The following is a 63,005-nucleotide window of genomic DNA, read 5'->3' on the forward strand; positions in this document are numbered from 1 at the left end:
AAATTTTAACCCAAGACTGTCTACTCTTGACCTCACCCCATTCCTAAGAGATCTGAAAGGGGTATTCATAAGAGTACCAGCGTGCCTACTGTCCCTGTCCTAATGTTTCCTCTATTTTTATCTATTTTATGTATCCAGTTCATGTTTCTACTTATTACTTAATACATTCTTGACAAATGATTAAATGATTAAATGATGTTCCAGCATAACTCTGGAACACTTCGAGCAATTTTAACCAAACTTGGTACACAGATGACTTACTCTCTGGAAAGAAATACTGTGAGGGGTAAGACACCCCTAACATCCCTTGGGGTGTGTCTTCTGTTAAGATACAACCTGTTGTGCCTTAAAATGGATTCTACTGGACTGCCTTAAAATGGATTCTACTGTACAGCACAATGGAGTTGCCATGGTAACGGCTTCATAGTACTCCACAAGTGGGCTTCCTCTGATAATGGGGAAAATCCAACATTAGAAATTATGTTTGGTCTGGACATTTCCAACTTTGATGATCAATAAAACATTACTGCCTGTCATGGTATAGGACAATTGTGGGCAACTATGGCCCTTTTATGACGTGTGGACTTCAACTCCCAGAATTCCTGAGCCAGCCATGTTAGCTCAGGAATTCTGGGAATTGAAATTCACAAGTCATTCAAGGGCCATAGTTGCCCACCTCTGATATAGGATCTCCTGCTTGAACAGGGGGTTGGACCAGAAGACCTCCAAGGTTCCTTCCAATTCTGTTATTCTATTTTCTATGGTTAGGGAAAATGTTGTCCACTTTTGTTTTACTCTGAATATCAGAAGAAATTGCCCTCAATTATAAAATACTTTGTTTATATAATATACTAGGTGATAACCTGGCATTGCCCGGGTATTTATTTATCCCAATCCTGTATTAGACAGGAAGAGCAACTTCACCCTGAGCCCTGATTTCAGTGAGAATGAAATTAGTTAAAAAATGTTTTCCCTGTGCCCCCAGAAGCATCAAGTAAAATGATACCACCTTGTTGTTTTGCTAGCTAATTCATGATAATTTGGTATGCTTTTTTCTGATCTTGATTTAGAAGTGACTTCTTTTCTGCGATATATGCACTAGGCTGTTCAACATTGTAGTTCTTTTCTCATATGTAATCTGTGTGAAGTATGTTGTGTTGGTTATTCAGCTATTAATTCTTCTTAAAAACCAAAAACATTAATGAGTCCACATCAGAAATAAAGTATTGAAGACTCTCTAACACTCTCTTTGAGTGTTAAAAGAGAAGAGATGGAGCACTATTATAGTATAATACTAAGTATAGTATAATATTTAGCCTTTACCAAACTGAAGAAAGTCAAACCACACACCCGTCTGCATTATTAATTAGATGAATAAATTTAACTTCAAATAGAACAGATTTATCCCCACATGAGCACATTGCTTCATCAATTTTTAATTTTGTCCCAATGGCAGCAAAGTATTTTATAAACCAAATGCATGATGCGATTCACAAATCATTTAGGACACATTCTGATATGAGTTTTTATTTCCTGCCTAATTCTAACAAGTTGATTCCTTAGCTCTTAGGCAATTTTTCAGTTTCACTTAATTGAATGGAAAATTTCCTCGAGGTAAGAACTATTTCAACATCTTATAGATGTTCAATATTGGCATTTTATTAAAAGCTAAGTATTGTCTATCTGACAGATATTATCTATGGACAATTTATCAAAGGATCTTAATTTGACCTACTGTATACTGTGTTTTGAAAATATAAAAACAAATATTTCTTAGATATGATGATAGGTGAGTGAATATAAAAATGTAATGGTAAGCAAAAAATGAAAAAGTAACTCTTGTTAATCCATTTGTATATTCAACTAACTGTAATATGATATACTTGAAGAGTTCTTTGTTCTCAAAGAATATTTCAGAAAGATCTTATGAACGATTTCAGCCTAGGCTTTCCAGATAAAGGCCTTGGATTGCATTGACTTTTTTGGCTGTTTCTACAAACTGCTGGCTCATATTTAAGTATCCATTCCAATATCCCTCTCACAGTTATGGGTACTGAGCCAGGTTTCATTTAATCTGTACCTAAATAATTTGTTTTTCTTGTATAAGTGTAAAACCTTCCAAATGAAAGAGGAACCAGGCTTTCTCCATCTATTGAGAGAATTAAAATTTTAAGATTAAAACATATGTTGCCAAATTATTTTCAACCTTGTCTACTATATTGTATGAACTTAATCTGTATGAAGACATGTATGGAATATTGAAAATACAACAGCCTGTTTCTTATCTGCCTAGTGCTGGCCAGTTTCATGTGATCCTCCATAAAAGAAGTATAAAAGAAATATAATTGGTAATGAACAATTCAGGCTTCTCCCTGTTTAGAGTCAATAGAATGGCCCAGAATAGAATGGCCTTGAGATTGAACAGTGTTATATAACTGCAGATAAACCATTCCATGTGAGATTATAAATGTGCATTCCATTTTCTGGGTTTGGACAATATTCTTTGCAACAACTGTGTTTATAGAACATTCAAGGCTCAAATAAATCACATCTACTATCCTAGTCCATCTACTGTGATAAGAAAATGTTTCTATTGCAAAATATTGAACTGAAAATGATTCTACCCAATTTTAAACAAGTTTAATATTTTGTACAAATAGCACATTCTGTGAAGACACATTGTGTTTTAGAAGGACTGAGAGCACCAGGTCACATCCTGATAGCTTAATTCAAATGGAAGCATGTAAGTAAAATTACACTTTATTGTTGTGGCACTGTTCACTGGAAACAAATATTTTCTAAAGCAGGCATTGTATATAAGCAACTATGGTCCGGGCACGTGTTGCCCAGAAGAAGAAACCTCATATTATGAATAACAAGAAATGAAAAGGAGTGCTATAGATTCAATAAAATGGATTTAGAGAGGGGAAAGTACATGCAATAAATCCTGAATTGATTATTTATTTAGAACTTTGTTTTGCCAAGGATAGGGACAACAAACTGAGCTATATGTCTATTCCAAGAAAACAAACATAGAGAGATTCACACACAAAACAAAATTAATGGTAGTATAATGGATATATTTTTCTATAGGGTGAATTTAAATAAGTGATTCATGATTCAAGACATGGGCCAATGTCTTTTAGAAAATGATTAACATTGCCATATCAGGTACTGTAATGCTTTCTCAAATCACTAACCCTTTTTTCCTATTTGCAGAGATGAAGAATAGGACAGAAGTGTCTGAATTCATTCTTCTGGGTCTAACAAAGGATCACAGGCTACAACAGGTCCTTTTCACATTTTTCCTGCTGTTCTATATAGCCTGTTTATTAGGAAATGGGGCCATCCTGGCAGTCACCCTGGTTGAGCCTCGGCTTCATACCCCCATGTATTTTTTTCTGGGGAACCTTTCTTGCTTGGATATATGCTACTCTACTGTGACTGTGCCCAAAATGCTAAGTGGCTTCCTTAAAAAGCATCAGACAATCTCCTTTATTGGCTGTTTTACTCAGCTGCACTTCTTCCACTTCCTGGGCAGTAGTGAGGCTGTGCTTCTGGGTATCATGGCATATGATCGATATGTAGCTATTTGTCATCCTCTGCGTTATACTCTAATCATGAGTAAATGGGCATGTGTTACTCTAGCTGGGACCACATGGGCTGCTGGTTTCTTTCATGCCTTGATGCACACATTGGTGACCTCTCAGCTATGGTTCTGTGGCCCTAATCTTATTGCACATTTTTTCTGTGACATCAAACCCCTCCTTAAATTAGCTTGTAGTAGCACAACCCTCAATCTCATCCTGTTGAAACTTGTCACTGGTTCTATTGCTCTGAGTCCCTTCTTTTTCACACTTCTCTCCTATTTTTACATAATCTCCTTCCTCTTCTTCAAGATCCAGTCATGGCAGAACCGTTGGAAAGCCTTCTCCACCTGTGCATCCCATCTGAGTGTGGTGGCCATCTTCTATATTCCAGTACTTTCCAATTATATGGTTGCTTCTGCTAGTGATTCTTCTGCAAATGATATGATCATTTCTGTATTATACAGTGTAATCACGCCTGTTTTAAATCCTCTGATCTACACCCTGAGGAATCAAGAAGTCAAATTTTCTATAAAAAAGATTATAAACAAAAATCTTCATTTTGAAAGGGATTAAATGCCTGTATATTTGAAATAAAGGAAGTGGTGATTAATATTTTCAAAACATTCTTATGGTTCTATACTTTTCTTGCATTGATGTCATGTTATAGTGACTCAGGGTCCAACCCGATGCCTTTCAAATGAATTACTACATGAACCGAAATGATTTATTCCCATTTCTTTAGTAAATTTGTACAACTGTTTATTTTAATTTATTTGCCCATAGTTATAAAGATTTATTTGGCAGTTACCCCCAACATGTTTAAAAACTACATGTTTAAACCTACATGTTTAAAAACTGAGGAAAAAAAGAAATTATAAAAAACATTGCAAAAGTTTCTTGACATAACATTTTTCACATTTTAGAGATTCAAAATGATGCTTATAAATTTCATTCACAATTGTTCACTTCCAAATATGGAATACATAGGCAGCCAAAAACTGGCATTTTCCAATTAGGCTAACTATATTTATTATTTTTTATTCGAATGGTAGATGTTTCTAGCCATTTATCTATGTATCAAGATACAGTATTATAAACTATAATAGTATTGTAAACAAATCAGTATGGAGAAACTGTTATTACTCTTTACTAATATTCTTTTATTTCATAATAAGAAGATTGAAACTAGTGTCACCTTTAAGAATATTTTAGCTCATTTGAAATTAATGCTGAGAAAATGTAAAGGAACTTTGCTTGATGTGAAATTTCAACGTTGTTTGATGTGAGATTCCATATTAATGCCGACTAACTGCAGCTTTCTTCTTCAGCAGAAAGAAATGGAAAATAGAATGGAAAATCTATTTCAGATAATGTCATGTAAGAAAAAAGTCTAAGCATTCACTAATAATTTAAAGAAATATGCAGTTATTTTCTTATGCAATTACTATATATAAGAAAAGGTAATGTTTTCTACCTTTCAATTTCAATCAAACAGTGCCATCTCATTATGTGCAGAATTTTGAAATCATAATCAAAGTGTAAGTTTACAGAGTATTAATATGGTAAGAGTAAAATGTAATTATTATTCATCTTACAAACCACATAACATATTGCAGGTTTCCCTGTTTTGATTAACAAAAGGGGAAAAATAATGCTTTGGGGAAAATATTTCTAAGCCTTAACCAAACCAACCCCTCCCTCTACGTCCTCTACATTGCTAATTAAACGAACACATTGTTTACAGCCTTAATTGAAGATATTTATCCCTACATAAGCACACTACTTCTTTAATTCCTAATTTTTCCCCAATGGCAGGCAGCTATATTTCATAAACCAAGCACAGAATGCAATCTGAAAATCATTCAGTACATATTCTGATATGAGGTTTGGTTTTCTGTATCCCATCTAAATGTACCTACTTGATTTTCTAGCTCTTAGGCAACACTTCAATAATCATTCTTATTTAACTGAATAGGAAATTTCCACAAGGTAAGAACTGTCTCAATATCTGATTGATATTAGATACTTACCTAATATTAAATATTGACATTTTAAATTAATATTAAATTTTGGATCTCAGTTTGATCTACACATTCTTCCATTATGGAAATGCAAAGGGAACTATTTTTGAGGTACAGTAATATAAGTGAGTGAATACCAGAATGGAAGGAAAATGGAATGATAACCAAGAGAACATGAGAAAAGTAACTCTTATAAATTCATCTCTCTATTTGTAGACTATACAAACTCTAGTATGATATGCTTGAGAAACAACATCTCAAAAGGAAAAGTAAAGGAAACTTTCTCTTTGCCTAGATGGAGGCATTTCAATAGAAATCAAAAAGGCTCCAGGATTTCTGTACTCTTGAGAGAATTAAAAATTTGAGATTAAAACATGCATTGCCTAATTCATTTCAGTTTCCTGTAATATACAGTATGAACTTAAGTCTGTATGAAGGCAAGCATGAAATCAATTTCAAATATGGAACAAATGGCAGCCTATTGCTCATTTGCCAGTTTCATATGACCATCTATAAAACAGTTTTAGAACTATAAACTGTTATGTGTGAACTTCCAGCAGGGTAAATAGAATGATTCAGAATAATACTTCAAATTGAGCAATGGAAAATCTAAATAAACCATTTTCTCTGACAATGTGAAACTGTAATTGGCTTCCTGGGTTTGGACAATATTCTTTGCAATAGCTGGGTTTATAGAACTTCTAAGACTCAAATAAATCCCATTAACTATGGTGGTTAATGGACTACCTAAAGCCAATAGTTTACAGGGAAGCATTTGAGCATAATTACAATCTAGATATGGTCCATATTCTCCAGTCATAAATGTTGCCAGTAACTCGGGGTCAGTATACTGGAAATGAATAACATCTGAAGCAAATATTTTATATGGCAGCATGTATTGCCCTGAAAAACAAAGCTTTGATAAAAGATAATAAAATGAAGTTCCATGAACACTGAATTTAACTCATATTCAGAAACTCAAAATTCAGAGTGGTATTTCTCTTCTTCAAAAGTAAAAAGCAATTTTACATTAACTCTATATTCTGCAGAAGCATATTTGTACTAGTAAACATTAATAAATCCAGCTGTCCTTTCTATTAGAGATACTGACAGATGTAGATAAATTGCTACATTAATAAAATAATAATCCTGATTTATTCAAATATCAATAGCTGGTCTCTTTTTTTCTGCAATGGTCTTCACATAAGTTGGAAAACTTGTTATCTTTTGTTACTTATTTCTGCATTGGAAATAAGATTTTATTATTTTTCTCCTGCCACGCTATTGCTTTTTTTTTTTTTTTGTCTCTTTGTCTTTGTCTCTTTGTGCTTTCTTTGATTTGATCACCAGAGTTCCGAGGGTGAATACATCTCTATAGAGTGAAATCTTCTAACTTCTTTCCCTTTAATGCAGAAGAAAAAGTATGGAAAAAGCCAGCACGTCATCTATCCTTCACTTATGTGAAGACCATTGCAGAAAAAAAGAGACCAGCTATTGATATTTGAATAAATCAGGATTATTATTTTATTTGGTATTATGTGAATAGATTCATCATTTCTATTATGCCCAGTTTAATTTTTAAGAATTTACATGTTTAATTCCAAATAATGATCAATTAGCTAATATTTTCCACTATTTTGCTCCTTCATCACGCTTCTGATTTCATATGTCAAAATCCAAACTGTTGTAAAGACACCAAATGGCTTTACATGTCTTGAAAATTAAAATATAATGCAGAACTTTACCAAATTACTTGGGAGTAAATTCAACTAACTATATGAAATATATTGAATGAATGCATGAAGTATTTGAATGGACTGAATTTAAATATAGGATTCATGATTGAATGCTTAAATGATGTATAAAGAAGGCTTTTCATTGTCATTTATTTAGCACTGTGAGATTCTTTCAAATCACTCACATTTTTTCCCTATTGGCAGAGATGAAGAACTCAACAGAAGTATCTGAATTTATTCTCTTGGGTCTAACAAGGGACCCCAGGCTACAACAGGTTCTCTTCCCACTTTTCCTGCTACTCTATATAGCCTGTTTATTGGGAAATGGGGCCATTCTCATTGTCATTCTAGCTGAACCTCGGCTTCACACCCCCATGTATTTTTTTCTGGGAAACCTTTCTTGTTTGGATATATGCTACTCAACAGTGACTGTACCAAAAATGCTAAGGGGATTTCTTAGAAAGCATCAGTCTATCTCTTTTAATGGCTGCCTCATTCAGCTGCATTTCTTCCACTTTCTAGGCTGTAGCGAGGCTATGCTTCTAGGCATCATGGCATGGGACCGGTATGTGGCTATCTGCAATCCATTGCGTTATACTGTCATCATGAATAAATGGGCTTGTGTTACCCTAGCTGGAGTCACATGGACCACTGGATTTTTTTATGCCTTGATGCACACAATTGTGACCTCTCAACTTGTTTTCTGTGGCCCCAATCTTGTCCAACATGTTTTTTGTGACATCAAACCCCTTCTCGAGTTAGCTTGCAGTAGTACAAGACTTAGTTATGTCCTGCTGAATCTTGTTACTGGTTCAATTGCTTTATGTTCTTTCTTTTTCACTCTTCTCTCCTATTTTTACATCATCTCCTTTCTCTTCCTTAAAGTCCAGTCATGGCAGAACTGTTGGAAAGCCTTCTCCACCTGTGCATCTCACCTGACTGTTGTGGCAATGTTCTACATTCCAGTATTGTCCAACTACATGCTTGCTTCTGCCAGTGGTTCTTCTGATAAAGACCTGATCATCTCTCTTTTATATAGTGTAGTTACACCAGTTTTAAATCCTCTGATCTATTCTTTAAGGAATCACGAAGTCAAAAATGCTATAAGAAAGATTCTAATTCAGAATGCCATTTTTGAAAGGATATGAATGTTTCTATTTTTTGGAAAAGAACTGAAATGCTGCTCAAAGTGCTTCATGTTACATAACAGAATTATTTATATATCTTCTCCTTTTAAGATCATCCTATGATGACCTCAAGTTTCTGAAGCTGCTACAGTGATTTGAAGGGTCTTTTCCCGTGTAAGATTGAGAGTATATTGGCGATGTTTCGACAAGGTCCCACTTGTCATCTTCAGCCTGGTGTCTTTGGCTTCATCCTTGTGCAAGCAAAGCATGATCGGAGATGCCGTTTTTCTATAAATACAGGTGAGGAGGTGTGGAGTGCTGGCTTTGTTGTTGTAAGCAGGTTGGTTGGTTGTGTTATTATTTCTTGATTAGTAGATGGAGTTGATGTTTGCAGATTAGTCGGCTGTTTTGTAACATCCTGTGTTAGCTGTGTGCCCATTAGCCTTTTGTGTTGTAACGACCTGGATAACGCCAGCTCCTGCCCTCCTCCGATCCCACACAAAGCAAACTAACACATGCCATGAACACATGACAAGACCTCAGACTCGCAGCCAAACCAAAGCCCGGGATGTTGCATTACAGCCGTCTGCTCAAGACAATACATCACAGAACTCAGGATGTTACAACACTAAAGCTCAAGATGTTACAACACAGCCAACTACCCAGGATATTGCAGCACAGGACTCAGGATGTCACAACACTAGAGCTCAGGATGCTACCACACAACCCATTACCCAAGTCATAACAACACAAAAGGCTAATGGACACACAGCTACGACCTCAGCCACACAAGATGTTATGAAACAGCCAACTAATCGGCAAACATCAACTCCATCAAGATGTAACAACACAGCCAACCAACCTGCTTACAACAACAAATCCAGCACTCCACACCTCCCCACCAGTATTTATAGAGAAACGGCATCTCCGATCACGCTTTGCTCGCACAAGCACAAAGCCGAAGACACCAACCTGATGATGACAAGAGGGACCTCATCGAAAAGTCGCCAAGATACTCTCAATCTTACGCGGGAAAAGACCTGAATACGCCAATTCCATGGGCTTTCTATTGTTACCATTGTAATTTATTTAAATTAAAATGCAGGATTTATGTTTTTAATTGTCTTTACCCTTTTATTGCATACTACTGAAAGACATTAAGAGCTAGTGGGATCAAATAAATAAATGAATGAATACAACTGATGCCCAAGATGGCGGCCCGGCTCTAGCTCACTGCGGTAGAGATTGGGTATTTCGGCTTTTGAGGGACTCTGGGGGTCATTTTTGACCATCTAGGACCCCCTGCCTAGCAAGCGATGCCTGTGGCCAGTTGGTTGAGAGCTTTTGTGCTCTCTAATGTGCCAGTAACAGTGGGGCACTGACTCTCGAAGAGGTAGCTGTTCCGCGGTCACCGCAAGAAGGGCGGCATCCGCGGTCTATGGGCGGCAGTGCTGGCGGTGGAGGCAGTGAAACAGCCGGCTTTCACGACAAGATGCCTGCTGGTATGATAGCTGGGGTGACGGCTGCGGTGGAGGTGCTGGCATCGTCGTGGGCTGCATCCCCCCCCGGCATCGGAACATTGGTGCTGTGGACGCCGGGTGGAAGTAGGTGGGTGTCAAACAAGGTGAGGACTATTGAAGACGTGGCTGTTGGTGGTGTCCACAGTGATGCTGATGCCTCTGCTGATGCCATTGCAGCAGCTAGCTGGTGGGATGGCTGGAGTCGTGTGTTAATAGCCGAGGAAGAGCACTATGAGGTGGAAGCCTCCATCATTGAAATGTTAGATCTTGGGAGTTCCAGGCCACCATAGAGCCTTGGGGTAACTCCCAAAATTTAGTTCCTTATGGTGAAGCCTCCTTTATAAACACCATGGGAGGATAAGAATGGGCATAGAAAGGGTGGTTGGAAGACCTGGTGGGGGGATAAAGAGGGGTGAGAGGCTGACGGAGTGGTTACTGTGTCACCTCGGACAACCCTCACCCCCCTCCCTGGCTTGGGCCACTATTAGGCCACATGACCATCATGTTCGCCCTGCCGGTTTCTGCTCGATGGAGATGGCCTCACCTGTTTTCCATCTATTCCCTCTCCGATACGCTTGCCTTTATGAACACTGTGGACAGTTTATTCTCTTCTTGAGACTTTGGACCTGGCTCTGTTTGTCATCCAGCACGCTGGCTGTATGGAAAATGGCATCTTACGGGAGGATGGACGGAGCCGGTTTCTATCATTGTTTCACCACCAATGGGATGTACCATCTTCTCCATGGTCAGTTGGCCAACCATCGTGAGAGGCTGATTTGGAGGATTACCCCCGAGTTGGTTGGAACATTTGGACTCCGCCACTGCCGCAAGAGGACAGTGGAGACTCTCCCGTTTATGGTCAACCGGCCTTGGCTTCCAGGACATTTTGGACTATCATAGTGGATCCCTTGGCCATACCTTATCACTACCTCAGAGCTTTAGAGGTATTTAAGGTCTCAGCTTCTTGCGCTGCGAGGCTCCCCCCTCTCGCAGGCTTGGCCCTCCACATTATTGAGGGCCTACATCAATGACGGGTTTTGGAACCCAGAGAGGTGGCATGCTGCAAAGAGGGAGGGGCACATATGGCAGTAGCTGGGGACCACATCATGTTCGGGGAATGCGCACTCGCTGTTTTAGAGCGATTGCGCACTCCGGTCCCCAATGCTTTTCTCGTTCCCCAGGCTGTCCAGATTCTCAGGGCCAGAGCCTTCGGCTGATGTTATGCAACGCCAGGTCCGTTGTTAATAAAGCCCCCCTCATTCACGATCTTATTCAGGAGGGGGAGGCGGACCTGGCGGGCATTACGGAGACCTGGTTGGGCCAGGAGGGGGGAGTTCCCCTCGTGGATATATGCCCACCAGGCTTCCATGCATTTCATCAGCCGAGGGCTCAGGGCAGGGGCGGGGGGTGGCGGTTATTATAAAGGAAGGTCTGGATCCAAGGGAGACCACTGTTCCACAGATAGCCGGATGTGAGTCCCTCTTTGTAAAGTGGGGTCGTGGAGTACAGATGGGCTTGTTGGTCACGTACCTGGCTCCCTGCCACGTGGCAACGGCCCTGCCCGAGCTGCTTAACGTTATAGCCGAGGTGGCGGTGGACACCCCCAGACTTGTTATTATGGGGGATTTCAACCTGCCATCTATCGGTGAAACGTCTGAGGTGGCTCGAGAGTTCATGGCTTCCATGATGGCCATGGACCTTACTAAGTTAATTCATGACCCCACTCACACAGGGGGACACACTCTGGACTTAGTTTTTGTCTCTGGTCAGTGGTTGAGTGGCCTTGATATAGGGGATATAGCCATTGAACCCTTGTCATGGTCTGACCACTCGCTCCTTCGACTGGACTTTCTAACCGCTGCACCCCGCCGCAGGGAGGCAGAACCGACCAGGTGGTTCCGCCCCAGGCGCCTGATGGACCCTGATAGGTTCCAGATGGAGCTTGGGCCATTTCCTGAGACTCTGGCTCATGACTCGGCTGAAGACCTGGTGGCCGCCTGGGATAGTGTGGCTGCCGGGGCCTTGGACCGTGTCGTGCCTTTGCGGCCTCTGACCCGGCACCGAACTCACCTAGCTCCTTGGTTCTCTGAGGAGCTTAGGGAGATGAAGCACCGGAAAAGACGCCTGGAGAGTAGTTGGAGGACCAGCCACTCCGAATCCGACCGAACACTGGTGAGGTCTCATATTAAGACCTACCTAGTGGTGATAAAAGCAGCGAAATCTAGCTATTTTGCCACTCTTATCACGTCATCAGATAATCGCCTGGCCGCCCTGTTTAGGGTGACCCGCTCCCTCCTCCATCTGGAAGTGCGGGATGACCCCTTGCAGGGCCGAGCTGAGGACTTTGTGCAGTATCTGTATGACAAAATCGCTCAGATTCGGGAAGGGCTGGCCTCTGACTGGGTATGTCCGGATGGGATGACTGAGACAGGTCTTGAGAGTGTTATCTGGGGGGAGTTCGATCCTGTGGCTCCCGAGGACATGGACAGGGTCCTGGGATGGCTGAACGCAACCACATGTTTATTGGACCCGTGCCCCTCCTGGTTGGTACTGGCTTCCCGGGAGGTGACACGAGGCTGGCTCCAAAAGATTGTTAACGCTTCTTTGAGTGAGGGGGTCCTGCCGGCCGCTTTGAAAGAAGCGGTTGTGAGGCCCCTCCTCAAGAAGCCCTCTCTGGATCCGGCTGTTTTGGCTAACTATCGTCCAGTCTCCAACCTTCGCTTTGTTGCGAAGGTTGTTGAGAGTGTGGTGGCGCAACACCTTCCCCGGTACCTGGATGAAGCTGTCTATCTAGACCCGCTCCAGTCCGGCTTCCGGCCTGGGCACAGCACGGAAACGGCATTGGTCGCGTTGGTGGATGATCTCTGGAGGGCTCGGGATAGGGGTTGCTCCTCTATCCTGGTCCTGTTAGACCTCTCAGCAGCTTTTGATACCATCGACCATGGTATCATGTTGCACCGGTTGGCGGAGTTGGGGGTGGGGGGCACCGTTCTGCGGTGGTTCTCCTCCTACCTCTCTGACCGGTCACAATCTGTGTTGACAGGGGAGCAGCGGTCGACCCCGAGGCACCTTGCTTGTGGGGTGCCACAAGGGTCGGTCCTTTCGCCCCTTCTGTTCAACATTTATGTAAAGCCGCTGGGTGAGATCATCCGTGGCTTCGGGGTGGAGTTCCATCAGTACGCTGATGACACCCAGCTGTACATCTCCACCCCAGGCCACCCCAACGATGCCCTTGAAGTAATGTCCCAGTGCCTGGAGGCCGTGCGGGCCTGGATGGGGAGAAACAGGCTCCGACTCAACCCCTCCAAGACCAAGTGGCTGTGGCTTCCGGTGTCCCGATATAGCCAGCTGACGCCATCGCTGGCTATTGGGGGCAAATCACTCGCCCCCACGGAGAGGGCTCGTAACTTGGGCGTCCTCCTGGATGCACGGCTGTCGTTAGAAGATCATTTGACGGCCGTGGCCAGGGGAACTTTTTATCAGGTCCGCCTGATACGCCAGTTGCGCCCCTTTCTAGATCGGGACTCCCTACGCACAGTCACTCAGGCACTCGTCACTTCCCGCCTGGACTACTGCAACGCTCTCTACATGGGGCTCCCCCTGGGGTGCACCCGGAGGCTCCAGCTGGTCCAGAACGCGGCCGCGCGGGGGATTATGGGGGCGACGAGGCGCTCCCACGTAACACCTCTCCTGCGCGAGCTGCACTGGCTCCCGGTGGTCTTCCGGGTGCGCTTCAAGGTGTTGGTGACCACCTTTAAAGCGCTCCATGGCTTAGGGCCGGGGTACTTACGAGACCGCCTTCTGCCACCAATAGCCTCCCACCGGTCAGTATGCTCGCACAGAGTGGGCCTCCTCAGGGTGCCGTCCGCCAGACAATGTCGGCTGACGACCCCCAGGGGGAGAGCCTTCTCTGTGGCGGCGCCCACCCTCTGGAACAACCTCCCCCCAGAGATACGTACAATAACAGACCTCCGGATTTTTCGTCGGGCCCTGAAAACCCATTTATTTCAACTAGCGGGGCTGGCTTGAGTTAATTTTAAATTGATTTTAAATTGGGTTATTTTAATTGACGGCCAATAATATTTAATTATTTTAAATTGTTTTTAAATTTTGTATGTATTTTTTTTTTTTTCTGGCTGTTCACCGCCCTGAGTCCTATTCTGGAGAAGGGTGGTATAGAAATTTAAATAATAATAATAATAATAATAATAATAATAATAATAATAATAATAATAATAATGGGAGTTGAGGGGTTTTTTATGTACATTTTTGGTTAAACTTTTAAGGGGTCCCAGGGGGGAGGGTAGGATTTGAATTAGGGTAGTGGGTATAGGGGATAACCCACCAAGGGGTGGGCCGGGCCTGGCCATGATGCATGGTGGGGGGGTGAGGGACCCGGGGTCAAGGGGGGTCGAGGTTGTCCAGATTGTGTTTCTACCATCAGTACTGTGAGTGGGAGGCGTAGATATGGCGGGAGCAGGGGGCTATATCATGTTAAGGGAGTATGTGCCCACTATCTACGCCTACTATCTGGAATGAGCTCCCTCCGGAGATATGGAGGATCCCGGATCTGCACACCTTCTGTCGCGCTCAAAAGACTTTTTTATTCCATCAAGCCGGCCTGGCCTAAATCTTTCCCCTTTAAAATGTAAATTTTAATTTGTTTTTAAAATTATTGGGTGTTTTAAATTTGTCTTGGCCAAATTGTTTAATTCGGTTTTATTCTGTTTTTAGATTTTGTATTTATGTGTTTTATTCTGTGGCTGTTCACTGCCCTGAGTCCTTCGGGAGTAGAGCGGTATATAAATCCAATAAATGAAAATGAAAATGAAATGAAGTAGAATTTTATATTATAACTATTTTTTATTTCCTACATTACTTAAAAAATACTCCAAACAGAATATTGATGATTCTGATATACTGTACATCTGTAGCTTCAATAAACTTTCTCAAGACTGCATAATAGAGGTTCTTTCAAAAGTAAAAGAGAAAATGAAGATCCTCAGGATGATTTAAAACCCCAATACCTCATGGTGAATAAAGTACTATGGTGGAGTCCCAAAAAAGGGCTATGTACATTTTTCTTAGTTCTTTTTAAAAGAACTAAATTCTGGAATTTCAGAAATTAGGTGACAAGTGTTTCTACATAGGTATTAATATGTGCAACCATTGCTATTTGGGATCTGGAGGGATGGAGCCCCATCAATCTAGGAGGTCTCCAAATTGCTTATGAAATATAGCAAACTGCTTCATGGGGCATGTCTGAGATTGTATTCACTTGAAAAGACAGGGAACAGTTGATTGACATTTTAAAGCAATATTTTAGAGCATTTTAATTCCTTAAGCCTTGATACAAAAATGCCACCATATAAATTTTAAGCCTTGAGTTTGTTTGTTTGTTTGTTTGCCACCCATCCCACTCTGGAGCGACTCAGTATAATATAATACAATATAATATAATCCCATACTGATGTAGACATAGTCTTACCTACTTCAGACAACAACTCTTGAGGGAGAGAAGGAGGTTGATGCCATATTCTGATGTGGCTTTCATGTATCAACCTATGGCATCTTTTGTTCTTAAAGTGGTATGTGCAAGAATATTCCATGTTCTGTCTATCGGCAGAGATAACAAGAAAACCTCTTTAGAATGTTATAATACAGAATTACTCAGGGGGATTCTTGTCTTTTGAACTCTTGGCTAGAACCACATTGACTCCTCTAAGTCATTGTCTGAATTTGATGTCTGTGGTTCTTGCCTTCACCTATACACAGATTATTTCATGCATCCCTAGTCCTTATTACTATATCAAATGATACTTTCAAGCATTGTTGGTTTATACTTGTATATTTCCTGTATGTTTTTGTTGAAAATAAAAAGAGATTCATTTTAACACCTGGAGAAATAATAAATTTATCCATTGAAATTATTGTTGAATAATTGGCTACACAAATTATATGCATAATTAAATTCAAGAAATGTATTCCCTCACAACCAATCAAATATGATTGGTTCATTAGGTGGTTACTTTTTTTCCCTAATGGCAAGAAATGAAGTTTTATAAGGCAAACATATTTTGCAAAGGTGAAAATCATTCAAGATACTTTCTATAAGGTTGATTATTTGCATCCCTTCTAATTACACCCTGTTGTTTTCTTTGACTCTTGGGCAAATTTATCTTCAATTATAATTTCCTCATATTTAGTGGGAAAAATGTCTTATTAAGGTATGAATTAACTAGATATTTAACTTAGACTTAAAATGTTACTCAGAACATACTGTATGTTTGACAAATTCTTTTGCCCTTCAAAATAATATACAGGTACCTATTTTTGAGGCAGGCAAATATATGATAAATATGCCTAAACAACAGAACAAGAACAACAAAAGAAGATAAGCAAATATTTTTCATGATATGTGAAGACCTAACATATATTAATCCAGGTGGTATGGTAGTAGCTGTATGATATAATTATTGTTTTGACAACACAGAATTTTTGAAGAATTTTTGATAGCCTTCTCAGCTTTCTTGATAGACAAAGGCATTGCCAGGACAAAAAAATGGATATATTTTGAAAAGTTCTGCAGAGATTTTATTCACCAGTTCTGATTGTTGTCTTTAAAAAATGAAATATTGTGTAGCAAGCATTTTATTTATTTATTTACATTGATTGATTTATTGATTTCCCACCTCTTTGGAATGTTATAATACAGAAATATTCAATGGGATTATTTATTTTTATAAATAATTCAAGGCAGTAGACATACCTAATACTCCTTCCTCTTCCTATTTTCTCCATAATGTAAAAATCTATGTTGTAAAGCAAATAGCATGGCACACCTTCAGTGAGTCTACTCTCAGCAATAGTAGTTTGCCACCTTTTTAGATATTCAGTCATACAGACAAGGAACTGATGGTGGGTTAGTTTCAATTGTGATATGAAACCATTATTGTAGGAGGAAGATGGTGTCAGGTATTGCATATTAAAGTGGGATATTTAAAATACTGTAACTCAGGAGGGCTCTGGGAAAAAGAAGCATGGAAATGGGATTAACAACTGGCAGCTTTCATTACATGCCAACAAAATTATATGGCATAATCCTGTATGACAGGTTCAAAATCTGTATCATCTTGTAATTAATCTCTAGCCTTTCATGATGTCTAAATAAATTCTCAACATTTCCATGTTGTTATTGTTGTTGTTGTTGTTGTTGTTATTGTTGTTGTTTTTGGTTCTTTAAGAAGGTGGGTTTTTTCCCCAATGTCTGCTGATAATGTTTCTGACTGATTTATTTTTATCAGCAGAATAGCATCTTGCTAGGATAAAAAAATGGATGATTGAACAAAAAAAAAGCAAAGAGCCACTAATGAACACTAAAGTCACATCTCAATTAATAAATAATTTCAGAATCTGGAAACCTAGAAGACTTTAATCTAAAGATAACAAAAACCAGGAGTATAAATTAAAAGTATTGAGTTGAAGAGAGCTGTTTTCTCCTTCCATAGTCACCAAAATCATTCTACTATTTCTGCAAAGTGGCAGAGGCAAACACATAGTTTTTAAATACATGTTTAGGATGACTCTATCATTTTTGCCATTGTAGATCTGTCATTGTGGCAGCATCAGCAAAGTTGTATTTGTCTTTATCTACATATCTGTGTCCTATCATTTTGTCACTGTAATGCTCAGAAATGGGATGGAGTTAAAATAACTGAGATTTAATGCTCCATAAATATTTATCTGTAGTTAACATCTCATTTTTTGCTGTTGTTTCCTTTCTTTTTTAGTGATGGAAAACCAAACAGAAGAAAACAAATTCATCTTAATGGGTTTGACCAGTCACTCCAATTTTCAGTATCTTCTATTTACAATCTTCCTGCTTTTGTATCTGGCTACATTAGTGTGGAATGGTGCTATTATTGTTATACTTTTATCTGTACCACACCTTCACACTCCCATGTATTTTTTTCTTGGAAACCTTTCCTGCCTTGATATTTTCTTTTCAACAGTCACTGTACCAAATATGCTAGCTGGATTTCTTTCAAAGCTGCACACAATATCCTTCAAGGGCTGCATGGTCCAGCTGCACTTTTTCCATTTCTTGGGAAGTAGCGAAGTCATTCTGCTTGGAATCATGGCTTATGACCGCTATGTTGCAATATGCAATCCTCTGCGGTACACGGTCATCATGAGAAAAGAGGTTTGTCTCCTAATGGCAACAGCTGCCTGGTGCACTGGATTTTTCCATGCTTTGATGCATGCAATGGTGACTGCTCACCTCCCCTTTTGTGGATCAAATCACATCGAACACTTTTTCTGTGACATCAAGCCTTTGTTGAAACTGGCCTGTGGTAGCACATACCTCAATCTTATGCTCCTCAGTATTGTGACCACTTGTATTGTTATGGGTCCTTTTATTTTCATAATCCTTTCCTACCTCTATATTATTACTTTTCTTCTTGTAAAGGTTAAGACCCGAAGTGGTTGGCAAAAAGCCTTCTCTACCTGTGGATCCCATCTAACTGTGGTGGCTTTACTTTATGTTCCTGTATTATTTAATTATATGATTCCCACTGTGGGTAATTCATCAAAACAGGATATGATAATAACCCTCATATATAGTGCAATTACCCCAGTTTTAAACCCACTTATTTATACACTGAGAAATCAGGAGGTTAAACTAACAATGAAGAAAATGTGGAGAAAACAACAACCTATTTTTGTGTAATGGAAATTTTGGAAAGATATTGCAGCTATGATGTTTCAGTATCAAAAATGGACCTTCTATCATTTCCCAAGCTTCTATTTTTTTTCAAATAAGCTCTTTTAGTTATTTGAAATTTTTAAGGAAGATAAGATTCTCAAAAGCCTCATTTCTTAACGAGCCACTTTTAGATAAACTAACCTACAACAAAAGAGAGGTTTTCTGAGGATAACAATTTCACTTGATTATTTTTTTTCTGAATTAAAAAAAACATAAAGAAAAAAGATCAAAGATTTTAAAACATTTGTCAAAAATGCTTAAAAAGTATTCAATGTACAAAAATTTAAATAGGCTTCACAATTCCATGCTCCATTGGGTCATCATTTCATAATATTTCTATATCTTAATAGAGAATCAGAATAATCATGTGTGGGCAAAAAAGCAGTGGGAACAGAAGGGACTTCTGACTATCTGCTGGCTTCCCCATTGAATTTCTTTGTGGAAAGTTGGAAGGTAACCTCAGAAATATTCTGTGATGTCCTGCTCACACTCACCTACATATTTAGGAGTTAGAAGTCTTTATTGAAGATTCCAACTCTGAATTAAAATTCACCAGAAATTCCCTTCACCAACAAAAGAACACCTGCAAAGTTCAAAGCAAGACAAGTCCATGAAACCAAGACAAGTCCCCAAATCCAAGGGAAGTTCAAAGACAAAGATAAGTCCAAGAAGCAAAGCCAAGTGTACAAAGTCAAAGTAAATATATGAGTCATAGACAAGTCTGAAGTCCATGAAACACTATCCGAAATCCAAGATAAGAATCACAAGTTCAGGAGCGCACACAGCCAGGAAACTGACACATTGTTCCCAGCATTGTTCCCCTCCTTCCATTGTGCTAAATAGCCACTCTCAGCCAGCTGCTTATCCAGTTGCTTTCCTTGCAGCTGCTCTACCTTACTCAGATCACAGCCTCAGCCTTAGAGCCACTGGCTCCCTTGCCTCCTGACATTCCTGGGATCAGCTCATCGTCCTCCAAACTAACATCCAGAGAGGCATATGGGGAAGTGTCTGGGGGAGTCATCCCACCCTCCTTCCTTCCTTCCTTCCTTCCTTCCTTCCTTCCTTCCTTCCTTCCTTCCTCCCTCCCTCCCTCCCTCCCTCCCTCCCTCCCCCCTCCCTTTTCTGCCAGTTTCCCCATTTATTTATTTGAGGGAAGCTTGCAGGAGAAGCTTCAGTGGAAAACAAGCAGGATTGTAAGTAGCATTTGACTTGTGGGAAAAGGAGAAAAGAGATGCAATCAGGCATGAGTTTGCAATTGTGCATTGGGGTGTGCAAGAAGTGCTGCATGGGAAGCTGTATGGGTAAAATGCTATCCCCTCTCACAACCCATGCAGTATTTACTCAACCCATGGGTAACCCAACTCTTGCATTTTTATTTCTGATTAGAATCCCCTTATAAATTTTGCATATATCAGAAAAAAAATGAATTTATGATTCATGATTTTTATGATTGGACAGGGTAGATTATAGACCAGGGTTGTCAAACTCAAGTGGTCATGGCGACATCATGTGACATATCGGGTCTTTTTTCCTCTTCTCTTCTTTCCTCTTGACAGCCCTGTTATAGACTGAAGATAATTAACTTATAAATATAGAGTAAGAAGTAAATTTTATGTTGTACTTATATTAGCTGTAAAGATCACCAGAAGCTACCTCTATGTAATTTTTTCTTCCATTTCTATTTTTCTTTTTTCTTTATTTTTTTCTTTATATATTCCATTTGTATATACATCTCAAACCAGCTTTCAGTCAACAGCTTTCAGAAGCAAAAAAAAAAAAAAAACTGCATAAAAATAATTAAAAAATGGAAATAATGTAGCAACAGGTTAAATGACTAGTACATAAAATATCAAGAAATAGATATTTATTGGGCATTTATTAAAGTTTGAATTCAAGAGTAACTAATGTTTAACATTTCCTTCACTTTACCTTACTTGAAGGCAGGGAAATTTATTTTGATCCATCGCTTAAAGCAAACTGAATAACCTCAAATCAACATAAGGATTGGAGCATAATTAGGCCTTATATCCTTCACTTCTCTCAATTTTGGAATACTAATCTATTTATTTTGAAGAATGTGGTGAAGAAAAATAGATTTTGGCTATTTTATATCTATTTTAAATCAAGGGAAATTAGCTGAATATGATTAGAAACATTTAAAGCTACAAATGAATCTGAATAGAACTGTACCACCCTACTATTTTTTGTTAATTTTGTAAACCTCCTCCAAGAAGATTAATGTTACTGCACTCTTTTTTCAATTAAGTTTCATCACTTGCATCTCAAACAGCTTTAATCCTCTCTATAATAAATAATAAATAACTTTATTGTCATCGTACGTGCATACACAGTATATCCACACAATGAAATTCACTTAACACCCAAAGACCAGGTCCAACACACATAACAATCCCCAAACCAGGGGTGAAATCTAATTTTTTTTGCTACCGGTTCTGTGGGCATGGCTTAATTAGTGGGTGTGGCTTGGTGGTCAGGTGGGCGTGGCCAAGTCAATGTCACTTCTTTGCCTTTTTTAACCTACAAAACACAATACAACACAACTGGCTCACCCATAATATAAAAGCAGCTGTGTTAGACCCCAAATGGCTCCTACAACAAGCAGGAACCTCACACAGCACAACCCCCCCCAAAAAAACAACTTTCACACTTTACACACACACAACACAACACAACACAACTGGCTCACCCACAATGTAAAAGCAGCTGTGCTAGACCCAAAATGGCCCCTGAAACAAGCAGGAACCTCAAAAAGCCCCAAAAAACAACTTTACACGGACAAAATTCCACATACAGCTTTGTGAGATTTTGTGTGTTTGTGTAGTTAGAGTGAAACACTACAGAAACATACTAAATCTCAGAAAGCTGTACAAATATTATTTATTTTTATTTATTTTTATTTTTATATAAAAGCAGCTAAATTTAAAACTTTCTAAACTTTAAATGGCTAAGTCTAAGAAAAGAACAACTAAAAAAAACCCAATTAACTATTTTTTAAAGCTCCCAAAGGGGGAAAAAAACTTACCCAATAGAACAGGGGTCTCCAACCTTGGCAACCTTAAGACTTGTAGATTTCAACTCCCAGCATTCCTCAGCCAGCTTAGCTTTGCTGGCTGAGGAATTCTGGGAGTTGAAGTCCACAAGTCTCTGCCTGCTTGATTGCAGGCAGGGAGATTCAGTTGCTTACTGATGCAATGGCTTGCAGGAATTACAGCAAGGCATTGGGACCAGCAGCTAAGGTAAGCAAGCTGAGGGGGGGAGAGGGAGGGATTTTTGCTACCAATTAGCAGGCAACTCAGCTGAGATCGTCAGAGCTTGGATCGTCAAAGCTATTTAAAAGAAAAAAACTTTTTTTCTTATAAATGGGTCTGACGATCCAAGCTGAGTTGCCTGATTAGCAGGCAACTCAGCTGGGATCATCAGACCCATTTAAAAGAAAAAAAAAGGCTCTGATGATCGTGTGGCTGAGCTGGGCATGGGGGGGGCAGGGATTTTTGCTACCGGTTCTCTGAACTGCCCGCTGCCATCGCTACCTACTTGCCTGAGCCGGTCCGAACTGGGAGCATTTCATCCCTGCCCCAAACACACTCCCACCCACCACAGCTCTCCACCGCTAAACCACCTAAACATCCATACAACAGACCAAATAATACTGTCCAACAGCTCACTGATGGTGGCCTTTAATATAAATAGTATTAGGAAGCACAAGTTGGTGGGGGGAGGATGGTGAGGCATAATATGCAGTTTCTTGGACAGAACATCTAGATACACAATAGTTGTCACATGCTGCATTGCATCTGGCCCTGAGGTGATTTCCCCCCCCCAAAGTGATCTGCCCATACTTATATCCAAGTACTATATTATGTAGTAATAGTAGCATGCATTGAGAGGATGAATACTAAATTAGTAGAAAATCTAGATCATTTGCCACATTCCTTGTTCTTAAACTTTAAAAGTTAATTTCAATCATCACTGGATTATAATTATAACAACCTCTCCTGTCTTTTTTTGCTGTCTTCATATTACAAAATATTGGGGGAGATTTTTTTTCTACTGAAATTATAACTGAGTAATTGGCTACACAAATTATGTGCACGCTCAAAATAGGCAAACATATCCCCATATGAGCAATCAAGAACTTTATTTCATAAATTGCTCCTTTCTCCCTAATGGCAGGATATAATATTTTATAAACTAATCACATTTTTGCAAAGATGCAAAGACATTCTGGATGTCTTTTACAAGGAAGACTGATTATTTGCATCCTTTCTAATTACAGACAGCTGATTTTTTTTTTATTCAAGCCATTTTATCTTCAGTGATCTTCCTTCATATGTTAGTAGGAAAGAGATTTCATCAAGGTATGAACTGTCTAACTATGTAGCAGATATAGACATTAAATGTGAAATTCATTTATTTCACGGGATTTTGATTGATACTTTCTTCCTCTTTGATAATATACAAGTATATATTTTCTGTGATACATAATTCATTTTTCCAGGGGATTTCTATTTGATACTTTCTTTACCTAATCTTTAGTAATATACAAGCATATATTTTATGTGGTACATGATTAATCTATGTAGGGGGAAAAAGAGTAGGATAAAATTATTACTCATGATAGCATTCCAAATATAAATCCAGAGACCAGTAATCTGCTTTGTCTCACACAGAAAATCTGAAAAGCCTGACTAAAGGGTCTGCCTTCTCAGTTTTCCTACCAAGAAAAAAAAATGTAATAGTAATGATTTCAATCACAAAATTGCTATTTACCATCCCAGACCAATAACAGTAATTTATCATGTAAAGATATATATAGCATAAAGTATAGCAAAGAGCATATTGTGGTGAAACCTGCTTTAAACCACAGAAAGCTGCTGCTCTTGTGATATTCATACATACATATTGACAGTTTTGCTGGTAAACAATTGAGTTAGAGTGTTAGTTTAAATTCTGATGAGAATTTTTTTTTTTTGTTAGAGAAGGAAATGTGGCAGATATATATCTGAATAGTAAAGTGGGACTGTTTAAAAAACTTGGAAATAAGAGATAACAGCTGGCAGATATGATGATTTACCACGAAAATTCTAGGCCATAATCCCACAGGACAGGTTTAAAAACAAGAATGACAGAATTATGTCTGTTCTTCTCCAGGGGCAGAAAGTGTGGATGGGACTTTGAACAGGCAATCTAAACTGAACACCTTAAAATGACAGATCATGCTAGAATTTGGTGACCTAGATCTTTGTAATTTGGAAAAGGTAAACTCAACTCGAAACAGGCATATAATTTGACTGAAAGGCATCCAAGGCTTCATCTAGGGTTCACTGAAGCTTCTGCATGACCACCTTCTCTACAACCTTCCTTAGAAAAAAGTGATTGGACACTGAATGAAAATTGTCCATTGTGGTGGGATTCTATAATGCCTTCTCAAGAAGGAAAATGAATTTACATCTCCTTAAGAGGTGAAGAAAAAATGTCTCTTTCAAAGATGAATTATTTATTGCCAGAACTCAATCATATGTCCCCTTCAAGGCTGCAAACTAACAAGGAGAGACATGATTCTAAGGGGCAGGTGATATGGTTTGCTATCAGGAGGACCTCGTCCACTTCCTGAGGCCCAATAAATTCTAACCATTCCCATGTAACAGGATAAGACTGTGCCCACATATCTTCACTGGAACTTCACTAAACTGGTATCTAACTAGGAATGAATTTGAGCAGTTTTGTCCAACAGATGCCATGAAAATTCCTCTTCCTGGCCTTGCAGGTGAATCTATGAGTTTCCCTTGTTCAAATGGGCTTGAGTTACAAAAAGCAAGGCCAGCAGACAGCAATCTGTAGACACAATAAGGAGAGAGTATAAAGTTACTCTACCATCCTTACCATCCCAGGATGGGCATTAGTAGCTGCTTTCACCCATGCTTGGTTATGTTCATCCTTTATTGACCTCAGCAATGCTCTGAACATCTCTTCTCCCATTTCATCTCCCTCAGCAATTTTATAAATCATGGAAAGCAATGGAATCCATAGCAAAGGCAAAGTCATGCAGGAACAACCTGATTCAAGGTCACTGTCACCCTCAAAACAAAACAAAACTCCTAGGATCTTAATTCAATAATCATTTAGGGGATTGAAATTCAAAGGATAGAATTCAGGAGGCCATTTTTCTTTTTTTTAGCCATTGTTACATTATGTCTGTATGGTAGTCAGCATCAGGTTTACATTTTGTGAACTTAACTCTGCCTGGATGTCCCAAAGGTGCTTTTTCAAGAGGCAACTGGACTTTCTAGTTTTTATTTGAAGACATTTCATTTCTCATCTAAGAAGCTTCTTCAGCTCTGTCTCATCAAAGAAAAACCAGAAATTCCAGTTGCTTCTTGAAAAAGAACATTTGGGACAACCATGATCTGGATGACTGAGAATTTCTATAGATACTCTGTTTGGATGGTTTTTCCACTGTAGTTATGTCACTGTGGCTCAATAAATAAAACTGTATTTTATTTATCCAGATCTCTATGTCCCAAAATTATCTTGCTGTCATACTCAGAAGTTGGATTTAGTTTGGATAGATAAGTGTACTTAGCTAAATATAATGTATTGATAGCTGATTTATCTGTCATAATCTTTTTTTTCCCCTTTTTAGTGATGGAGAACCAAACAGAGGTGAGTGAATTCATCTTAATAGGACTGACTAACCTCTTCAAGTTTTACAATGTACTTTTTACAGTCTTCCTGTTGTTATACTTGGCCACGTTAGTAGGGAATGGTGCTATAATTATTGTTATTTTAACTGAACCACACCTTCAAACTCCAATGTACTTTTTCCTTGGAAATCTTTCCTGCCTTGACATCTTCTATTCCACAGTTACTGTTCCAAAAATGCTGGCTGGATTTCTTTCAGATCTGCACATTATTTCTTTCAAGGGCTGCATAGCCCAGCTGCATTTTTTCCACTTCTTGGGCAGCAGTGAAGTCATTCTCCTTGGAGTCATGGCCTATGATCGCTACGTTGCAATATGTAAACCTTTGCATTACACTCTCATCATGAGAAAAGAAGTTTGTATCCTGATGGCAGCAGCAACCTGGTACACTGGATTTGTCCATGCTTTAATGCATGCAGTGGTGACTGCTCGTCTTCCCTTCTGTGGACCAAATCACATTGAACACTTTTTCTGTGACATCAAGCCTTTGTTGAAACTTGCCTGTGATAGCACATACCTCAACCTCATTCTCCTCAGTACGGTGACCAGTTTTGTTGCTATGACTCCTTTTATCGTCACAATAATTTCCTATCTCTACATTATCACTTTCCTTCTCTTCAAAATGCAGTCCCAGAGTGGACGGCAAAAAGCTTTCTCCACCTGTGGATCCCACCTGATTGTGGTGGCTTTACTTTATGTTCCTGTGCTGTTTAATTACATGCTTCCCACTGTGGGTGCCTCATCACAACGGGAGATGATATTAACCCTTATATACAGTGCAGTTACTCCAGTTTTAAACCCACTTATTTATACATTAAGAAATCAGGAGGTTAAAACAGCAATGAAAAAAATTGTTAAAAAAAAGATTTTCAGTTCCTCATGAAAACAAAAGCTGGAATGATATTCTATCCATGATTGTTCAGCTTCAGAAATAAAATTTCAAATTTGCCAAAACTGGCATTATTTCAATCTGTTCAATTGATTGATTGATATTATTATATAAATCTACCCAGTGTTGTTTTAATATGTAATATCAGCCAATAAATTTAATAAATAAATAGTCATCCCATCATCTTTTTAACACTTTATACCGCAAAAATAATTGAGGTGACATTGAGGTAATATGCTCTTTAGAAGAATGAATGAGTGAATCTGAGCAGTGAGTTTTTATGTTTATGGGTAAAGTTGCTTGTGATCCCGGTTCTATTTCTATAAATTGATCCTTCAACAATTCTGCCTCTCTCATAACCTCTCAATTCTCATTTATTTATTGGATGAAAATCACTTGAAACCTGTCTCAATTAAGTATGATGGGAGAGACTGATCTGCAAGCATCTTATTAATGTACAATATTACTTTGTTATAATAAGAATCAAGTGGCACAACCTTAAATGCCCCTTACTGATTTCAATATGACTTATGGAGCCTCCCCCCAAAATTAAACAAAATTAAATATTTAAATTACACTCCCTTGAAAAATTCTTTCAGCTCTTTTGAAAATCTTGCTGATGAGCTATTAGAATGTCATCTATAAATTTGGTTGAGTAAAAGTATGTTTCAATATCTGTTAGATAACTGGTTCCCCAGAAATATAATTATCTTGACATGTGTCCCAATTGAAAGGGGGATCTGGAATTTAGGATATTCCAAACATAAAGGAAACAGTATTTTTCTGTCTTTATATTAAATGCTTGTATGTGTAAACACATTACTTTTCTTCAGGTTTGAAAATGTATTTTCAATTTATCTGTTTTAGTTACATATAGATAACTGCTGAATGCAAGATGTCAGGGCATTGATTAATCCCATCTTTGGCTCTGGGACAATCACCCTGATTTAATTAGAGGATGGATTGTGGCTTTCTCCAAGTTGCAATATTCTGAAATAAAACCCGAAGAAAAGTTCTCTAATAAAACTCATTTATTTGTTATAAAGAAAATAAAACACCTCACTAACTAAGAAAAATAATTGCTACATTTTGAAATAGTTCGGGCTGGCTGCTTTTTCAGCAACTGGCACTCCTTGCAAGAGAACAAAGGAAAAGTGTTTGATCCTCGAACTCAGGACTTGCTTCTTGTGTCAAGTTATGAAAATCTGTTTGCATGGGTGTCTTTGTTGTGTTAGCATCTTTCATGTTGCAATGATGCAAAATTTGTTCAATTTTATCCTCTTGTGAAAGACTAAACCCCTTCTGTGTTTTTTCAATCTGAACACCTAAATAAGTGCTAATGTGACCTAATGATTTCAATGTGAATTATCTCTGCAAAGCTTTGGCAAATTTTTTTCACTCATTTGCTTATTTGGACCAATATAAACAATATCATCAACATAAGCAAGAACTATCTCATATGCATTGTTAGATCTTTTTGTGAACACGTACTCATCAGTTTCGGACTTAATAAAGCCCATTGAATTTAGTTTGTCAGTAAGACATAAGTACCACATTAAACCAGATTGTTTCAGACCATAAAGACTTTTGTTTAGGAACCAGGTATCCCCTTCTTGCTGTCAGAATCCTGGAGGACTTCTCACATAGATCTCTTCATCTAGGTCTGCATGTAGATAAGCCGTGTCAACATTGAACTGGAAAACTTCTAAACCAAGGATAGTTGCAGTTGCTAAAGCAATTTTTACACTCTCAATTCTGACTGTCGGTGAGTAAGTATTTGTGTAGTCCTCAGGATAACGTTGAGCGAAAACCTGACCTACAAGTCTGGCCTTGTACAGTGACTCACCATTTGGTTTCTTTTTGATTCTGTAGACCCATTGAGTGCCAATGACCTTTTTGTTTGCTGGAGGTTTTGCAGGTGTAAATACTTTAAGTTTCTTTAGACTGTCCATTTCAACCTGCATTGCATCATACCATTTGTCTTGCTCTGAATCAGGGAGCTGCTTGATTTGTGTGAAATTATCAGGTGGAAGTGCAACATTGCAAATTAAAGGCAAGGGTGCTTTTGTCAATTGCCAAGAATATCGTTGTGGAGGGATTCCTTTTGTGGCCCTCTTGGAACATCTCGGGACAACTGTCCAGTCTTCTTCTGCTTTGTCCTCGTCCTCACATTCGTCGCTAGCTTCAGCATCCATGGCTTGTGAAGATGGAACATCGGGTTGAGAAGAATCAGTGGAATCTTGATCATCAATCTGCGTAGCATTAGTAGTATCATCTCTAGGAAAATAAACTCCAGGATCATTGGAATGAATCCTGGACCAGTCAATATCTTCTTCAAAATTAGCAGATTGGGAAATCACAATTACATGTTTAGAGTCAATAAATTTGCTCCATTTTGAGTTATCATCAATACCCATAAATCTCAGTCTCTTTGCTGCTGGACTTCCTTTTCTTCTTTGAGCTAAGGGAATGTTCACCATAGCATACGAACCAAAAATATGGATGTTTTTAAGATCGGGCTTGTAGCCATACAACATGAAGAAAGGGGTCTGATTTGTTACACTGCTCCAAGTACGATTGACAATGTAATTTGCATATTTTATAGCCTCACCCCAGTATATCTTACCAAGGTTGGCGTCTTCTAGGAGACAATGCATCATGGTTTGCAGGACCCCTTGTCTTCGTTCTATGACTCCATTATGAGCCGGTGTGTAAGGGGCCGAAGTCTGATGAATAATTCCATTCTTACGCATCCAGTCCTGGAAACGCTGAGACATGAATTCGGCACCACGATCACTCTGGATTCTGGTGATGCGAACTTGGTGTTGGGTAGAAACAAGGACTGCAAAGTCTTTAAAGATCTGAAAGGTCTCTGATTTTTCTTTCATAGGATATCCATATCCATATCTAGAGTAATTATCAACAATTGTTAGAAAATATTTTCTACCACCAAATGATGGCGGGAAAGGACCAACTATGTCAGTGTGAACCAAATCAAAAATGCGTGTTGACAGGCATGTAGCATATTTGGGAATGGCTGCTGCTTTGGATTTGGCCTTTTTGCAGACAGCACAATCCAAAAACACCTTACATCCCTTTAGATCCAAACCTTTTGCGAACTCCGGCATCTTCCTAAGGACACGGAAACTGGCATGCCCCAATCTTCTATGCCATTTATGGATACACCTGGAATGCAAAGGTTTACCAGTTAGTGAATTTTCAACATTAACATTTTTATGCGGAACCTCAGGCTTGCTCTGAGCAACCTGTTTACCAACTTTCTTTTTGTTGGCTTTAGGACTCTTTGGAATAGCAACAGGATCTCTCTCTGGAGCATCTCTCTCTGGGCCTGTGCTCTCCCATTTTGGAGTTTGTATACTTGCCTGTGTTTGCAGTTTAGGCTTTGGCTTTAAGTAATAAACACCACCAATTAATATGGTTCCAGCAACAATATCTCAATCTTTAACTATGTAACTTGCATTTTCAAGGTGGTGAACCTGGAATTTTAACATTCTAGACAAGTGACTCTGACTAAGCAAGTTACTGGTTGCTGTTGGTATGTAATAAACATCAGGAATCAATGCATCGAGCTCTTCAACATAAACAGTTCCTTTTCCTTTGACCTGACAAGGATGATTTGAAAAAGAATAAAGTTCACGTAGTTCTGGTTCAGGCTCGTGCATTTCTGTGAAAAGTTCCTTTCTGTAGGTAACATGCAATGCTGCACCACTGTCCAAAGTCCACAGAGTACAAGTCTGTCGTACTCTGGTTGAGGTTGTGGATCACTGGTTAAAGCCAATGAAGCAAGTGGAGTTTGTGGATCACGCCGGGGACCACGATGACCTTGTCTTTCGCCTCTGCCTCTGCCTCTGGAATCTGTTCCTCTGGGCTGGTACGTGACGGGAGCTGGAACTTGTTGGGGACAATCCTGGGTGGCATGTCCCACACGATCGCAGTTGTTGCACCTTGGCATCCTTGGAGTATAGGTCCTTCCTCAGAAGGGGCGTCTAGCTGGAGCTCTTGATGCGGGTGGTCCTCTCAAATGTGGCGTGGCCAACATGAATGCCTCTTCTTCAATTAAAAGTCTGCAGACATTGTCCACTGTGCGTTGAGCAATTGGGACTTGGTTAATTTTTGTAACAGCATCTTTCCATTCATAATTCAAAGAGTTAATAATGATGCTGATCATTTGAATATCTTCAATGTTATGGCCTCTTTCTCTCAATTCTGTTCTCAGACCTTTCAGTTTGGTCAAATGTCCTCCAATTTGTTCACCGGGTTTCAATCTCGAACCGTGGAGTTCAGACATGAGTAGACATGAAGATTCAATTGAGATAGGCCTGTAGCAATTTTCCAATTCAGCCCAAATTTGTCGGGCTGTTGTGTTTGGTGGAAAAGTGACCTGCAGTTCAGTATCCATGGACATCAATAATGTTGTACGAGCTCTTATCTCTAAATCTCTTATTGCATAAATCCAAGGTGGAGCAGGTGGGTTAAATACCATACAGTGCGTGCCTTCTCTAAGAAGCAATAGTGTAATCTCACTGACCCAGGCTTTATAATTGTGTCCTGACATTTTTAGTTTTGACTCAACAGTTAGTGGAGAGACAGAAAATGCCTGGTAAGAAGCCTGCATTTGGTATACTGGCTGTGCTGGCAGAAATGCCTGTGGTATTTGCTGTGCCTGTTGTGGACCTAAAAATGGTCTTGGATGTGCCATTGGAGGTGGACCAGGAACTGGACCTATTTGCACTTGTGGCTGTGGCATATATGCAGGCATTTGTAGCTGCTGTGGCATTGGAATCTGCTGTATTCCAGCTGCCATTTGTGCTTGAGCTGCATAATTGGCATGACCTGCTGGGGATGCAGTCATTTGCCTTTGCTGCACTAAGCGTGGTTGTATTCCATCTAAAAGGACACCAACACCACCAGGGGGTGTTGGAGTTTGAGCCCGTGGAGACACTTGTGGCATTAATATTATTTGGGAAGAGTTTGATCCTGTGACTCCCGAAAGCATGGACAGGATACTGAACAGACTAAATGCGACCACATGTTTATTGGACCCGTGTCCCTCCTGTTTGGTACTGGCCTCCCGGGAGGTGACGCGAGGCTGGCTCCAGGAGATTATAAATGCTTCTTTGAGTGAGGGTGTCTTTCCCACCATCTTGAAAGAGGGGTGGTGAGGCCCCTCCTCAAGAAGCCTTCCCTGGACCCAGCTGTGTTAGCAAATTATCGTCCTGTCTCCAACCTTCGCTTTGTTGCGAAGGTTGTTGAGAGTGTGGTTGCACGACAACTGCCTCAGTACCTGGATGAATCAAATTATCTAGATCCGTTCCAGTCGGGCTTCAGGCCCGGGTACAGCACAGAGACAGCATTGGTTGCATTGGTTGATGATCTCTGGAGGGCTCGGGACAGGGGTTGCTCCTCTGTCCTAGTCCTATTGGACCTTTCAGCGGCTTTTGATACCATCGATCATGATATCATGCTGCACCGGTTGGAAGAGTTGGGGGTGGGGGGCACTGTTTTACAGTGGTTCTCCTCCTTTCTCTCTGACCAGTCGCAGTCTGTGATGACAGGGGGGCAGAGGTCGACCCCGAGGCCCCTTATATGTGGGGTGCCGCAAGGATCGGTCCTCTCTCCCCTTCTATTCAACATTTATGTGAAGCCGCTGGGTGAGATCATCCGTGGTCTTGGGGTGAAGTACCATCAGTATGCTGATGACACCCAGCTGTACATCTCCACCCCAGACCACCCCAATGATGCCCTCGAGGTGATGTCTCGGTGCCTGGAGGCCGTATGGATCTGGATGGGGAGGAACAAACTCAGACTCAACCCATTCAAGACCGAGTGGCTGTGGCTTCCGTCATCCCGATATAGTCAGTTGGCGCCATCTCCCAATATAGTCAGTTGGCGTCAGTTGGGGGCGAGTTGTTGGCCCCCACAGATGGGGTTTGCAACTTGGGCATCCTCCTAGACTCGCGGCTGTCTTTAGAAGAGCATATGATGGCCGTGGCCAGGAGGACTTTTTATCAGGTTCACCTGATTTGCCAGTTGCGCCCCTTTCTGGATCGGGAATCGTTACGCACAGTCACTCACGCCCTTGTCACCTCACGCCTGGATTATTGTAATGCTCTCTACATGGGGCTCCCCTTGAGAAGCACCCGGAGGCTCCAACTGGTCCAGAATGCGGCCGCGCAGGTGGTGATGGGAGCAATGTGGCGCTCTCATGTGACCCCCCTCCTGCACGAGTTACACTGGCTCCCGGTGGTCTTCCGAGTGCGCTTCAAGGTTTTGGTTACTATCTTTAGAGCGCTCCATGGCTCAGGACCAGGGTACTTACGAGACCGCCTCCTGCCACCAATAGCCTCTCACCGACCAGTTCGCTCCCATAGAGAGGGGCTCCTCGGGGTGCCGTCGGCCAAACAATGTCGACTGGCGGCCCCCAGGGGGAGAGCCTTCTCTGTGGGGGCACCTGCCATCTGGAATGGGCTCCCCCCGGAGTTACGAAGGATCCAAGATTTACGCATCTTCCGCCGTGCCCTGAAAATGTTTCTATTCCAACAGGCTGGTCTAGCCTAACTCTCCCTTTTAAATTGGCTTTTAAATAGGATTTTAGATCTCTTTTAGATAAATTTGGATGTTTTAATTTTTAAGCCTAAATTATTTAATCTGTTTTTAATAGTTTTTAACTTTTATATGTCTTTGTATTTATTTATGGCTGTTCATCGCCCTGAGTCCTTCGGGAGTAGGGCGGTATACAAATATGAAAAATAAATAAATAAATAAATAAATTTCAGCTTGAATCTCTGAATGAGTTAGAGACAGGTTTGCCAGGGTCTGCTGTAGTAATTTAAAGAGTTCATCTATGCTTCGTTCCCTTTCAGCTTCCTGTAGTAAATTACTTTCGCCAGCAGATGGTGCTGCACCTTTAGCTTTGGGCAGCTTTGCAGTTACAAGAAATGTCTGCCTGGCAGGTTTATGTGTAACTTGATCAGGGAGACTTTCATGTGACGTATGTAGTGCTCTCTGTCTTAATTGGCCTGACACAGAATCCACCAGGGGGAGTGTCTTTGGCTCTGAGGAAGAAGACAAGATGGCACTTTTTGAAAAACTTAAGTCACGGGGCTTTGCCTTTTCTTGTTCCAGCATAAACAAATCTCTCTTAAATTGAAACAGTTCATTTTCATAATATTTTATATGCTCATGGTAGGATTTGATGGCCATCTCACGCTGGGTGAGTTCAGAGTTTTGAGGAGGATAGTAAATTACTTCTCTCTATATATGTGAGGAAGAATGATTGGCAGTTTGTGGAAACTTTCTTGGCCTAGCATCAAGCACATCGTAATCTGTAGGCTCTGGGAGGATAGATTCATAGCATGCAAATTGAGAAGAAAAAGCTACCAACCCCAGTCGCAATTCATTATCTTCAAAAGCAGCTGTTCTGATATCTCTCCTTTGATGTGTTTCCGAAAGCATTTTCAGATCTTCCTCACCAATGACACCTTCTTGTTCCAGTTGCGTAGCTGTAGCAAGAGGCTGGAATCTTGAGGGCATTTCTATCTCCTGCTCTTCATCCGAAGAGGATAAAGCTCTAGGCTTCATTTTTTTTTCTTTTTCTTCTGTTTCGGCATCTTAGCAAAAATAATTAGCGTACCTCAGTAGCTGAAAACTAATTGCCTATGCGCTCTTATCAGAAATAACAAACAAGGAAAAAAACCATAAATCAACCGTCCAAGCTACCAGATGTCAGGGCATTGATTAATCCCATCTTTGGCTCTGGGACAATCACCCTGATTTAATTAGAGGATGGATCATGGCTTTCTCCAAGTTGCAATATTCTGAAATAAAACCCGAAGAAAAGTTCTCTAATAAAACTCATTTATTTGTTATAAAGAAAATAAAACACCTCACTAACTAAGAAAAATAATTGCTACATTTTGAAATAGTTCGGGCCGGCTGCTTTTTCAGCAACCGGCACTCCTGGCAAGAGAACAAAGGAAAAAATGTGTGAAGGAATGTGGGTGGATGGACATGCCTAGTAGCTTTTGATAACAATTCTTGGCAAGGTACGGAAAGTCTGATAGTCCAGAAATATGGAGCTCAGCTGGTAAATAAAATAACACAGTGACACAAGATTTGGTTTGTGTAGTTTTTATCCTGAAAATCCAATAAAAGTCAATATCCTATTTATTAAAACCAGCATCTTGAATTGGGTCCAGAAGCATATTGGTAACCAATGTTTCTTATAGGGCGGAGAGGTAATGTGCTTACCTTTAGAGGCACACATGTTCATGCTGCTGCATTCTGTACCAATTGAAGCTTCCATATGTACTTCAAAGGTAGCCCATATAGATTATATGGGCATTATAATAGTAATATATCTATTGTAATAGATCATCAGGAGATGATCAGGGCATGAATAACTGTGAGCAAAGCCTTGTGATCTAAGAATGGGCACCCTGAAGCACAACAGAAGTTATGCAAAGCTCTCCTGGTTATGGCTTCCATCTGTTCCTCAGGAAGGAGTTATGAATCCAGAAGGACTCCCGGGTTGTGCATCTGGTCTATTTGGGACAATGCCACCCCATCCAGTACCAAAGGTGGTTAACTCCCAGATTTGTAAGGCCTTCAAACCTCTAGCCATTCAGTCTTGCACTGGTTCCGGCAAGTTGCCTGCTGTTCCCCATCTAGATTCCTGCATTCTACATGACAGGATGCTATATCACTTTGAGGGGCTCAGGTATATATTTGAGTCTTATCAGTATATGGATGATACTTCACCCATAGTGATAGATGATCAGTTTCGTGTAGATGTTAAACAGATCAAGTAGAACCATGATGAATGCTCTACCCATGTCCCGTTCCTGCCAAAGATCATTCAAAACTATAAACAAGGCTGTTTCCTTCTATGTCCAGGAGTATAATTTGACTGAAAGACATCCAGATAATTTGCTTCATCTAGGATTCTCTGACGCTTCTGCATGAACACGTTTTCTACAACCTTCCTTAGAAAAAGGAGATTGGACACTGAATGAAAATTGCCCATTGTGATGGGATTCTATAATGCCTTCTCAAGAAGGAAAATGAACTTACATCTCCTTAAGAGGTGAAGAAAAAATGTCTCTTTCAAAGATGAATTACTAATTGCCAGAACTCAATCACATGTCCCCTTCAAGGCTGCAAGCTAGCAAGGAGAGACGTGATTAAGGGGCAGTTGATATGGTTTATTTATTTATTTATTTATTTATTAAATAAATAAATAAATAAATAAATTTATTAATAAATTTAATAAATTTATTTATTTATTTATTTATTTATTTATTTATTTATTTTACAATCAGGAGGACCTCATCCACTTCCTGAGGCCCAATAGATTCTAACCATTCCCATGTAACAGGATAAGACTGTGCCCACATATCTTCACTGGAACTTCACTAAACTGGTATCTAACTGGGAATGAATTTGAGCAGTTTTGTCCAACAGATGCCATGAAAATTCCTCTTCCTGGCCTTGCAGGTGAATCTATGAGTTTCCCTTGTTCAAATGGGCTTGAGTTACAAAAAGCAAGGCCAGCAGACAGCAATCTGTAAACACAATAAGGAGAGAGTATAAAGTTACTCTACCATCCTTACCATCCCAGGATGAGCATTAGTAGCTGCTCTAACCCATGCTTGGTTATGTTCATCCTTTATTGACCTCAGCGATGCTCTGAACATCTCTTCACCCACTTCATCTCCTTCAGCAATTCTGTAATTCATGGAAAGCAATGGAATTCATAGCAAAGGAAAAGTTAAACTGGAACAATCTGATTCAAGGTCACTGTCACCCTTAAAACAAAATCTTCTGGATCATACAGATCATTAGGAACAACCTCTAGCTCACTTTGGAATCTTTCCAGCTCATTCAGTCATCAGGGCAGGGCCATTCAAATTGATGCCATATGTATGTGGCATGAGGTGGATCACATGGTTCCCAGGGCATGAGCTCATCAATGCAAGGGAGTCACAAACAGTTTTCTCAAATCCAGACCACTTGGCTACTGCTTTGACAAAAAATCCAGATCAGGTGTGTGACCACTGTCTCCCAGAAAGAAAGGTTGAAATCCATCAGGAAACATAAGCCTGCAAATTCCACTGCCAACCCTGAGGCAGAATCAAGGACTTCAGACAAGAAGGTTGCCATTCAACAAAGAGACTGGAGCCACAGAGTCTAACTTAAGGAATGTTGCCATCTTACTAGATCCTAAGACTCTTAGTTACAGAAAAACTAATTTGTGCGCTTAAGACTTTTCTATTTTATCAAGCTGGCCTGGCCTAAATCTTCCCCCTTTTTAAATGTGGAAATTTTAAATTTTTAAATTTTAAATTCGTCTTATTTATAGGGATATGGGTAAGGCGTTTTAAATTGGGGAGCCATTTTGGATTTAATTATGTTTTAAACACATTTTAATTGTTTATATTGTATGTTTTTTAATTTTGGCTATTCACCGCCCCGAGTCCTTCGGGAGAGGGGGCGGTATAAAAATCTAATAAATAAATAAATCAAAATAAGAATATGTCTGATTATTTTTTTAAAACATGATCTTCATACATTTTGGATTTTCATTCATCCCTCATCTTTAATACTACTTAAAATGTTAATTTCAGTCCTCACTTAGTTATATATTAAAACATACTCTCCTACATATATTGTTAAGCATACAAAAAAAAGTCTCTATTCTAATGCCTTGGGAAACAATTTTATACATTAATGTTAATTAGCTACATAATTTGTGTGCATACTCTCATTCAATACCTTTATGGGCAATCAAGAACTACTGGTTCATGAATTGTTTATTTTTTCCCCCTAATTGGAAGAAATGATGCTTTATAAGACAGACACATATTGCAAAAGTACAAATCATCTGAGATGCATTCTGCAAGAGAAGTTGATTACTTGTATTCCTTCTAATTACATCCTGTTGGTGTTTTTGGCTCTTGGCCATTTTATTTTCAGTTACCATTTCCACACAGTGAGAGCCAGTTGATGTTGTGGTTAAGGCAATAGGCTAGAAACCAAGAAAGCAGGGACTAGTTCTAGACCTACTTAAGCACAAAACCACCTGGGTAACCTTGGACCAGTGACTTTTTTCAGCCCTGGAAAGGAAGCAATGGCCAACCACTTCTGAAAAACTTTTCCAAGAAAATTTCAGGGACATAGCCAGGCAATATCTGAGAATTGGACATAACTGAACAGAAGTTTTTTTTAAAAAAACAAAACAAAAACACACAATTCATCTAGGGTGAATATTCTTTTCTTTAGTGGAAAAGAAATCTCCAGGTTTGAACTTCTTAAATATTTAACAGATATAGACCTTAGAATTAACATTTTATTTAAGGGATTGACACATTTCATTTGTTGTTGCTTCTTTTCATGGCAATGTGCAAATACTGCAATGTACAAATATGTCCTAGGAGGCAGGTTATCATTTATTAAATATGAGTTAGAAACATTAAAAAACAGAATACTTACCATGATGATACAACAACTCTTAAGACACATTAATCGTAAGAGTAGTATTTATATTATGTACTCACTGCTTGATCGAAATAAGATTTTTGAAGATTCTAATTGAAAAATAATCCTTCTTAGGTTTCTGCTAGATGAAAACTTTCAGAAAGATTCATTCATTGATTGTCTATGACCAATATTTAAAAGAGGATGAGATAAAAACAAATACAATATAAAACAATGTAATAAAATAGCAATAACATAAATGTTTTACAGAAAAGCCTAAAGCAATAGCTAATGTAAAAGAGGAGTTAGACTTCTGCAAGCCATGACTATTTTAAAAATGTAGCCATTTTGGTAATAGTTGAAAGTTGTTCTTCTAGGATAGTAAGGGGATTTGAGTTGAAAGCAGAAGAACCATGGTAACAGCTTATTTGCTGCTATTTGAATAAATATATATAAATTGAATACAGAGATGGCTATTTTATTGTTGTAAAATTCTATATTTAGCTCTAAGGTAGATTCAGTTTGAGTCCATTGTTTAGGAATATGCTCTATTTGTGCTACTTGATAATTTATTATAAATTTGGTTATGCCTCTGCCCCTGCTTTTAAGGTCTACAAAGAAATGAATAGAAACATAGAGATGAACAGGGGATGGAGAGTAAAATTCTGCTTTAACAAAAACTTCAAACATTATTCAGATATAAATGAAACAATAGTAGGAGTACAGTTTTATCCTGTTTTGCACATTTTTATTAATTATTCCAAACTTTCACCAGCCAGTCACCTTATTGTTATTTTCTTTGTCTTTTTATTCTTTTATGTGTATCTTGTTAATATCTCATTTACTTTGTCATTTTCTCCTTCCTTTTTAGTGATGGAGAACCAAACAGAGGTGAGCGAATTCTACCTAACAGGTTTGGCTAACCTCTTTAAACTTCAAAATCTTCTATTTACAATCTTCCTGCTGTTGTACTTGGCCATATTGGTGGGGAATGGTATGATTATTATTTTAATCTTAACAGAACCACATCTCCACATTCCCATGTACTTTTTCCTTGGAAATCTTTCCTGCCTAGACATCTTCTTCTCTACCGTTACTGTGCCAAAGATGCTAGCAGGATTTCTAACAGAGCTGCACACAATTTCTTTTAAGGGCTGCATAATCCAGCTGCATTTTTTCCACTTCTTTGGAAGTAGTGAAGGCATTCTCCTTGCAATCATGGCCTATGACCGCTATGTTGCAATATGCAATCCTCTGCGGTACATGGTCATCATGAGAAAAGAGGTTTGTCTCCTAATGGCAACAGCTGCCTGGTGCACTGGATTTTTCCATGCCTTGATGCATGCAGTGGTAACTGCTCACCTTCCCTTCTGTGGATCAAATCACATTGAACACTTTTTCTGTGACATCAAGCCTTTGTTGAAACTGGCTTGTGATAATACATACCTCAACCTCATGCTTCTCAGTACTGTGACCAGTTGTATTGTTTTGAGCCCATTTGCCTTCATAGTTCTCTCCTATCTCTACATAATTACCTTTCTGCTTTTAAAAATACAGTCACAGAGTGGTTGGCAAAAAGCCTTCTCCACTTGTGGGTCACACTTAATTGTGGTGTCTTTACTTTACATTCCTGTGTTGTCTAATTACATGCTTCCCAATGTGGGTACCTCATCAGAACAGGACATGATGGTAACCCTCATATATAGTGCAATTATCCCAGTGTTAAACCCACTTATTTATACACTGAGAAATCAGGAAGTTAGAAGAGCAATAAGAAAGATTATGGATAAAAAAAGAGTAACTTTCTTGTGAATTGAAATGCTGGAAAGATATTGTATCCATTATACTTTTCTTTCAAAAGTAGTTTTCTTCCGACTGACATTCCCTATCTATTTGAATGAAATCTACAATTTTGCTTTACAAAAAATTATCAATGCTTGTTATAAAATGATTTCCTAAGGACACCCTTGCCATGTCATCTTTACATTAGTTCTAGCTTCAGAAAAATATTAGCTTCTGGATCTTAAACATATGGATCGGAGGCTAGTCTTATGAAACACTGAATTAGTAGCTTTTTTTTTTACACAAAAATTGTTATAGAAACTGATCTGAAAATTGTTATAAAATTATTATAAAATCTGACATTGTCATCTGAGATGAGATTGTCATTCCTTTATGTTCTCCCATTTTAAAATATAAAGTCTAAAGAGTATTTTTATATGATTTCCTTTTTCACCTATTCCAAATCCAAGTTGGAGACTTAATTTTCAATCTTTGCTTAAACTTTTTGTGATGTTTAATGAAATGCTTGCCACTGGGAGTGCACCATCATAAAGGGAGATAATATTAACTCTCTATATAGAGCCATTACATCAGTTTTGAGCCCGCTTATTTATACACTGAGAAATCAGGAAATTAAAATGACAATGAGAAAAATTCTGGTAATTTTCAAATTTTGGTAAAAGAAAAAGATGAAAAATCTAGTCAACTTTATTTTTCTGCCTTTCAATTAAATTTTCAGATGTCTAAATATGCTTCTCTTCTGCATGCTTGGAAATCAGCTTGGAAATAAGATCAGAGGATGGGAAAGAGAAACACTATCTAATAGAGAAGCATTAATATTTTGTAGTATTGGCGTTGTAATAATGTTCAGCTATGCCATTCAGGCAGAAAGTAGTAAGACTTTCAAGACTGATGACAGGTCTTCAAGACAGATCAGGTCAGGAAACTGACCTGAAACATTATTTTATTGATATGGGCTATAATGGCTATCTTGAAAGTCTCATCTTTTTCTTTCCTTTCCTCTTATAGCAAAGGAAGTGAGGAAGCCTGTAGATTTTACTCTTCAGTGTAGAAAGATCAGAGAAAGAGAGAATAATATATGGATATCATGGCAAAACTTGCATGCATACCTTTATCCACCTTGAACTTCATTCTCCACAAAATAAAGTTAAACATATAAATTAATTCTTAGTGTACATCTAAAGTTGTACATCTCCTTTTTTATTATTATTATTATTTTAAAGTATTGTGAAGTGGGTTGGGGTGAAAATGACTGTTTCAAAGACTTTCGGTAAACTCCCATGTTTCAGAATCTACTGTTGCATCATTTCTGTTTCATCATCCCATAGATGTTGCTCAGAGGTGGGATTCACTTACCTTCCCTACTGGTTCCCAAATGTGAGTGTGTGTGTGCTCCCACATATGTGCGCAGCCTCCAATACGTGGCTAAATAGGACGGCATTACATCTGGGAGGTGGATGGGACCTATTGCAGTTGGCACTACTGATTTACCCGAACGAGATGGAACTGACTGAACCCCATCACTGATGCTGCTTCCCTGACATTTTAAGAAACAACCAAAGAGGTTGGATATAGATGCAGGATTTTATTTTTCTTTAATATATGTGAATATTTGTATTATCTGCTGTGTAGTAAAGCTTATCACTACTAATTAAACACATATTAAAGGTGAGACAACTTACCATGAAATTAGTAACATTTATGAGAATGTAATCAGTGGACATATTACACTATTCAGATTAAAACAAATATTCATGATTAGCTTTCTTTGTGTCCTGCACCTCTTTGAATTTTCTACTGCATTTTAAAAATAAATATTTAGGTGAGATTTTCATTAAACATGTGGGTTATTTTATTTTAAAATGGATTTTTATATATTAGCAGAACAGAAATTATTAAATGCAGATAAAGTTCTAGAATAATAATTGTGCAGTCCACCATGACATCTAATTTTGAAATCATTTCCAAGGCATTTCAACCCTGTTGCATGTTTTCTCTACTTTGTCTTTAGGATATTTGACAATAGATAATTTAGTTATGGCCTTGAGAAGGAGAGAAGAGAAGAGAAATGGTCATTCAGTCCTGGAGAAGTCAAAGCAAAAGAGAGAGATGCAGAATATTTCTATCTTGACTTCTTCATCCTTAAAAAAAGTAGTGAAGATTTTGGACAGCCTTCCAGATTTAATGAATACATCCTAAAACAATGAAATAATGTTACTGAAATCCCTCCTTCTGACCTGGCCTACCATGAAAGATGGACACTGAGTTTAAAACATTTCTGAGGTTCCTCATGATCTGTAGTGGGACTCATTGTATATGGCTCCTCATGCAAAATGTCCAAAAAAAAAAAAACAAAGGGCTGCAAGATTCATTTAATTTAGAGGTTGAAATGGGGAAACTGGCCAAAAACTAGACTTGTGTCTTCACCCCCCTCTTCTTTTTTTCTTTGAGATATCCCTCAATCTTCTTTGATTTTGCAGGTTGGGCTGAGGAGTAACACAGAATATCCTGTAGCAAACATTGGATATATTCTCAATGAGTATGGTTCACACATTATTATAGTTATCTCTAGTCCTTAATATTAATCATGATTTTAATTCAACCCTCACAAAGTATAAACTGCAACATAATCACCAGTTTTGACTATTAACACCAAACTCATTTGTAATTCTATGTCAATTCTTTGGGGGAAAATATGTTTGCTATTAAACATACAGGTAAATTGTCTTAATTGGTCGATCAAATAGTTTACATTCTCAGACTCAGAAAATGTATTCCCTCTGGCACACACTGCTTCATGGATTTTCCCCAAAAGGCAGTCAATAATGCGTTGTAAGCCAAGAATATAATGCAAACTTACACATATATATTCTACTAGGAGAGCATATTTTTGCATTCTCTGAAAACGTATGATGATTTGATTTTAAATGATTCTTATCTTCAATTATTGATCTTAAGTGAGGAAAGGGGATTATCAAGGTATGAATAATCTGAAAATTAACAAATAGATATTACATGGGGTTGTGTTATATAGAGCATTTATTCAGAATATTGATTCTGTCTTTGAAATGCATGGACAGTTCTTTAGTACCTTACAATATCTTTAAATAAAAGATGTTTAAACAAATGATAAATCTCGTGAAGAGCAAAAGAATAGGGGTAAAGTTCTTCAAGATATTTTTCATATATTTAAGTTACTTCTGCAGATGTTAAGATCACAGCATATTATTTTATCCTCTGTGGAAGGATAAAAGTTATAGTTCATGTTTAGCTGTAATTTTCAAATATTGATTTGTTAAAAGTAGAATTTTTTCCCCTGTTATCATCAAATTATAAATCAAAAAGTAAAACTAGAAAGTTCCTGTCCATCTAACTACTTCTACCTATTTCATTTAGATTTTTTTGATACTTTGAAAAGATATACTGAGCTTTTGACACACCTGATGCCCAAACAAATAAATAATCATACTGTGTGGTCTACAACAATTGAGCCCAAAATAAATTATACCAAAAATTGCTCAATATCCTTCTAGCCTACTTTCATTATTTAAAACTTTGAATTCATATTGTTTCATTCTTGGTGGTTATATTTTCTTCTTAGGCTGCAAGTGCCAGAAGATAATGTCAGATGTATGAAATAATACCATAGCAACAAGTTAACACTGGATCAGTAAGAAGCACATTGACACAATTATATTTAATTTTTCAACTACTGTTGATGGGCAGAATAATAATCTGAAGCTATAACTGTTACCATTATTTCTAAAGGCATGAAGAGGACAAAAATGAGCTCTAAAATATTTTAGTTCAGCAAGTTTTATATATATATATATATATATATATATATATATATATATATATATATATATACATACACACACACACACACACACACATATATACAAGAAAGGGAATATGTTGATAAAGGAAGAGGGAAACTAAATAGATGTTATTTTCCTACATTTGGTATCTAGAATAGTGGAAATTTGAAGAGACTGAAATGATGGTTTATGAATCTGATAAACATTTAGAACTTTTAAGTCTTATGGCATTAAAATCAAGACGACAATCTTCTTCATCAGAAATGACCATCAACATTATACAATGGTCAGATTCATTCTTGCTAACACATTTTAAAGAAGATTTTAAATATAAACAGCAGCCAAGATATATCATAATCTGTTGGGGTCAACATTGCCAATAAATGGAGCACTTCACAAGGTCAATATTCCAGGTCTAGACACATAGCCAAATTTTAAAGGCCTTCCAAAAGGCCAACAGATTCGGGACCCAATCTCCTCCCAATCTTAGGAGGGAGGATGTTCCAGAGAGCATATAGACAGTCAGAAAAGATATGCATCCTGGTCCATGCCAGTTGGCATTCCTTGGGGGATGGGACCTGAAACATAGCCATCCTGTTGGACCAGATTGGATGGTTAGAAATATCTGAAAGAGGACTTTTGCCATTTTACATTTCTTATTGTTTTGAATGAATAAAGTTGTAGCCTTGATATATTCAAATAGCTACATTGTTTTTCTTTCTTTCTATTGTATTCTGAATTTTTAGATAAGAAAATTAGTGTCTGTTCTTTGTTACTAATGTGTACCTTATTAGCCAAACTTATTTACATTTTCCATATCACAATTTCACTTTTTTACTTTTTTTTTATTTCAATATCACACATAGCCTTTTCTAACTGTGGACGGTTATCTCTCTCCTATTTTATCACTCTCTGCTTCTTTTTTTTAGTAATGGAAAACCAAACAGAGGTGAGTGAATTCATCTTTTTGGGCCTGAAAAATGATTTGGAGCTTCAATATATAATCTTTTCAATTTTTCTGCTATTGTATATGGCCACATTAGTGGGGAATGGAGCTATTGTTCTTGTAGTCTTAACTGAACCTCATCTTCATACACCCATGTACTTTTTCCTTGGAAATCTTTCCTACATTGACATTTTCTATTCCACAGTAACTGTTCCAAAAATGCTACAAGGATTTCTAATAGAGCTACAAACCATCTCCTTCAATGGCTGCATGGTCCAGCTCTTTTTTTTCTATTTCTTGGGCAGCAGTGAAGGAATCCTTCTTGGACTCATGGCCTATGATCGGTATGTTGCAATATGCAACCCCTTGCGCTATACTGTCATCATGAGAAAAATGGTCTGTGTCTTAATGGCAGTAGCTGCCTGGTCTATTGGGTTTTTCCATGCCTTGATGCATGCAGTAGTAACTGCTCGCCTTCCCTTCTGTGGACGAAATCTAATTGAACACTTTGTCTGTGACATCAAACCTTTGTTGAAACTGGCCTGTGGCAATACACACCTAAATCTCATGCTTCTCAATATTGTGACCAGCTTTGTTGCTATGGGCCCTTTTATCTTCATACTTTTCTCCTACCTGTACATCATTACTTTCCTTCTCTTTAAAGTGCAGTCCCAGCGTGGTTGGCAAAAAGCCTTCTCCACCTGTGGATCCCACTTAACTGTGGTATCTTTGCTCTATGTTCCTGTATTGTTTAATTACATGCTTCCCACTGTGGGTTCTTCCTCTGAACGAGATGTAATAATAACTCTCATTTATAGTGCAGTTACTCCAGTTTTGAACCCACTTATCTATACACTGAGGAATGAGAAGGTTAAAATGGCAATGAAAAAGATGTTGATAGCAAGATTTTCATTCATTGGTGAACAAAAATGTTGAAAATATATTCCACAACAATTCATGTAACAATTATAATTGACATTTAGATGAATGATCTTTAGTCATTCACTGACTTATTCATTTTACTTTAATTATCAGATATATTTAAATTCTATCTTTTAACTTTTAATGACTCCTATCTCATTATTCCTATGATAATAATTTTTGAGGTAGTTGTTTGAGGTACTCAGTAAAGGCTTCTGAATGAGCCATCCTGACTGAAAGTGGATTAGAAATGAATTTCTCTAATCCTAGTCTGATATGTTCATCACTATCATACACAGATGCCACAACAACACTTGACTTATTATTTGTCACGTTAAATAACAAGGATAGTAGTTTGACTTTCCTGTTTGAACAATTAATAGTAGATAAAATTGCTTTGCAGATTAAAGTATAATCTCCAGTAATATAATAAAAATGTAAGCAGTGGAATCACAATTGTTTCTTGCTGATCTCAACATTACCTTTGGGGAAATATATACAAAAGACATGTGTAAAAGCAGTATCTCTTGAAATATACCTTTTTTTCAGAGTCAGTATGGTGGTTAAGGCCCCAGGCTAGAAAGCAGGAGACAATGAGTTCTAATCCTGCCTTAGCCATAAAAACTAATTGGGTGACCTTGGGACAATCATTTACTCTCAGCTAACTCACCTCACAAGGTTGTTGTTGTGGGGCAAATAGTAAGAGGAAAGTGTGTTGGAATGTTCACTGCCTTGAGTTATTAGTAAAAAATAATAAAGGCAGGATACAAATAAATAAAATCTTGGAGTCCTACTGGACAATTATTTAAATATGAGCCAGCTATGTGCTGCAACTGCCAAAGAACTATTTTGCTGAGGACTTCATTTTGGCACAAATGAAAACAAAACCAGGTCTAAGAATTTCCCATGGTTTCAGTATAATTAAAGAATAGATAATTCCCTCCCTTATTATCACAGGACACATTGTCCAATTAGTTGTTCTGGTGTCTTCTTGGCAACTCCTTCTAGTCCCTGGCCAGCATCTGTTGGGATGACCTTGGTTCCCATGGGATGATCTGTTTTTATTGTCTGGTCTGACATTACAAAGCCTCTGCCCGCCCCCTCATCCCATATTGTATGGCAAGCTGAGAAATGGAAAGATGGCTATGGCAAGCCTGATCCATTTCAAAATTGACAGTTGGATCCCCCTAGAGAGTGAGAAGCACCTGGAAAACACCAAGCACAGACACAAATTACTAAAAGCTAGGGTCTTCTATCTCCCTAGGAAGGTCCTTTGGGTTTCTGGGGGTATTTCTCATGAAACGTCCTGATTAATTGATCTGCCCTTATATTCTCTGTTTTTACCCATCTAGCTTCTGATATTGGATATCCCTTCCACTGGACTAGGTATTGAAGTTTGCCTTTGTATAACTTGGAATACAGGATACTTTTAACCTTGTAATATGTGCCCCCTTCCACTAGGATTGGATCTGGAGCTATCCTGATTATTGGCCTCAGTTCCGACTTTTCCCCATAGGCATGGCAGTTTTAACTCCACCGTCATTGTGTTTATGATTTTCATTATGGGAAAGGCCCTATAAATTTCAGATCAGCTTTCAACAGGGAAGTTTCAGCTTCAGGTACTTTCTGAATCTCTGTTGCTTTGACTAGCACTTGTTTTACATTTCCCCATGCACTCTGCAAAGAACCTACCATGTAAGGTCTTGCCTCTCCAATCTTCCCAAGAAAGCAGGACTCTTGAAACTGCAGTGGTTCCAAAAGGAGCTTTTATTGGAAGGTTTGTGTTAACAAGAGATCTAGGCAAGAACTGGAGCTTCTCATTTAAAACCAGTTATTTAAAGCAATGCTAACCAAACCCTCCCACACAACATCATTGCAGGGAAACAGAAACTGAAAACAGAAACAGAAACTGAAAACAGTGGTCTGAATACAGACCACTCCATTCCTCCCCCCTTTTTTCACACAAAAATGCCAGCGTCCCTGTAGAAATATCTAGGATCTGACACACCCATTCTGTTAAGCTTCACTGAGGAGGGGGGTTTCTGAGGGGATTTTGGTGACAAATTCTATCCCCATGGCTACTTTGTATGGGGTAAGCCTCGGCAAAAAGCAGATCTGCCCAGTTAGACTGTTGGTAGTTGACATACCATCTCAAGTATTGCTCTATCATTCTGTTTGCTTGTTTTGTGGCTCCATTCATACTGTTATGAAATGCAGAACTAAATCCTTGGGAGGTTCCTATCAATTTTATAAACTCTCTCCAAAACATGGCAGTAAATTTAAGGTGTTGATTATTACCTTTAAAGTCCTACATGGCTCAGGGCCAGATTATCTTTGAGACCGCCTTCTACCACATAGCTCCCAGCAACTGGTAAGATCCCACAGAGTTGGTCTCCTCTGGGTCCCGTCAGCTAAACAGTGCTGGCTGGCGGGCCCACGGGGGAGGGCCTTCTCTGTGGCTGCCCCAGCTCTCTGGAACCAGTTACCTCCTGAGATCCGGACCATCCCCACACTATTGGCCTTTCGAAAAGTGGTGAAAATCTGGCTTTTCCAGTAGGCCTGGGGCCGTTGATCTCGCTGTTGCAATCTGGTGAGATCCAACCATGAATGGTGTGAATGGGTTTTAATTGTGTTTAATGTTTTAATTTTTAATGTTTTTATAAATGGTTTTTAAATGCACTGTAAGCTGCCTGGAGTCTTCAGAGAAAGGCGGCATACCAGTTGAAGAAAGAAAGAAAGAAAGAAAGAAAGAAAGAAAGAAAGAAAGAAAGAAAGAAAGAAAGAAAGAAAGAAAGAAAGAAAGAAATTGGACCCCATGATCCAAGATGATTCTCTTTGGCACCCCATGCAGTTGATAGATATGCTGCAGGAACAGCTTGGCCAGTCACTGAGCAGATGGGAGGCTCGGACAGGCTATGAAGTGGACTTGTTTTGAAAAGAGATCTGTAACCATCCAGATCACACTGATGTCCCCACTTTCTGGGAGTTCAACTATAAAATCCATTGTTATTTCCTCCAGGGCTGGCTCAGCTCTGCCACTCACTGCAGCAGCCCTGAACTCTTCCATGGTCTTTTCTTATCGTCGCACACATGGCACAACTCTTCACATAGCTTTCTATATCCTTTTTCATTCCTAGCCACCAAAATGTCTCTTCACTAAGTGTAGAGTCTTTAAGAACCCAAAGTGACCAGACTCCGTTGTAGGACTTATACTTATAGCGTACTAGGGACATACAATTTGTCTCCCATGCCAATTTCTCTCTCAATGGTAGCTTTCCCCCATGGTCTTTGAATCATGAATCAGATTGCAACTCCCTTTTTAGTTGTTGGATCAGATCGCCACTGGGGCCTGATGCCTGCTGCCTCGTGATCACCTGTGCTGCTTTCTGGATTGGGAGAATTATGGCATTTACCACTTCTTCCCAGTTGGTATATTGCAGCATGCCGGACAGGGTGTTGGCTAAAAAGTTCTACCCCCAAGGATGTACTTCAGCTCGAAGTCGAACCAGTTAAAGTACTGAGCCCACTGGACTTGTTTGCATTCAGAAGTTGTGGTGCTCCATCACTGGGGCTTTGAAGAAGAAACTGGATAGCCATTTATCTGAAATGGTAGGGTCCCTTGATTGAGCAGAGGGTTGGACACATACACACATTTTGTGCCACTGCAATAATTATTACAAATTGTTGGATATGACTTACGTATAAAAGGAATATAAAGAAAATAAAAATTTAACATGCATCACAGCATGTGAAGTCTGACTGCTGTCCAGGATTCTACACCTTTGTCTAGTAATTCCCATTAATGTCCATATATATTTGGGAGGGAAGCTATGATTTTTCTGGACAGCAAAAAATAAATAAGGGAAACAATCTGTGACAGTATTTCAAGACTTTGGAAAAATAACCTTGAGCATTAAATATAAAATGCTAAAATAGCACTAACTTGTAAAACAAATTGTTTACATTCTTACATTCACTAGATTTTCCCCACATGAATACATTGCTTCAGGCATTGTTCCTTCTTTCCTCCCATGTTTTGAAACCTAAATAACTGGTGAAGATCCAAAAATCACTGGGGATATATTCTGCTCTAGGGGTTTATTTTTTGCATCTCATTTAAATACACATAGTTGAACTCCTGTTGCTTATTTTTTTTCTTAGTTTTTGTTCTTGACAGGGAGAAGATATTCTTAAGGTATGATGACTACTCTGACTATTTAACAAATGTAAATTAACTGAAAGCAACTAATTTATTCATGGAGATTATCTTTGATCAATTCTTTATCTCCCTCTTGTGGAAATGTGCAAGTAACCTTTTTGAGACATTTTAAAAACTAATACTTCTAGGGAAAGGCACCCATGGGTGGTGGGAGTGGGGGATGGAATATATACTATGATAACATCAAAAAACTGCTAAACACATTAATATGTATATTATAACATATTTGTTGGCTAGAATGAACTAAAATTTCAAAAGAATCTGAAGAAAGAAAAATTTTCCTGAGACGTTCTGTAAAGCTGTCAAGTCAGAAGCCCATTTCAGGATCTCTCAGTAGTAGTAGTAGTAGTAGTAATAGTTGTAGTAGTAGTAGTAGTAACAATAACAATAATTAAAAAACTGTACTACTTGGAACATTGTATATTTTAAGAGGGTACTTTGTTGATACCTAGGATGCTGGCAGCAACCTGTATCAATCATTAGCACCAGTCAATGGTATTTCTGATGTATTTCTGAATGTTCAGTTGACTGAGTTACTTTAATGAATAAAGTAAATAATAATAATAATAATAATAATAATAATAATAATAATAATAATAATATCATCATCATCATCATCATCATCATCTTCATCCAGGTTACAATATCTCTCTATGTTAGACTATACAGACAGTTAATATAAAACATTTCTGTATTATTACAATAGCAGCATTTTCATAAAGGTATATGATGCTCTGTGAATGAAACTTACTTACAGTTTATCTTGGATGCAGTTTGTTGCTTCAACCTTTGTTAAATGTAATGTACCGTTTATATATTTTATTTTTATTTATTTTTTATTTATGTATTTCATCAAGCATGTATTTGCTAACAGATACAAGTGTAAACATAATTATGAATACATGAAATGGAAAGGAAACATTAGGACAGGGATGGTAGGCATGCTGGTGCGCTTAAGCACGCATCTTAAAGACCTCTTAGGAATGGTTGAGGTCTACAGTAGACAGTCTAAGGTTAAAATTTTGGGGGTTTGGGGAAGAAACCACAGAGTCAGGTAGTGCATTCCAGGCATTGACAACTCTATTACTGAAGTTGTATTTTCTGCAGTCTAGTTTGGCATGGTTTACCATAAGTTTGCATCTATTGTGTGCTCGTGTATTGTTTTGGTTGAAGCTGAAGTATTCATTGACTGGTAGGATATTGTAGCAGATGATTTTATTTACTACGCTTAGGCAGAGAAGTTGTCTAAGCCCATGTTCTGCCCCAGCTATGGACCCCAAAGAATGCAGCACACACAAAGTCCATACAAACCTTAATTTACTAATTAAAGACTACTAATGAGCTTTCTTAGTAGTTGTTCGAACACAAGTACAATAAATCAGTCTTTTCTGAACAAGGGCTGTTAATTTAACTTCATTAACAGCCGACAAGAATTCAAAGAATAATAACTCAGTTCTGAGGCACAGTATTTCAGATAACCATAATCTTACTGTGGTTGGCAGAATACCCAGAAGCAATTTGCAGGAAAACTGATAAGAGAGAAACAAGAGCCAAATCAAACATTTTCTGGAATCAAGACACAAAGGAATTTGAATGAAGCTGTTTCCTGCAAATTGCATCAATCGTCGTCCTTCCTTAAATAGCCTAGGGGAGTGTCCAATTAGAGCCAAGTCTTACTCTCGAGGAGACCTCTTCCTGAGGAGCCACTCCTGAGACCTCTTCCTGAGGAGCCACTTTTCGCAGCTCTGCGTGCTCATGCATCGAGAAGACGCTCCTCCTCTTCTTCCTCTTCACTTATGGGAGCTTCTGGAGGTTCTGAAGGCCCTGGCTGAATCTCTGCCTCTGGCACCACATCTTCTCCAGCCTCCTCATTGTCCGACTTGAGTGCCAACTGCACAGGCTGCTGGCGCAGCACCACACCAGCCTCCTCGCTGTTGGAATCAGCTACTAACTGCACAGGCCACTGACGGCCACAACATCCCAAATTTCAAGTTTGGTGGCATAAGGTATTTTGTTGTGAGCAAAGGAGTGGAGGACTCTTCTCATGAAATATCTCTGGACTCCTTCGATTGTATTAATGTCCGATATGCAGTGCAGATTCCAGACAGATGAGCTGTATTCAAGAATTGGTCTGGCAAAAGTTTTGTGTGCCCTAGTTTGCAGTCCAATATTATCAGAGAAGAAGTTATGCAAGATGTAAAGCTACGTTTTACATAAAACGCCAGGGATAACTAACAAAATTAATAACTCCTACATATTATTATTATTATTATTATTATTATTATTATTATTATTATTAGTCTCTGAATGATTCTATTTAAAATTATGACTAGATTTATTTAGTTACATGTACCACATTTTTTAATTTCTACCATTGTGATAATTGAGTTTTGCTTCAGATAAATGTTTTTTTAAAAAATATTTTCTGTTTCTTAAGTACAGTCAATTTCCATTATCATTTTTAATCTCTGCCCTGGCTAGTCATCAAAGTCAAGCAGACCCTTCATTTCTTCATTTTCAAGCAAATAGAGCCATTTCATCAACAACAGCAATAGCACCAAGCGTGGAGTATTTTGTACTCCAAAGGGGACAGATGCACACCTGTCATCATCAAACTTTTCAAAAATAAGGTCAATAAGCCAGGAGTTGTTAAAGGAGGGGGAGGTTCTCCAGTTGTGTCAGTGGTGACACAGAAAGCACAACTTCTGGTTGATTCACAGACTCAGGAGGCTGCTCTCAATGATTTCAAAGAGTTTATGAAAGAAGCCATGAATAATCAAGTAACAGCAATGAAAGAAGCTATGAATAATCAAGCCACAGCAATGAATAATTTAACAGTACTTGTGGAAGGAAAATTAAAGAAAGTTGAGGAGGATATAAGATCAATTAAAGAAGTGGTTGCAGAAAAACATGATGAAATAAGAGATGATATTGTTTATGCTGTATCAGGATTGTCAAAACTTGTTATCCAGCTTGATGGGAAAGTGGAAGGAATTAATGAAGCCAATTTAAATTTGGAAAGCAAAATGGGATATGTAATGACCAAAACAGAGAAAGTGGATGATGAACTGGTAATGTTACAATACAGATCCATGGAATTTGCTTTGAGATTGAGAGACCTGAAAGAAAACAGCAAAGAAAATTTAAAAGATATTTGTGCCGATGCTATTGCAGAGATAATTAAAGAAAGACCAGAAGATGTGGCAAGCCGAATTGATAAAATTTACAGGGTTAACTCCTGTCTGGCAAGACAAAGACAGCTGCCAAGAGATGTGATGATTTATTTTACAACCAGGAGGATCAGAAATGATATTTTACAAGATTCCTAGAAGAATAAAGTTCAGGTGGCTGGGCAAGAGGTGATGGTTTTGAAAGAGATTCCTCCAAAGATGCTGAGAAGTAGAAAAGACTTTGGCTTTTTGGTAAATGAACTGAGAAATCAACAAGTGGCATACAGATGGGACGTTCCAACTGGTCTAATAGTGACTTATAATGGAGAAAGATACCGGTTAAACACAGTCTGGAAGGTGAAAGATTTTTATGTCAATGTTTTAAAGGCTGGATACCCACCCTCACCAGGGGTGGGGGGAGGAAGAAAATGGAGATGATACAACAAGAAAAAGATGGAAAGCAGATACAAACTTATGCGGAGGTTGCAGCTGGAGGAATTATCATGGAAGAAGATTTGGATCTTGGGGGTTTACCCCCAACTTTGGAACCACCTAAGAAGAGAGAGCCGAAAGCACAATGACTGACCTGATCAATTTATAAACTTCAAGAACAACAATCAAAAATGCAACAATCTCAAGATTTATCTCAAGAAGTTTAAAAAACAGAAGCAGTGGGGGGGGGGCTAGGCCGAAGAGTAAGGTGGAGGAGGAGCTTCAGCTGATGCTCATACAGCTTTGAAAGGCTAAAGATGGCAACTAAATTCCTATCTTGGAATGTCAATGGCCTAAATTCACCACAAAAAAGAAAGAAAGTATTTCACTATCTCAACACGTGCAAAATTACCTAAATCTTTTTTTGATATGATGGAAGATATAGAACTGAGAGATATTTGGAGAGAACGTAACATGGAGGAAAGAGACTTTACTTTTTTTTCTGATAGACATCAATCCTTCTCCAGGATTGATTCTATACTAACCACAAATGATTTTATTTCCAGGGTGAAGAAGAAGAAGATATGTCCAAGAATTTTAATGGATCACAGTCCGGTTTGGGTGGAATTTGAACAGGAGAGAGGAGAAAGGAGGTCTTGGAGGTTAAATGAAAATTTATTTAGATATGAAGAAAATGTGAAAGAGCTTAAAAAACAAATGAAAGAATTTTTTGTTATTAATATGAATAAGGGTACTTCTATGGAAATGGTCTGGGATGCTAGTAAGGCTTATATGAGGGGTATGTTAATATATATGAATAATAAATATAGACTAAAACAACAAAAGAAGCGGAAAGAGATAGAGGAATAAATAAAAAAAGAAAGAACAATTACTTATATTTAATCCAGGAGACAAGAAAGTAAAAGAAACAATAAATATACTATGAGGGCAATTTAATATGCTAATGGATGATCAGGTGGCAACTAGCTTACAATATGCTAAACATAATACATTTTGTAATGCCAACAAACCAGGTAGGTGGTTGGCCTACATGTTGAGGAAAAAACAGAAATCACGAGTCATTGGTAAAATAGAATTTAGAGACAAGCAAGTTTACCAACAGAATATGATCAAAAAGGCTTTTTTAGAATTTTATACAAAGTTATATGCTAGTGACTCAATACACGGTATAGATATAGATAGATATTTAAAGGAAGGGAATATTCCTGAATTAACGTTGGAACAGAGGGAAGGATTGAATCAACCAATAACTTCTGAGGAGATTATTGATGCAATTAAGCAATTAAAAATAGGGAAAGCTCCGGGAACAGATGGATTAACAGCTGTTTATTATAAGAATTTACAGCTTGAAATGGTAGAACCGCTTAGAGTTCTATTTTGTAAAATTCAATCGGGGGAGGAGTTCTACCCTCTTGGAGAACAGCTTTTGTTTCACTGATCCCGAAGGAAGATCAAAATTGTACTAAACCTGAAAATTTTAGGCCAATTTCACTTTTGAACACGGATTATAAAATTTTTGCTAAGATATTAGCGAATAGATTAATGCCAGTTATGCAACAAACAATTCATAATGATCAATCAGGCTTTATAAAAGGGAGGCAAATGGCAGCCTCAAACACGAAACTGTTTAAAAATAATTATGAAGCTCTTTGGCAAAAAGTACAGAAAGAAATGGAAAATTTGAAAAAGTTACAACTATCATTACTGGGAAAGATAGCAGCCATAAAAATGAATGTACTACCTAGGTTAAAGGGGTTAATACCTTCATTTGGGGTGGGAAGAAACCAAGAGTGAAACTGAAAATTATACAGGATATACGTGAGAGAGGAGGTCTTAATGCCTAACTTAAGATGGTATTATGAAGCAGCTGCTTTATCACAGATTAGTGATTGGTTTAATTTAACTGAAAAAAGAATGTTAAACATAGAAGGTTATGATTTGTTATATGGATGGCATGCTTATCTGTTATATGGAAAAAAAGTGGATAAAGTGTTTAAGGGTCATATACTTAGAAATGCATTGTTGAGGGTTTGGAAAAAGTACCAATATATGCTAAATTATAAGATACCCATATGGGCAAATCCCAGACATGCAATAGAAAATATAAGTATAGAGCAAAAAATAGAGGTGATTACTTATAAAGAGCTTCTTCTTTTGGAAAGGGGTAAGTTGCAACTGAAATCTTTAGATGAATTAAAAGAAGAAGGGATAATTTATACTTGGTTTCAGTATGGTCAGCTTCAAGCTAGATGGAGGGAAGATCAAAAAATTGGTGTTATGCAAAATGAGGAAAATCTGGTGAAACAGATTAGATTTGGGTCAGAAATGTTAAATTTACGCAAGCACAAAATTTGAGAGAAAATTTTTATAAAATGTTTTATAGATGGCACTTAGATCCTAAAAAATTATCGTGTATGTACTCGAATTTGCAAGCTAAATGTTGGAGATGTGAATGTAATGATGCAACCTATTATCATATATGGTGGACCTGTAAGAAAATCAAGGCATTTTGGATAAAAATTTGGTAGGTGATGCAGAATATTCTGAAAAGAAGGTTGAAATTTACTCCTCAATTGTTTCTATTGGGTATAACGATGGACTGTACAGTATCAGAGACTAAATTGATTTTGAACTTAATATCAGCAGCTAGGCTGTTGGTAGCGCAATATTGGAAGAAGGACTCTTTGCCCACTATTGAAGAGTGGATACTGAAAGTAATGAACTTAGCAGAAATGGCGAAAATCTCAGTGTACCTGAAGGACTATACACAAGAAAGATACGTATCGGAATGGAGAAGATGGATTGATTATATTCAAAATAAGTATCAGACAAGAAAATATCAAATAGCTTATGAATGAACCTTAAGTATTAGAAGTATTATGTTATCTATAGTGGAGTTAAGGTTTCAGGGGGGGAGTTAGTAGTCTGAGGATAAGTAGGTTAATCTAGTTTATGATTGTTAAATGAAATACCTTGTATTTTGCTCTGGGAAGTCTGGGGGGAGGGTGGGATAAGGGGAGGGAAAGGGTGGGGGGAACATGGGGGGAAGAAAATTCTTTTTTTTCTGTAAAACTTTTCAATAAAAAAAACTTTTCAAAAATAAAACTACATTTCAAATGATGTATGCATCCACATGACTCAAAGTTCTCAGACGTTATTGGCTTTTGCATGTACTCTTCTGTATCCCATTCTGTGTTTTAAGTGTTAAATACACTGTATTCCACTGGAGGAAAGATCAGAATTTGCTGATTCTCTTATTGGTTCATATTTCTGATTTCTAGTGGAATATTGGCCAAACTAACACCCCTAGATGTTTCTTCATCATTGTGGAAACAAACAAAAACTCAAATTACCTTTATTATAGCTGCCTTCCTATCTATTCATTGCTGTTCCTAGGTTTAGAGAGAACTGCAGTCAAAATCCATGTAAAGGTTTTTCATACTGCTCAGTGGACAGATCTGAATAACATAATAATATTCAATTAGAAGTCTTTTATATTTACCAACTACTTACTTATTCTTATTTGCATTGCATACTGTACAATATTTTTCTTGGCTCATTTCAATACTTTACCTTGCCAATATTATATGGGATGTTCAGTAAGATTCTGTTCATGGAGAGAAGCTGTCCTTATGGTCAAAATGAACCCAAGTCTCTTTTTCTGATGTCCTCTACACCAATTTAGAGATCCCTGTCCCTGTCCCTGTTCCTGTCTCTCTTTTAATTTTGATTTAAAAAAAAAAGGACTAAGATATCCTAATTTTGGAGTGATGATATTATGATATGCTTTCCCCCTTTATGTTAGTGTACTTTTACTTTTACTTCTATTTTACCTCATTTTTTTTCCTATTTTAATATACTTAATTAAACTCTTTTTACTCAGATTTTAGATTGATATAACTATTATACTGTCCTTCTTGTATGTGGCCTTAGATTCTTAGCTGACTTTTTTATTTATATTACTGGTCATCATCATTGTTAATCATTCAGTCATGCCAAACCATCAGCACTCTCCATGCTCCTCCGTATTGTATCTCAGATCTGCCCAGTCTCATCCTATATAGTGACCATCCATCAGGTACTAAGACAGCCCCTTTCTCCTTTTTCCATTAATCACTCTCAGCATGATTGATTTTTCCAATTGATCAACAACACATATTGCATGGTCAAAGTATGGTAGCCTTTGTTTGGCAATCTTGGCCAACATATTAACACTGAAGGTTTATCTCTCTCCATATTTATGACTTTCTTCTTCTTCTTCTTCTTCTTCTTCTTCTTCTTCTTCTTCTTCTTCTTCTTCTTCTTCTTCTTCTTCTTCTTCTTCTTCTTCTTCTTCTTCTTCTTCTTTTTTTGTAATGGAGAACCAAATCAAGGTTGGACAATTCATCTTGCTGGGTCTGAATGTTGACTTGGAGCTTCAGTACATAATCTTTGTAATTTTTCTGCTATTGTATACGGTCACATTAGTGGGGAATGGAGCTATTGTCATTGTGGTCTTAACTGAACCTCAGCTTCATGGTCCCATGTACTTTTTCCTTGGAAATCTTTCCTGCCTTGACATCATTCTCTCCACAGTAACTGATCCAAAGATGCTACAAGGATTTCTAATAAAATATCAACCTATCTCTTTCAATGTCTGCATGGTCCAACTCTTCTTCTTCTACTTCATGGGTGGTACTGAAGGCATACTTCTTGCAATCATGGCCTATGACTGCTATGTTGCAATATGCAATCCCTTGTGCTATACTCTGATCATGAAAAAAGAGATCTGTGTTCTAATGGTAGCAACTGCTTGGTCTTCCAGTTTTTCTCAAGCCTTGATGCATGCAGTGATGGCTGCCCATCTACCCTTCTGTGGACCAAATCACATTGAACACTTTGTCTGTGACATCAAGCCTTTGCTAAAATTGGCCTGTGGCAACATACACCTTAACCTCATATTGCTCACTATTGGGACTACCTATTTTGTTATGGGGCCTTTTATCTTCATACTTATTTCCTACATCTATATTATTTATTTATTTATTTATTTATTTATTTATTTATTTATTTATTTATTTATTTATATACCGCCCTTCTCCCGAAGGACTCAGGGCGGTGAACAGCCAGGATCAAATACATAAATAAATACATAAATATAAAAGTTAAAAACAATTTAAAACCAGATTAAATACTTTGGCTCACAATTAAAACACCCCATTAAAATCCAATTTAAAACCGTTAAAATTAGGCTAGCCTGGCTTGCTGGAATAACAAAGTCTTCAGGGTATTATTAGTTTCCTTCTTTTAAAAGTTAAATCCAGGAGGGGTTGGCAAAAGGCTTTCTCCACTTGCGGGTCCCATATGACTGTGGTGGCTTTACTGTACGTTCCTGTGTTATTTAATTCCATTCTTCCTACAATGGGTACCCCATCACAACGTGATGTGATAATAACAGTCCTTTATAGTGCATTTACCCCAGTTTTGAACCCATTTATCTATACATTGAGAAACCAGAAGGTTAAAATGATACTGAAAAAATTCTTGAAAAAAAAAAAAGACTTTGGTGAAAGGATATTCTGAAAAAAAATATTTTTATAGTGGGGACAGTAAACTTTCTTTGATGTATCAGTACTACATTTATTTATTTATTTATCTATTTCTTCTATTCATATTTATAGGGCAACTTTTATTCAGCAGTTAAGGCATAGGCTAGAAACAGGAGAGTGTGAGTTCTAGCCTTACCTTAGGCACGAAAGCCAGCTGGATGACATTGGGCCAATTAATCTCTCTCAGCCCACCTCATGGGGTTATTCTTGGTAAAATAGACAAAAGAAGGAGTATTGTGTTTGTTTGTTCGGTTATTTATAAAAATAATAAAACTGAGAAATAAATAACCAAATAACAGGGTTTGAAGGGACCTCGGATGCCTTCTAATCTAACCCTTCTAGTCCAACCTTTGAGCAGGAAATCCTATACTATTTCAGACAAATTGTTGTCCAATCAGTTCTTTAAATTCTCCACCGTTGGAGCACCTACAAGTTCTGGAGGCAACTCGTTCCACTGATTAATTGTTCTAACTATCAATTTCTCCTTAGTTCTAGGTTGGTTCTCTCTTTGATTAATTTCCATCCATTGGTTCTTGTCCTGCCTTCAGATGTTTTGAAGGCACTTCAAATATACAGCCACTCATTTATTATAAGGCAATTTATTATAAAATCAATAAAATACTAATACTAATACTAATACTAATAATAAATAATAATAATAACTGGCAGCAACCCATATCAACCATTAGTACCAGTCAATGGTATTTGTGACACATTTTTAAATGTCCAGTTGACGGAGTTTAATTTTTAATGAATAAAAGAGAAAATAATAAAAAATAAAAACAAAAACATTGCAGCTGGTCATCATCCAATTATGCCTTGGTCACCAGGTTTTTATACAAAATCTTTTCAGGCTTCGATACTATTAACACTATTCCACACTTCATGTCTTATAAGATTCCTCTTTTCACTCACCATATTCAAGCTTGCTTTTTGCATTACAAACTGGGTAAAACTCCTCTACAGTTTATAACCTTCAGCAGTAACATAATGAAAATGTAAGCACTTTTGAACTATTTGAATTAACCTCTTTCTAAACATCATTGACATCACACAGTAATTGGCAACCCTATGTTTATCCACATTACACCCATCTTTCATAATATATGGAATGTTCCTATTCCATAGAGAAAGAGAAAAATATCCATTAAAATATGAACTTCATAAAACATAGTGTTTACATTCTTAAATTCATGTCTATATGTACATATGAACAGCAACCAAACTTCATTAACCAAGAGGTAATTTAAAAACATATTCTTTTTTGTATCCAACTCAAATTCAACAGCTGTTCATTATTATACCAATGGCATAAAATCTAAGTAAGAATTCCAATTGTAGAGCTGCCCATTTCACTATTATAATGTGACTCATGTATTGATTTAAAAAAACCTGCAAAACTTGTTTTAGAAGGGATGTAGGATACAATGTGATCCTGAAACATAGTCTGTCTTAGAAAATGAACTTTTCCCCTAATGCTGAACAGCAAAAAATGGACACACACACACACACACACACACACACACACACACACACAATTTTACTATTCCTTACAGAGAGAAAAACCCTGTCCATTAAAAATATGGAAATTGGTGGAAGATAGTGTTTACATTCTTAAATTCAGTAGATATATTCTACTTAGATAGGTTATAGGAATTAATAGATAGATTAATTCCATGGGGAATTAAGCATCATGAATTGTTCCTTTTATTCCCCAGTGGCAACCAAGAAAAAATTATAGACATGCTATAAAAAAACAAACCATTACTGATGTATTATATTTTAAAAGTTTCTTTCTTGCATAAGATCAACTTCACAATTTTGATCTTCTGCTTCTCAAACTGTACTTATCTTTAATTTTTCATAGTGATTGGGAAAGAGACACTCTTAAGGTATGAACTGTCTGAATATCTAATAGAAATTGATATTACTTTGGGCATTTTATTGAGAGGATTTTTTTTATTGGATCCATTGGACTCTTTCTTTTCACCATGGAAACATATCTTTTATAGCTCAACAACTGATAATTTCACTGAAGCACATAAAAAGAAGGAATGGAATGCTCATTATGATAACATACCCCTTAAACCTGACACATATTAATCTAAACTATGTATTTATGGTTTATTTGTTGATTGGTGCAAACTAGGATTTCAAACAAAAGTCAATGGAAACAAAAATCTTCCTGAAACGTTTTAAATAGATACAACCCCTTTTCAAGAAGAGGGACAACTTTGACTACTAAGAATGTTGCTTTATAAAGAAAAATGTTTAATATTGTTCAGTTATCTCTTCACTTTAAATTATAGATATTATTTCCATAGTTACCAGGTGACAGTAGTTTACTGAGAAATATGGGGTGTTCTCTGAAAGACGTTTAGTTACTATTTATTTTTGGATGTAGTTTCCAACTTTACCCTAGGTTAAGTGCAGTATATGTATTTATATGTTTTGTATTAGTGATCAAAGATTAAAGCTGAAAATATGCTAATTAATTTCTTCCCATGTAAAACACTTTATAATATTTCACAGCTTTAATAAAACAAGGGAGTCTGAACAAAGTTAGTTCAGTGTCAACTTCAGATGCTGGTTTGTTTCTCCTTGCAATTTCTTTCCTAATACAGCAAGTCAATTTGTCTGAATGCAGTACTAGTAGTTTCCAAGAATTTCACATAATTTCTAGCAGCTGCAAACAAGAGCAGAACTATTGTGCAAACTGAAGATATCTAAAAAACACTTATTGATTTCATCACAAACACTTTGAGGCAAATTTCAAATGAAATAAAATGAAAAAAAAAGTTGAAAAAGATAATAAAATATATTGGAATTAAGTTAGTTACCTATTTTAAACTCAAGGCAGTAAATTCAGGAAACTTTTTCCCTCAGAGACAACAATCAACTTTATACATATGAACTATATGAAATCCTGGGGAAGTTGATATAATTACTAAGAATGTCTTTATTACCATTGGAGATCTCAAAATATATTTGCATAAAAAATTGCCCTCATATATTCAAATTCTAAAGGCCCATTCCTTAATTTCTACCACTGTGAGAATTATGTTTTGCCTAAAGTAAATAGTTATTTAACCTATCCCTTACTTATTATGTCTATCTTGTTAAGCAATTTCTATTATTGTTTTCTTCTTACTTTCAACAACATCTGCTTTTCTTATTTGCAAAATCATTTTCAAATCTTGAATAGTTATTTTTTGTCATATTTCTGTCTATTTTTTCTTAGTGATGAAGAACCAAACAGAAGTGGAAGAATTCATCTTGTTGGGCCTGAACAATGATTTGGAGCTTCAGTATATATTCTTTGCCATTTTCCTCCTACTCTATATGGCCACATTAGTGGGGAATGGAGCTATTGTGATTGTAGTTTCAGCTGAGTCTCGCCTTCACAGCCCCATGTATTTTTTTCTTGGAAATCTTTCCTGCCTTGATATATTTCACTCCACAATAACCATTCCAAAGATGTTGTCTGGGTTTCTAACAGAACCACAAACAATTTCCTTCAATGGCTGCATGGTTCAGCTATTTTTCTTATACTTCTTGGGTAGTAGTGAAGGCATTCTCCTTGGAATCATGGCCTATGACCGCTATGTTGCAATATGCAACCCACTGCATTATACTGTTACCATGAGAAAAGAGTGTTGTGTTTTAATGGCAATTGCCACTTTATTAACTGGTTTTTTCCATGCCTTGATGCATGTAGTGGCGATGGCTCGTCTTCCCTTCTGTGGGCCAAATCTAATTGAACACTTTGTCTGTGACATCAAGCCATTGTTGAAATTGGCTTGTGGAAGCACACACCTCAACCTCATGCTGCTTAGTATTGTAACCAGCTGTGTTGTTATGGGCCCCTTCATCTTTATACTCCTCTCCTATCTCTACATTATTACTTTCCTTCTGTGTAAAGTACATTCCCAACATGGTTTGCAAAAAGCCTTCTTTACTTGTGGATCCCACCTAACTGTGGTGGCTTTACTCTACATTCCTGTATTATTCAACTATATGCTTCCCACTGTGGGTACCTCCTCCCAACGAGATATGATAGTAACCCTCCTTTATAGCACAATTACTCCAGTTTTAAATCCACTTATATATACCTTGAGAAACCAGGAGGTTAAAGTGGTGATGAAAAAGTTTTTTGGCAAAATGTCTTACACATTTTGGTGAAAGGAAATGTTGGAAATATATTCATATTTGAAGA

At 37.9% G+C, this 63,005-nt stretch overlaps 5 protein-coding genes and 3 pseudogenes across 5 annotated transcripts; all 8 read left to right on the top strand.

The window, feature by feature from the left end:
* Nucleotides 1–3,221: 3,221 nt before the first annotated feature.
* Nucleotides 3,222–4,163, top strand: LOC117668826 (olfactory receptor 12D1-like). The gene has a single exon (XM_034422880.2). It carries the CDS (start codon nt 3,222–3,224, stop codon nt 4,161–4,163), a length of 942 nt encoding a protein of 313 aa, XP_034278771.2.
* Nucleotides 4,164–7,553: 3,390 nt separating this feature from the next.
* Nucleotides 7,554–9,944, top strand: LOC117668827 (olfactory receptor 12D1-like). The gene is made up of 2 exons (XM_034422882.2): nt 7,554–8,460; nt 9,910–9,944. Exons 1-2 carry the CDS (start codon nt 7,554–7,556, stop codon nt 9,942–9,944), a joined length of 942 nt encoding a protein of 313 aa, XP_034278773.1.
* Nucleotides 9,945–17,786: 7,842 nt separating this feature from the next.
* On the top strand, nt 17,787–18,676 carry LOC117668828 (olfactory receptor 12D1-like; annotated as a pseudogene).
* A 6,751-nt stretch (nt 18,677–25,427) lies between these two features.
* Nucleotides 25,428–26,317, top strand: LOC117668829 (olfactory receptor 12D1-like; annotated as a pseudogene).
* A 12,424-nt stretch (nt 26,318–38,741) lies between these two features.
* Nucleotides 38,742–39,680, top strand: LOC117668830 (olfactory receptor 12D1-like). Its single transcript, XM_034422885.2, has one exon. The coding sequence runs from the start codon at nt 38,742–38,744 to the stop codon at nt 39,678–39,680; it is 939 nt and encodes a 312-aa protein (XP_034278776.1).
* A 4,743-nt stretch (nt 39,681–44,423) lies between these two features.
* On the top strand, nt 44,424–45,374 carry LOC117668831 (olfactory receptor 12D2-like). Its single transcript, XM_034422886.1, has one exon. The coding sequence runs from the start codon at nt 44,424–44,426 to the stop codon at nt 45,372–45,374; it is 951 nt and encodes a 316-aa protein (XP_034278777.1).
* A 12,182-nt stretch (nt 45,375–57,556) lies between these two features.
* LOC117668832 (olfactory receptor 12D1-like) lies at nt 57,557–58,705 on the top strand (annotated as a pseudogene).
* A 3,327-nt stretch (nt 58,706–62,032) lies between these two features.
* LOC117668833 (olfactory receptor 12D1-like) lies at nt 62,033–62,971 on the top strand. Its single transcript, XM_034422888.2, has one exon. The coding sequence runs from the start codon at nt 62,033–62,035 to the stop codon at nt 62,969–62,971; it is 939 nt and encodes a 312-aa protein (XP_034278779.2).
* The last annotated feature ends 34 nt before the right edge of the window (nt 62,972–63,005 follow it).

Source organism: Pantherophis guttatus, chromosome 4, assembly GCF_059756535.1.
Source record: "Pantherophis guttatus breed Tessera chromosome 4, ASM5975653v1, whole genome shotgun sequence".
In the NCBI taxonomy this organism is placed as follows: Eukaryota; Metazoa; Chordata; class Lepidosauria; order Squamata; family Colubridae; genus Pantherophis; species Pantherophis guttatus.

Excerpts from the sequence above, each read along its gene's own strand:
- LOC117668831 (XM_034422886.1), top strand. The coding sequence starts at position 44,424 with ATGGAAAACCAAACAGAGGTGAGTGAATTCATCTTTTTGGGCCTGAAA.
- LOC117668827 (XM_034422882.2), top strand. The coding sequence starts at position 7,554 with ATGAAGAACTCAACAGAAGTATCTGAATTTATTCTCTTGGGTCTAACA. Across the intron at positions 8,461-9,909 it reads CAAAAATGCTATAAGAAAGA|TCTATGGGCGGCAGTGCTGG; the intron begins TTCTAATTCAGA and ends CGGCATCCGCGG.
- LOC117668826 (XM_034422880.2), top strand. The coding sequence starts at position 3,222 with ATGAAGAATAGGACAGAAGTGTCTGAATTCATTCTTCTGGGTCTAACA.
- LOC117668830 (XM_034422885.2), top strand. The coding sequence starts at position 38,742 with ATGGAGAACCAAACAGAGGTGAGCGAATTCTACCTAACAGGTTTGGCT.
- LOC117668833 (XM_034422888.2), top strand. The coding sequence starts at position 62,033 with ATGAAGAACCAAACAGAAGTGGAAGAATTCATCTTGTTGGGCCTGAAC.